At 52.4% G+C, this 68,889-nt stretch overlaps 3 protein-coding genes across 11 annotated transcripts in view; all 3 read left to right on the top strand.

The window, feature by feature from the left end:
• The window catches only part of LOC101712595 (uncharacterized), a 12,297-nt gene extending 6,673 nt beyond the window's left edge, over nt 1-5,624 (top strand). For all 5 annotated transcript variants that reach the window (XR_015450741.1, XR_001182501.3, XR_015450739.1 and 2 more), the window contains one exon: nt 1-5,624. This exon is cut by the window's left edge and continues 1,292 nt beyond it. The gene's annotated coding sequence lies outside the window, so the exon portion shown is untranslated.
• A 12,614-nt stretch (nt 5,625-18,238) lies between these two features.
• On the top strand, nt 18,239-35,348 carry Mtarc2 (mitochondrial amidoxime reducing component 2). 3 transcript variants are annotated; one of them, XM_087209857.1, is made up of 8 exons: nt 18,239-18,466; nt 24,196-24,369; nt 25,276-25,441; nt 26,195-26,335; nt 30,242-30,303; nt 30,381-30,452; nt 31,991-32,144; nt 34,562-35,348. In XM_087209857.1, the coding sequence occupies exons 1-7, from the start codon at nt 18,444-18,446 to the stop codon at nt 32,115-32,117; spliced, it is 765 nt and encodes a 254-aa protein (XP_087065983.1). In that variant the 5' UTR covers nt 18,239-18,443; the 3' UTR covers nt 32,118-32,144; nt 34,562-35,348. The 3 variants fall into 3 exon arrangements, with proteins under 3 accessions (XP_087065983.1, XP_004867463.2, XP_087065984.1); XM_004867406.3 differs by lacking the exon at nt 18,239-18,466 and adding an exon at nt 18,967-19,250; XM_087209858.1 differs by lacking the exon at nt 18,239-18,466 and adding an exon at nt 22,746-22,931.
• Nucleotides 35,349-36,793: 1,445 nt separating this feature from the next.
• On the top strand, nt 36,794-49,991 carry Mtarc1 (mitochondrial amidoxime reducing component 1). Of its 3 annotated transcripts, none has more exons than XM_004867409.3 (7): nt 36,794-37,077; nt 39,729-39,902; nt 41,817-41,979; nt 42,921-43,061; nt 46,678-46,739; nt 46,814-46,885; nt 49,520-49,991. In XM_004867409.3, the coding sequence occupies exons 1-7, from the start codon at nt 36,809-36,811 to the stop codon at nt 49,752-49,754; spliced, it is 1,116 nt and encodes a 371-aa protein (XP_004867466.2). In that variant the 5' UTR covers nt 36,794-36,808; the 3' UTR covers nt 49,755-49,991. The 3 variants fall into 3 exon arrangements, with proteins under 3 accessions (XP_004867466.2, XP_004867467.2, XP_004867468.2); XM_004867410.3 differs by having other exon boundaries at nt 49,269-49,991; XM_004867411.4 differs by lacking the exon at nt 49,520-49,991 and adding an exon at nt 48,008-49,261.
• The last annotated feature ends 18,898 nt before the right edge of the window (nt 49,992-68,889 follow it).

Below are 68,889 nucleotides of genomic sequence, written 5' to 3'. Positions count from 1 at the left end.
ATTACAGCTGTCATCAAAAAGTCAGATTATGCATGTACTGAAGATGTCCAGAGGCTGGACTCCTGCATTCCAGCTGGAAAATGGTCAGGCCATTTCTCAAAATGCTACCCATGTAGTTGGTATTTGACCCAGCAATTCTGTTCATTGGTATCTATCTGTGAAAATGAAAACGTGTCCACACAAAACATGTGCACAGATGTTCATAGCAGGATTATTCAGCATGAGCAAAACATGTAAACAATCCAAAGGCCATCAGCAGATGAATGGCTACACAAAATGCAGTGTATTCACACAGAGGGGGGCCAGGGATTTAGCTCAGTGGTTCTGCCGCCTGCCTCGCAAGCACAAAGCCCTGAGTTCAATCTCTGGTGCCAGAAAAAAAAAAATCAATTGTCACATAGTGGGGTACTATTTGGCCATAAAGAGGGATGAAGCAATGCTATATACTATAATGGGGATGAATTTTGACATTATGGAGAGATCCAGTCACAAAAGGCCACATCTTGTATGCTTCCCTGTATGGGAAATGTCCAGAAGAGGCAAATCCACAGAAAAAGAGCGAGATTAGTGGATTCTATCTAGGGTTGAAAGAAAACGGGGTTTGACTGCTAATGAGTACATGGCTTTCTGAGGTGATGAAAAAGTTCTAAATTTCATGTTGGAGATGTTTGCTTCATCTGGAAGAACCTGTTGGTTGAGGCCACCACATCCGGGGTGGTTCTTCCCTCCTCAGTTTCCAGCCTACCTGTCAATCATCCACAGACATGCCCAGAGCTTTACTGATCTCCTGGCCAGTTGTTTCTCCGTCACGTCTGCACTGACATATCGTAGTTAGCGATCACAGAAGACTTAGTCTAATCGGAGGTTGTGAGGATTTACATTGTTATTTTCTTTTAAGACAGAGTTTTAGTTTTAACTCTTTCAAGTAGGCCTATCAACCGTTCTGCATTAGACTTCTATATGGGGCACTTTGAACATGATATCTAGCTATTTCAGCGCCAAAAGTTGGAAAGAATGTCTCATCCATACTGATTTGTTTTGGGGTTCATCAAAAATCAATTAAGCTTGAATATAATTTATTTCTGGAGTCTTCATTGCATTCTGTTGAACTGCATGCCAAGCTTTGTGCCAGTGCCGAAAATGTCTTGACATTTGTAGCTGTGTATTGTGTTTTGAAATCAGGGAGTGTGAGTCCTCCAAGTTTGATTCTATCTTTCAAATTGGTTTTGCTGTTCTTGGTCCCTTGAATTCTATTTAAATTTTATGATTAATTTGTCAGTTTTTACCAAAAAAGCCAGATGAGATTGTTGACCAGATAGCAATGAAACTGTAGGTCAATTTGGGGAACATTATCATCTTATAGCGTTAAGGCTTCCAAGGCCAGAAGCATGATGTTTTTCATTTATTTAAGACTTCTGGAATTTCTTTCAATAGTATTTTGTAGTTCTCAAAATACAAGTTTTACACACCTTCTGTTAAATTTATTCCTAATAACTTATTCTTTTTTGTTGTTGTTGTTGTTTGTTTGTTTTTGTTTTGTTACCAGGGATGGAACGAGGGACCTTGCGTTTGCCAGGCAAGCGGCAGAACCACTGAGCTAAATCCCCCGCCCTAACTTATTCTTTTTGATCTCATTGCAAATGTAATTTTTCTTAATTTCCTTTTAAGACCATTCATTTAATAGTGCATAAAAATACAAAGACTTTTTGTATATTGATTTTGTATTCTGCTACCATGCTAATTCACTTACTCTCTTTTTTTCCATCACAGTAGGAATTGAACACAAGGCCCTCGCCCTGAACTACTTCCCCAGTTCTTTTTGTATTTTTAAATTTTGAGACAAGGTCTTGCTCAATGTCACTAAGTTGCCCAGGCTGGCTTGAACCTGCAATCCTCCTGCCTCAGCCTCCCAGAATGCTAAGTTTATAGTATGAACCACCATGCCCAGCGTACTTATTATCTTTGATAATATTTTTTAGTGATTACGTAGGATTTTTTATATGTAACATTATGTTACCTGTGAGTAGAGTCTGGTCTTATTTTTTCTCTTCCAATATGAATTCTGAGTATTTCTTTTTCTTGCCTAGTTGCTCTGGCAAGAACTTCCACTGCACTACTGAATTATAAAACAGCAGAAGCAGACATTCCTGACTCGATCCTGATTCAGGAGGAAAGAAGGCAGTCTTTCACCATAGGAATGCTACGTGCTTTTCTCGGATGAGATTCAGATTGAGAAAGTTCTTTCCTATTCCTAAATTAATGAGTATTTTTACCATGAAAGGATACTGGATTTTCCCAGTGCATTTCCTGCACTTATTGAGATGATAGTGTGTTTTTTGTTTTTTGTCCTTTTTGTGGCCTTTCTATTGACAACTTATATTACATTAACTGATTTTTGGATGTTAAACCAACCACAATGCTGGACAAATTCCACCTGACTGTATGTTGTTGGACTCAGTTTGCTAGTGTTTTATTGAAGATTTTTATACCTATATTCATAAATGATAATGTTCTATAGTTTTCTTTTCTGAAGGTGTCACAGGATAATGATACATCTGGCTTTGGTATCAAGATAAAGCTGGCCTCATAGAATGAGAAGAGATTTTTTTCCCTTCTCTTTAATTTTTTTTTTTTTTTTTGGTACCAGGGATTGGACTCGGGTCCTTGCGCTTGTGCAGCAGGCAGCGAAACTACTGAGCTAAATCCCCGGCCCCCGTTCTGTTCAATATTTTGAAGAGTTTGTAAAAGTAGGTTTTAGAACTTAAAAGTATTTTGGAGAATTCACCAGTGAAGTTATCCAGGCCTTTGTGGAAAATAATCACTAATTTAAGTTCTTGTTATAGATCTACTTAGGTTTTCTAATTCTTCCTGAGTCACTTTTGTCAGTTTGCAGTTTTCTAGAAATCTAATTTTGTCTACTTTGTTTGACTTGTTGGCACATAGTTTTCTTCGTACTCTGTTATAAGCCTTTCATTTCTGTAAGATTGGTACTGCTGTCTCCCATCTTTATTGCTATACCTTAATTTACTGTATGAACCACCAGAATGTATTTGTTCTATCTGCTGTGGGTAGATATATGGGCAGTTACCTGGCCCATTCTTCCATTCTTTGGTTTCATAACAATTGTTCTTATATGCCAAGGACTCCTCTTTCTGGTGACATTTCTTGGGAGCCTCAGGATATTGCCCAATGAACTTGGCACAAAGAAACTTGGAAAACATTTCTGCTTTCACCCTGGCCACACTGAAGGCAGGATTGCTTCTGTCTTTGACCCTGAGATCTTCCCAGATCTGGCTGGCATTCCAGGATTGGCTTGTGGAACTGGACTTTGCACCTTGTCAGGCACATGAAGGCAGTAAATGTTCCTGAGTGTGCACAGGTGTGACCACATCCCTAGATGCTTCTGTGTGGGAGGCATGGGGGAAGGTGGGGAACGTCCCGAGGTGGCGTCTGGTTGGAGGAAGTAGTCACTGGGGGCTGCCTTGTGAGGGTATGTTTGTCCCTGGCCTCTGTGGCTCTCTTTCTGCCCCCTGGGCCCATGAGCCGAGCTGCTTTGCTCCGCCTGGCCATGGACCTCAGCAATGCAACCAGTGAACCATGACCTGAGCCCTGAAACCATGAGCCAAAACAAGTCTTGCTTCTTTTAGGTTGAATTCCTCAAGTATTTTGTCACAGTGACAAAAAGCTACCATGTTTCCTGACTATAATATTCTCTGATTAACTGACTCTATCCTCATGTTATCACACACCTGACAAGCTTGTAATAAGGAGAGCCGGAGTGGGGAGTTTTTGTTGCTTCTTGTGTAAGTTTTTTTTCCTGTAACAAAATGCCCAAGGTAGCTAACTTGCTCAGTTCTGGAGGTTTTGGTCCATGGTCAGGTGGGTTGCTGGTTTGTTGGTTTGTGTGAGGTAGGACATCGTGGAGGGGACATATAACAGGGGAATTTTTCACCTCAGGATGCCAGAAACCAAAGGAGAAGAGGGTCATCCTTCAGGTCACCCCAGATGACCTAACTTGCTCCAGCTGGGCCCCACACCTTAAAGGTCATACCACCTTCCAGTAGCACCAGGGACTGAGGACTGAGATTGTCATGGAAGGGCCTTTGGGGACATTTATCAGCCACGACACTTCTCATCCGAATCCCATTGACCTTTGGAAGCTTTTCATTAATAGGCCTAATAATTAGCTAGAGAAATTTCAGGGCCTGGACTTGTGGGCTCCCAGGGTGACCCCAGAAACCACATGGGTTCCTCCAAGGAGTCAAAATCCTAAAGTGCATACATTACTGCACATATGGTGGGGGAAGCTGGTTCTTTTTCGCTGTCCTCAAGTATTTAAACAATTTGTCAAAGCTTGGACTGGAAGGGAACATTGAAAACCAGTGTACTTAGAGCAGGAAAAATGCAGGGTGTGAGAGGAAACATTTGTCCTCACAATGGCCTTTGAGTAGGGGAGCCAATTGGGCAGAAGATGAATTCTTCAAATTTAATGAAATTATTCGTGCAACAAAAGAAGGAAATAAGAGCTGTGTAGGGCATATGTGAGATTTCCTCTTCCTTTTACTGGACATCTAGCAGAGTCCCGGGCTCTGGCTGGGCCTTTCTGGTTCCACAGCTCTCAACGCTGTCCTGGTACCAAGGCAACTCCCTCTGAAAATGCTCAGTGAGGAGAGAACCTTCTTCCTGACCCTGAATCCCTCCTTTGGACCTCTGTGTGTCACTAGATTCCAACCCCCTCCCCTCGATCTTCACTGGGTTCCACTTATATGCATGTGTTTGTACATTTGGGCACACATGTTTTACACATTTGACTGTAAGCTTCTAGCACTTTGTAAACCTAGGAGTCTTGCATATAATAAATATTTGGTCACAATTTACAGACGTTACTATTAACTTTTTTTGGTAGTACTGAGGACCTGCAGAGGACGATAGCATTGATTATGCCCAAGGCAGGCTGTGAAGAGCCAACCCCACAGTCAGCTTGTTTATAGAAGTGAGTCCGGCTGAAGCCTACGTGCTGAGGTCAGAGTAACTCGCACCCAAATTCCATTCCCACAACTAAAACCTTCAGATTAGAAGGACAGTGTTCTAATCACAATCATATATTTTGTCTATTCTGTTCCTAATTTGAGAGTGCCATGTCTTGTCCTTCACAAGCCTTGTTTACATTAATTTCCATAGAAACCACTCATTGCTCGCCTTTACCCCAGTTGATTGCCTATAAAAGTCAGTGCCTGGGACTGGCCAGGGCCTTTGTCGGTTGCATTGCATTGGTCGTCCTGGCTCCCTGCTTTCTCTCCTAGTTCTGTCTCTTTGTGCATTTATTTCTCAGACCTGCATCATATACTGGGCAGGTGAGGACTGGAACCCGACTGACTACAGAGGTCTCCAGCAATTGGTGCCCATTGTGGGGGCTTGAACTATAAGCAATCACCTGCTCAGTGAGGCTACTCAGGGTAAAGAGGAAGAAAAGAAAAAGGAAAAAAAGGAATCCAGGATGCAGTGCACCTCACATCAAGATAAGGAAGTCTAAACATGAAGCACAAAACCCTGGAAAAAAGAGGTAGATGCTTCAGATGCAAGACGGTAGTAAAGGTAGTCAGCTGGGACCAAAACATGAGGAAATCACTTTCAGCCCAAGCTGGCCTGCAGTGTTGAACTAAGTGCTGCAAAAGGTAAATATAGCCATCATTTTTCACCAACAAGAACTTTAGATATGGAACTTAGGCAGCGTGTCAAAAATAACATCCAGACAACTCAGCAGAGAAGAGAAGTTATCTCCCCTGAGACTTTAACTGAGACCTTGACAGCTTGGAGCTTTGTGCGCTCTGTTTTGCGGCCCGAACAGTGAAGCCTGGGAGCCGCTCAAGCTTCTGTTTTGCGGCAATGAGCCGCCGGTGAGAACTGTTTAGTTTTGTTCTTAGAACAACTGCTCCCCAAATCTGCTGTCTTTCACAAAGCGGACCTGCCTCTCAGGAAATGTGACATCGTTACAGGCAAACCCCAGTGCTCCCCTCTGGAGGAGGCCAAGCTTCCTCCCCCTTGACTTGAGCTGCAAGCTCACAGGTGCGGAGGAGGTGGGTAAAAAGCATGAGGAGAACTGCTTGGCTTCCATGCACTGGGAAGTGCCATGGTCACACTCAGAAAAAATCAAAACTTGCACTCAGATTGGGAAGAACTGAAATGAGAAAATAAATAATGGATTGAAAACAGCTAGAAACGCTTTGGAAAGCATAAAGCAAAACAATGAGAAAAACACTCCTGGCTGTAAGAGCCATGGCCAGCGCTGCGTTATCAGCCTGATGCTGCCTGCAAAGGTCTGGAATCCAATACAAAGCCAGGGAAACTGCAACTGGTCTCTACCAGACATAGAGATTTTATAAGAGAAATCAAGCTACAAATTTTAGCTAATTGATAAATGTATCTTTGTTATAATTTGCGTTGATGTTTAATTGGTGTGCCTAAAACATTTCTTGTGCATTGCAAATTCTTGCATTGTAATTATAGGGTTAACTTGTTCTTTTCTGTACTTTGTTGATGAAGAACTCAAAGTTACTGCTGTTCTATTGGCAGCCAGTCAAATTTTAAATTGTAACAATCTCAGAACAGAAAAAAAAGAGACACTTTAAAATTTTAACAGCTGAAGACAAGTTTTTAATAGAAGATTTATAGTAAGTGAGATGGAGGAAAAATATTAAAAAGGCTATAAGTAAAAGATATTTTTGTTGGTACTGGATATCAAACTTGGGACCTTGCACTTGCACAGCAGGCACCAGACCCACTGAGCTAAATCCCTGGCCCAAGAGATATATTTTTGATATGAAAGGATTTTTCTTTTTGCGGGGGTACTGTGGATTGAACTTGGGACCTTGCGCTTGCAAGGCAGGCAGCAGTACCACTGAGCTAAATCCCCAGCCCCGATATGAAAGGATTTTGTATGTTTGTCTTATTAGAAGAATAAAGAGAGATATACAAGATCAGAAGGCCTAGGTATGTTGAGAAGGTGTGTGGAAGTGATTTATCAAGAAAATATGTATATTTGCTTATTGGCTTCAAGTTTGTTATAAAAGGTTTGCATTTACAGGCATAAAGAGCTTTCATTCTTTCCAGTTCTACAAGAGATCTCTGTTAATTGACTTACAAAGAGTTTTGACCAGTCTTATTTACAATTATGAACCTAAAAATTATGAAAGGATTTATAATTCAATTAAGCTAAATATCTAGTTTTATAAATTGTCTTATGTTTGTTTGTTTGCCCGTTTGTCTGTCCAACTGTACAGTTGTGTTGTTTAACAAGTTTATTCCTTTAAAAAATTTTTTTTAAAAAGATATTTGCTTATAATCTAAATTGGCTTGTAGATAAAGGTTATGAAACTTAAAGGCATGTATTATCCCCACCCCAGTTGCTAACAGATCAAAATGATGTAATATATATTGTTGTCTAATATAATCACTCCAAAACATTAATTGGTGGGCTGGAGTTTTAGCTCAGTGGTACTGCCACTTGCCTCGCAAGCACAAGGACCCGAGTTCGATCCCTAGTACCTAAAAACCCCCACATGAATTGGTTACAAATAATGTATTAATTGTTACAATCTGGTTTTTACAGGTTATTAAGTAAGCTTTGTCAAAGGAATTAATGAAGATCCATAGGTTTAGAGAGATTGCTAAACAGGACTCCTCTTGGTGAATACAAGAGCGGCCATGTGGAAATATTTTCCAGCCTTTGCTCACTAGGGGAACCTCAACAGTTTGTATACTCTTACAACAGACTGATCCTGATAGTTTTCATAGCCTTAAAAGAGACTTACATCAATGAATATTACTTTAAAATGTTATTGTAATATGATTACATTGGTTGTCATCAAAGGCTTAAGCTCTAAATATGTTATGTGATATGTTTACACTGGTCATCTTCAAAAGATTGAATTTTCTGTGAAAACAAAGCAAGGTTTTATTGAAAAGATGCTTTTTACCAAACTAAATTAGAGGGTATAAGGTTTCACATATATAACTGTGGTAATTATTATTGTTAACTTTCTGGTGTACTAAATGTATTTACGCTTTCTGACTGTACAGGTTTTCTAATATATTGTTTATGATAATAACCTTCTTTTGATTCAGGTATTTGCCATTCTATTATACTCCAGCTACTTACGATAAGAGGTACATTTATAAGCTGATGTATTTTGTTTAGACGGCATCCCATCAAAAGACAACAATTTGGATAATAATGTTTTGAGTTTTTGGAAGAGAATGAGTGCATTTAACAATGGCTATTTTATACCAAGATGGACACTTAAGTGTGTTACAAAGATAATGCCATCATGATTGTCATGCTAAAATATTATGTGTGGCTCTTGATTTGAAACTTTTTTTTCTGTTAACATTTTACAGGAATTTAATGGCTAGAACAACCATGATTGGTAATAATAACAGTCTTCTAACTATACTTTATATTTCAAAGTGCTTGATATCCAGGGGCCGGGGATTTTAGCTCAGTGGTTCCAGTGCCTGACTTGTAAGTGCAAGGTCCTGAGTTTGATCCCTGGTGCCAACAAAAAAAAAAGTGCTTGATATCCAGATAAAATTATGACAGTTAAGTTCACTACTCCCATTGCAATGCTAATGTTATTGATATTCTGTTCTGGGTGTTCAACAACTAATGCTTAGATACCAGAATTAAAAAGATGACTTGTGGTAAGAAGACAGCCAATATTTTGGCCCTGACCCTTCAAGGTCTACAAATAACCCAGAAAGTGAAGAACATTTTCTACCTGATCCTCTCGTTATTTTGCTTTACCAACTTTGCTCTACCAACTTTGTTAAGTCACCCAACCTCCTGAGCAGAGAGATTGTTGGACACCAAAAAGATAAGAATCAAGAGTGTGCCAAAGGAGTGTCACTTGTAGGGAAAAATCTCCCACGCTTTCACAGAAAGCAACATGGTCAAGCAAGCCCATGACACACCCTGATGGCTGACACGACAGGAGTTGAAAAGCTCTATGCAAGGTTCAAGTCATGTCTGTGGAGACTTAATTGACCTTGATAGACTCCAAGAGGTTACTTTTAATTAATGTAGGTCTCACCTTAACTTGCTCTTGAACACCCAGTAGAAAAGCATAATCCAAAGATAGATAAAGTCAGGACCATAGTAATACAGCTGGATATAAGAAGGGGCTCCAATTGCTGACCCCTACTGACAGTTTCCAGCTACACTCGTGACTCACTCCTGTTATGGGTCAATAGAAAAAACTATGGTAAAATTTATAGACCTCCACAAGAGTTTTAACATTTTTAGCTGAAATTGTTTTTTTAATTATTAAATTTTCAGTCTTTTTACAGCTAAAATTTAAAAAATTATGACAAATATCAGACTTATAGATAACCTCTATTAATAAAAGAGTCTAAGAGCCAGCAGTTTACAATTACTATTTTAGTCTTTTAAAAACAGTTTCTAAACATGGCTGTTTCCCCAACCTGCTTTTTTATTTTAGTACTTATAATTTGATTATAATGCTCTAATTTCTTTAAAAAATTGTTTATTCTTGCCTATAGGCTGCCAAACTCCAAGTGATTATGTAGATAAAATCAACAACAAATGTGCTAGATTTTTTTAACCAAAATCCACCAGATTGACTTTGTATAGAGAGTTTATAATTGCTAAATCACAACATGATTTTATTTAAGGCCTATTAAATTAGCTCCCTGAAGAGAGCCTCTGTCTTCCTTACATCCACGCTTCCCAGCTCGAAGAAGTTAGATTGAAACTATGCCCTTTCTCCCCTAGCTGCAGTTGGAGGTGCTCCTTGGAAAGGGAATTATTATAGACAGTTAAGCCAGTTAGACACATTGTAAGTTTTTGTCACATAGGGTCCACTGGCTAACTCATGGGGCCAAGCCATTGTTGAACGTATTCACCTTTCCCTAAAGGCACAATAAACCCAAAGGGGGGGGTGCAGCTACCTCCACAAGCTCAATTAGATCTTGTTACTTTCATTTAAAAATTTTTAAATCCACGTATGGAAAGTAAATATATACAAAGAAAGACCTACAGACATGTCCTAGACAATAGTGCTGTCAAAGGATGTCCTAACTAAAAGGTAAATGGCTCCATACAATTAATAACATAGGGGCCAGGGGATGCTTATTTTTCAACAGAAAATAAAAAGATGTTGTGGCCATCACCCCAGAACATACCACCTTGAACCAACAAGATGGATTCGCTATAAGCAGCATGATGTGACACCCTGCTGAAAGCCATGCACAGGCTGCCTCTGATTCACTCCCCTCACCTGCCACAGCCCTGGGACCTGCAAAGATCACCAGACCTGATGGAGCTGCTGTTTTCAAACAGAGAAGGGAGAGCTGCGGAGGACTGTAATATTATGCCCAAGGGAGGCTGTGAAGAGCCAACCCCACAGTCAGCTTGTTTATAGAAGTGAGTCCAGCTGAAGCCTATGTCCGAGGTCAGAGTAACTCGCACCCAAATTCCTTTCCCACAACTACACCTTCAGACTAGAAGGACAGTGTTCTAATCACAACCATGTATTTTGTCTATTCTGTTCCTAACTTGAGAGTGCCATGTCTTGTCCTTCACAAGCCTTGTTTACATTAATTTCCATAGAAACCACTCATAGCTCACCTTTACCCCAGTTGATTGTCCATAAAAGTCAGTGCCTGGGACTGGCCACTGCCTTTGTTGGCTGCACCAGCACTGGTTGTCCTGGCCCCTGATTTCTCTCCTACTTCTGTCTCTTAGTGCATTCTTTTCTCAGGCCTGCATCACACACTGGCCAGGTGGGGACTGGAACCTGACCGCAGGGGTCTCCAGCAAGGATCAAAGCCAGGTGCTCTGCCAGTGAACTACATCCACAGCCCCATTCACTTACTCATTTATTTATGTATTTATTTAGTATTTTGAGACTGAGTCTCACTATGTTGCCCATGTAGTACTGCAGATAGGTAGGTTAATTAGATATCTTGTAGGCAGTTAGACAGGGCCAGCCCACAAGGAGCCAACATGGAGGAGAGTGAAGACACATTCACTGAAGGCCAGCATTGTAAAAGGAGAGAAATTAGCCTACCCATGTAAGATGAAGAGCAGTGACTGATGTTCTAAATAGGTATAAATCACCTGGATGGGGGGCCACGGTCTTACCCCAGCCTTTCCGGGAAAGATCCCTGACCCACCCTTTCTGAAAACCCTTGTACGCTTGCTACAGGACTTGCTCCGTCATTTGATCCCCATTTAATCAATGTTACCTGGGTAACTGTGCTTGCAATCTTGTTGGTTGGTCATGGTTTTGCCCCACCTCATGCCCACCTTGTAAATTTCCATTGGGTCTTACAGTTTTGTCCCACTTCGTACCCGCCTCACCACATGGCTTTGCTGTGTAAAACATCTTTGAAAGTTAGGGTGGGCGGGCAACCCACTTTCTGGGCCCCCTTCTGTTGCTTTTAGGCAGAAGCTGTCTTTCTCCCAATAAAGTTTTCCTACTCTTCACCTCCGTTGTTCCTAGAATTCATTCTTCCATTTTAGAGAACACGAACTTTAGTTTCGGATATCTAGCAGGTTTGGGAGTTGCACTCTTCCCCCCGTGTGAGTACAACTCAAACTTGCAGCTTCCTGCCTCAGCCTCGTAAGTGCTGGTCCTGAATGAACAACACTAACGGAGGCCCTCCTGGGGAAGGTGGTGAGAGAAGGGGCCTTACTAAACTGCCTGAGGCCCTCTGATTGCCGATACCTAAGAGAGAGAAAAAGAAAAGATGTCCCACTGTCCGAGGCTCCAGGAACTCATTCAGAGCAAATGAGTTTGTGGCAGGCTTTGTATTTGTCGCGAAAATTGTTTAAATGGCAACGCTCAAAGACCTGCTCTCCACCCAGTGGCCTTCCTTCTCCAATGTCAGAAGTTTTAGTCAAAGCCAGCCAGGATTCCTCCCACTGCGTCAACAATGTTGGCTGGCCTCGGCCGGAACTGTTTCCTGCTAGGATTGGCAGGCGACCTGGATGGGGGTGGGGAGGGTGCCAGGTGGGGTCCACTCCACACCGGAAACCCCAGCTCTCAGTGGAGGCAGCTCTGAGGAGCACTGTCTCCCCAGACCCCCGCACTGGGAGACAGCCAGAAAGCCTCCAGGGAAGGAGCCCCGGGTTCACCTCTTCTCGTGTTTGCCATCTGCTGGGCAGGACAGGGCGTACAGGCAGCCTGCCCCCTCCCTCAGGCCCTGGGCTCGCCTCCGATGTCTACACAGGGGGAACAAAGGGCAGCTCATCTGGCACTACTGGGAGGGAAATGGTGCAGGCGTGGTGGAAAATAGTCCCACAGTTCCTCAGAAAGTGAAACCAGTACGACTCAGTGACCCTGTACTTCCACATTGGTGTAGACCCAAGAGAACTGCAAACATATGTTCCTGTAAAACTGTACACAAAGATTCTCAGTGACGCTACTAATGACAGCCTGGAGCAAGAACAGTCCCAATGGCCGTCAGCTGATGAGTGGAAAATCTAGAGCATTGTAGGCATGCACCCAGTGGAATATTACTCAGCCACGAAAAGGAATGCAAGGTTACATGCTGCAACGTGGGAGAGCCCTGGCGCACTGTGCAAGTGAGACACACCAAACAAGCAGGCCGGGTCTTGTAGGGTTTCATTGATGTGAAGTGTCCAGACTAGCCACAGTGACAGGAAGCGGTCGCCTGGGAGAGAAGGGGCAGTTGGAACCATGGGCTGAACTCTTTCTTGGTTACCTTTACTGAAGGTGTGAGGCTGCCCAGGTAAGTACCTGAACGAATGACCTGGGGGTTGAATGAATGATGAATGAACGAAAGGAAAGGAGGCGCTGTGATTAACCCAGGAGACCGTGCGTCATTTTTCCTTGGGGGAGGCCTCGGAGGGACCAAGACCAGGCTCGCAGGTCAGCGGGGAGCGGCCTGCCACAACCTCCTTCCTTGCTCTGAGACGAAAGCCCCTTTCTCTGCAGGCGCCACAGGGAACAGAGTGTGCGGTGTGGGAGGGAGAGGAAGCGCACTGGCAGCCTCTCCCATCAAAGCAGCAGGAAGGGGCGGGGAAGCGCAGGGGACACGGACACTCGGGCCGCGCGGGCGGGGGCGAGGCGCCCTTCCTGTGGGCTCCGGCTGCACGTGCCCGGCCGAGGGAGCCGGCGACCCCGGCCTGGGATGTGGGGGACGGGGCTGTCTCAGGAAGGGGCCCTGCCCGCCGCTGTCTCCGCCCGCCACGCGCCCCCTGGCGGCTCAAGGCCGCGCCTGGCTCACCTCCCGCGTGTCCCCTCCCGGGTCCGCAGTGGGGACCCCGGTGCTGGGCCCTGGTCCGGACCTCAGCGGCCAGGCCGGGGCGGGGCTGCGAGACCTTGGCAAACTCCAATCCGGTGCAAAAATAGATACAATACGACATAAAAAAGAAATAAAATGTCCACCAAACGAACTGGAGCCGAGAGTAGCATTGTTAAGGTTCGAGGGGATCCGAGTCGGGAGGATAAGTTAGTTTCCCGGTTTCCCGAAAAGGTGCTGTGACAGCAGTTGGACAGATTACTTCCCGTGCAGCTAGGGGAGGGAACGGACGGGTTTGTCCCCAGCCCTGCGCGGAGAGGACGGACGCAGTCAGCGGGGAGAAGGGCTCAGGGAGGCGGGAGGGGCCTGAAGGGCGCGGAGGCGTCGTGTGTGGAACCCGCGGAGCCACACAGCCTGCGGGCCTGTGCTAACGCAAACACGCACTTGTAGAAGGCGAGGGGCCCAGCCTGGACCGATGGGGTGTCGTCCTGGAGGGAAGCGGCCCAGTAGAGGCAGGGTGGTGGAGGCCTGGCGGTGCAGCTCCACTCGCCCGCCCCCGGAGCAGCGCCTGTGGTGGTTCTGCACCCTCGCGCTGACATTCAGCGGGGGCTTGCTGGCTGTCACTGCAGGGAGACCGGATTCTCTGCCCTCTCTCAAGAGTCTTCCTGTCACACCAAGGCGCTGCCTTCTCTTTGCTTTTTTTCTTTTTTTCAGTACCAGGAATCAAACTCAGGACCTTGCGCTTGTGAGGCAGGTGCGCCACCACTGAGCTTCATTCATCCCCGGCCCCTCTTTGTTCCTATCTTTTCGGGGCTGTTTGTACAGTGAAGAGGCTTGGCAGACAGAGGAATGTCTCCCTCCCAAACGAAGGGCAGGCAGGCTTCCCACCCATTGTAGGAGATTCGAGTTCCCCAAACTCCAAGTTCCTGACCTGTATCACAGGTCCTTATGCCTGCAGGGGTCACATAGACCGCTTCATATTGCCCTGGAGGATCAGGGCTTGGGGACCACACTTGAAAAGGCTGATTACTCCAGCAAGCGCAATCACTGTAATAAACTGCCCTTTGCCTCTGACCTAAAGGCTCGTGTCCTCGGTCAACATCCATAAAATCATGGCAGACTGACGTGCTAGCTTTAGCGTAGGGAACAACCCAGGCCTCAAGAGCTTTTGACGGTCACCCTGGGATAGTCTGGTTCTGCACTGTGTAGAGTACCTTGAGGAGACCACAGAGGAGTCTAACTATAGTCCAGTCAGAAAACACTTGCCTCCCAAGGTGGGAGAAGAGAGAACAGAAGCACAAGCTCCGGGACATGGGGTGGGCCCCTTCTGTCTGCAGTTGGGGCTAAGATGCTGCAGCAGCATGTATGAAGGACAGCACAGGGCCGTGTGATCAAGGACACAAACTCAGGACAAGGAGGGTAAGGTGAGTAATGAGCTGAATATTTTAAAAATGCAAAACAACACAAAGGAATGCTTTTAGGGATAGGTTTGGAATTCAGGGCCTCATTCATGCCAGACAAGTGCTTTATCACTGTGTGTCCCCAAAGAGGGCTTCAGAAATATGCATTTGCATCAAAAAGAATATAGCAAAACACAGCATAATATTTGCAGGAGACAGGAGAAGGGGAAGACTTAGAATCATTCTTTTGTCTTTATCCTGTAAATTCTGAAGCAAAAAAGATAATAAGAAATCAAGTCTATTTTGATGGACAGATAGTAAGAGAACAGCACAAGACCCTGTGTTTGGACTTGAGCCATTTCGCGATCTTATCACGAGGCTCAGGAGACTGTCTTACTGAATGTGTAGTTGACACAAACTTGCAGCATTGGATTATAAACCAGAAGTAGGAAACAAGCCTCAGAACATTCACAGAGACTGAATCCGGGGGACGGAAGGATGGCGATATTTTACAGAAATGTTGAGACTTGGAGTTGTGCTAAAATAAATCTGTGGTTAGGTTCATTCAGGCTTCTTAATGTGCAGAGAGAAGTGTAAGACCATGGGCCTCACCAAACGCTTCGAGGACCTGACTACAACGAAGATCATCCGGGAGGGAAAACACCGGACAAGTTGTGGAAGTAAAACAGACCTTTATTAGTCTGGCCAGATGGCACCCTCCAAGCACCAAGCTTAAAGAGGCACCCGGCTTAGGGACTGAGGTCTTTTTTATAGGGGTTGCAAGAGGGAACTTGGCAAGCAAAAGTACAGAAGCCAGACCTTGGCGGTTGGGGGAGTGTAGCAACCAATCTTTACATAACAGGCATAAGGCTATCTTGCAGTTTCCTTGGAAGAGCAACAAGTACATTCTGGGAACTTGACGTCCCCATGGTGAAGTGTAATAGAAGCAGACAAGATGGGGCCTTATTACAAAATGGAGTGACTTTTGTTCAGTCTCACAAGAAGTGCTGGGGTCATGTCCACCTCAGCCTACCAGACAATAATACCAAACACTGGCTGAGACATGAATGGGATTCTGATCTCTGTCCCTGGAGGCCAGGCTTCTGGGCCAGGAAGGTAATGGTCAAAGCACGCAGGAGGGACAGGTGCTGATTGGGGTCCAGTACACAGTACTCTTAAAGGCATGTCGACAAGCAAGTGCATCTGGATGGGCAGCTAGGATGCTGAGGGCTTCGGAATGGGGGCTTGTTGAGCCGCAAGGGACAAAACCACTGGGAGATGTTTCACTGTCTCCACATTTGAGGATCTGACATCCACCGGGGAGAACTGTTCCATGCTGCTTTCAGGCCCTGACAGTCCCAGCTGCTGGTGTGGGTCTCTTATTGAAAAACTCTCCCCAAGATAGAAAGCAGTGTTGGGGGGAGCCGTCACTGCCTGCTGAGGGGTGTTCAGAAGGGTTGCTTGCGTCTGCTTAAAGCTTTGTCCTTTCAGCCTAATCTAGCCTATCTGCACTAGTGCACCTCTTTAATCTCACTTTTTTTGCATCAATGAAATGGGTAACAATAGCATTTACTTCATGAGATTTTTGTGAGGTTTAAACAAGAGGGATGCCACAATCATAATAAAATGGTTACTCCCTAAAAGACAAAAGAGGGTTATGAGATAAACTGCCAAGAGCCTGAGAGCCACAGCCCGAGCAGGATGACCCAGTTTATGGATCCCACTAAAAACGAGAGTTGCGGGCCAGGTGCCCATCTAGGCCACGCTGGATCGGTGGTTACTAATGAGTGGCTCTACTTGTGTTACCCAGGGCAGTTCTGGAGTCGCTCTTTGTGAAGAGGAGCCTCACGTGGTTCAGAGGTTCCCAGGATCAGCTTTCTCGTGGGCAGTCCCTTGCCTAGGCACTTCAGGCAGGGCTGGCTTTGTCCTGAAAGCTGAGTCAAGCTGTGTCTCTCTGCCTCCTTCACTGCGATGGGTAAGCCAAGGTTTGCTGAAAAGAGGCCTTCCGTTTCGGCTTTAACTGGCCTGCGGGAGCCCCTTCTTTCCAAGTTTTAAGGGGTGCTTTGCCTCCAGGGAAGAAGTTAGATGGTCCACTTGGGCCAGGAGCTGGCAGGACTCTGTTCCCAGGCAGATGGGTAGCTTGATGTGCTTGACTCAGATGAATAAGATACTGCAAGGACCTCGTGGCCTCTGGGTTCTCTACTGTATCAGCAAATGGAAAAGGCCTTCCATGCAGCATCTCAAGTGGACTCATATTTAGCCCTGTCTGGGGGAGTATTTTGAACCCTCACGCACTTTTGGCAATAGCCAGAGCCAGGACTTAGATGTCTCCTGGCAAAGTTTCTCCAGGGCTCACTTTAGGGTCTGGTTGGCTCTCTGGACCTTTCCAGGAGTCTGAGGTCTCCATGTAGAACAGAGATGGTATTTTATTCCTAAAGCCTTTGCCAGCCCCTGTTATTTGAGAAGTCAAAGAAGGCCTTATTGTGACTCTGAAGGGACTAGAGTATCCAAACTGGGGATAATTTCTTCGAGGAGCAACTAGACTACCTCCATAGCTTTCATTGAGTTGGTAAATATGGCCTCAGTCCAGCCAGTAGAGGTGTCAATTAGGGCCAACATCTGTTTAGGACCACGTGGTGGTATGCAGGTGAAGTCTGTCAGTCCTCCCCAGGGTATGTCCCTCTCCTTGGTAAGGGTTCTAACAAGAATGTCTGGGCTTGCCAGGGTTGTTGTAGGCACAGGGTGGGCATGCTTGGCAGACCTGTAGGGAGGCAACCACTAGTCCTTGTCCTGTGAAAATCCGAGTGACCATTTCTTCCTGTAGCATTTCTTTCCACATGGAAAGGATCATAAAGTGTTTTTACAGCTTTCCCTTGTGTTCCTTGAGGAAGGACTAGTTTGTTTCCCAAATACCACCATGGTCCCCACTTAATTGCTCCTTGTCCAGGCTGTGGGATGTGCCCAGAATGCCACTCCCACCACTCCCTGTGTTCAAGTCTCAGCCCAGATGCTCCGTCCACTGAACACCCTCTGTCCTGAGGCGGGGCTGCTCCGTGCCTCTGCTTCCCTGGAGTCCCGGCCATGCTTCACCTCACCTCGGAGCTCACCCCCTGGATTTGCGTGTGAGGCGTGCATCCCGGGGCCTGGCCTGCCTCATGTGGCCAGCACCAGAGGTCTGTTACACAGACCTTTCCTCGGAGCTCTGGCCCTGGAGGCCAAGACTGCGGAGTGTGGCTCTGATGGCTGGCTTGTGACAGGGAGGGCCTGAGCCCTGAAGTCTGGAGGGGCACAGGGCTGGGGAGTACTTTACACACCCGCCTCCCACACGACACCACACCACACAGGAGAAACAAATAGGAGGCCTTGGGTGCTGAGCATGACCGGAACGTGTGGGGATTTCCTGGCTTGGTTTCCAACAAGGTGTTGTGGGGTGCCATGGGGACATGAAGGCCTGGTTTCCTAGTTCACTTTTCACGCGGAGCAGCCTCAGGAGTGTGGCCTCTGTCCCCTCCCTCCTGGGTCTCTGCTCCCAAGGGCGGCTGAGCTGGGCTTGGGAGGGGTCCAGAGCCTGGTGCCTCGAGCTCCCACAGAACTGTGCACACGATGTTTGAAAGGCACGATGTTTGAAAAATAAATGAAGGGCCTCAAACCTTAAGTTATCTAAGAAAATCCTCCATGGCCCTAGTAGCTTGCTTTTAAGGGTAAACAAAGCCAGACACTAAAGGATGAAAACAGACTTCTCGCCTCCTCTCCAGCATGGGGGACAGGCGAGGAAGCAGGTGAGTTCCACGCGGATTGGTGCAGGGGGAAAGCTACGGCGGGTGACTGGCGGGGGCCCGCCCGGCTCCGGCCTGGCCTGCGGGGTGGCAGTGAGCCGTCTCAAAGGAAGGTCTTTCTCCCGAGGCCCTGCGAGGGCTCAGGGGGCCCACGAGCCTGCCAGTCCCGCAGTTCTCGGCGACGGCGGAGACAGCGGGTGCCAGGTGTTCCCGAGCCCGAGCAAAGCCGGAGCAGGGCGGCGGAGGCCCGCGCTGCGTGGCTGCCATCGCGCTGCGGAGACGAAGGAGGAACAGTAGAGCGAAAGTGGCCGCGCGGCGGCGCTGGGAGTCCGTCCCGCGTGCTGGGCGCGCTCCGGGGGTCTCGGTGCCCCGCGCCCCAGCCGCACTAGGCCCCTCCCTGGCCCGCCCCGATCCGGGTCCCAGTGTCTCCTACGCGGATCCTCCCCTCCGCCCGGTGCCGCCGTAGCCCCTCCCCGGCCCCGGGCGCAGTCTCCGGCCTCAGTGTCCGCTTGGCCGCCATGGGCGCCGCAGGCTCCAGCGCGCTCTCCCGCCTCGGCCTCCCCGCGCCCGTCCGGCCCGCGTGGCTCGGCGTCGCCGCTCTGGGGCTGGCGGCGGCGGCGCTGGGGGCGGTGGCCTGGCGCGCGCGGCCCCGGCGAGGCCGGCGACGGCAGCCGGTGGGCACCGTGGCGCAGCTCTGGGTCTACCCGATCAAGTCCTGCAAGGGGGTGGCGGTGCCCGAGGCCGAGGTGACGGCGCTGGGGCTGCGTGTGGGGCAGCTGCGCGACAGGTAGGCGGGGTGGGGGGTGGGAGGGTCGGGAGACCGTGGGGTCGCCGCCCGGGAGACCGAGGCGCGCCACCCGGACGTGCGCGCGCAGGGAGGACTGTCCCTCGGAGCCATTCCGTACCGAGGGCCCAGGCCCGAGCAGGCCGGAGCACGCCAGGCCGTGCTGTGCGCGCTCCGCACTGGCAGCGCTGCCTCCAGCACTGAGATTCAGTTTACTCTGGGTCACGTGGAGAGATGGCAGGCTTGTCCCCGCCTCCGAGGCACGGGCGATCGCGCTGACCTACGGGTGGCAGCACAAGAAGCCCAGAGGTTTGCCACCGCAACTTGCAGGCTAGCCGGGCTTTGATCCCTGGCTAGAAGGGCTGACGCAACTCTGATGGGTTTTGGCAAAGTGGGTGGAGCCAGCCCTGGCCCTCTCTGTGGGGCCCCTGCTTGGCCATCCCCGGGGCTCCTGTCAGCTTCAAAGACTGCGGTTCTGTCGATCCAACAGCAGCGTAGATGTCAAGCGCGGTTGGCACCAGACCGGAGCAAAGCAGCGCTGTCCACGTACCCGTGTCAGGCTCACCTGGGGCTTGTTCCTCCCACTTCTCCAGCCGAGACAGCGGGGCAGGCCTGAGCACTGCCCAGGAATGAGGCCGGACCTGAATCTGGTGGTGCATGCAGTAATCCCAGCGCTCCGGGAGGCAGAGGAAATTGTATTTCAAATTCCAGCCCCACCTGGGGAAATAAAGGATTTAGCCAAACCCTGCCTCAAAATTAAAAAAAAAAAAAATCAGAAAAGAGGGCAGGGGATATAGCTCCCTGTGAGGGCTCTGGATTCAATCTCATCCCTAGTCCTTGAAAGTAAAAAAGAAAAGGACAGAGCAGAATGGGCTCCTTTTGGGGCCCCAAGAGCGCCAGGTGTGGCTTTCCATGAAGGAGTAAACCAGGTGGTCAGTGAGGTTAAAATGAGAGCAAAGACAGTTTGAGTGTGGAATAGATTTGCAAGTTGAGAAACTCGGGCTCAGCAAGACTGCACCGGAGCCCGCAGACTGGAGGATGCAGACTTTTTATCAGATCCTGCATTTGGAAAGAGGTGGAAATAAGTGTGGTTGTACATTTGTTAATGTCCAGGGTGAGATGCAAAACCAGCCCCTTGGTACTTCCCGAACCTTGCCAGATGTTAGCCTGGGAAGTTGGAGGTCAACGCCCCACGTGGTGTCCGTGTGGCCACTTCCACGCGGCAGGAAGTCTGAGGTTCACAGGAGCCTCGTGCTTGCTTGTGACACCCCTACCACCCTTACCAAAGGGGGTGACAGTGTGTCCCCTGCTCCCAGGGACAGAGGTGGGGTGGTCCCTACCCCACGGGGCTGGGCGCACTGAAATTTCCTTCTCAGGGTTAGGATGGTTTCTTGGCTCGGATGGCCCAGCAGACTTCCAGTGTCCAGATGCGGGGGGAAAGGCCGGAGGTGCGCGTGCAGCGCTGGGTGACCCAGGGCACAGGAGGTGTGCATGGTGCTGAGGTCTGCTCTCACTGCGTTGAGAACACACTGGGACTCCTTGTTCCCCCTCTCAACCCAGATCTCTAAGCCTGGAGTGTTCCTTACATCTGTCACCTCCTGAGAGCCCATGCCAGTCGGAGTGAAGGAGAATCACCCAGACTGAAGCCCGCTTGGAGTGCTTGGTCCCCCCAGGTTTCTGGTGCTGGCATTAAAAGGTTTCTCTGGGAGAGTGACGATGGTTAGAGTCTAATAACACATGCAGGATCTGCAGAGCCTGCTGTTCATCGCTGGAAAGACCTGGGGCAGTGGAAGCTGGGAGATGCAGAATTGCGTCATGCACATCAGAGAAAATGGACGAGGGCTTCTTCCTCCCTCTCTTTCGAGACTGTGGTTATCTCAGAGGTTCCCAGTCCTTATCTGTGTTCCCTCCAATCACCAGAATAGCTGTTGCTTTCCTACGCGTTATTATCACTGCTTCACTGTGACTGTTGCTACCACAGACAGAAAGTACTGTATGTTCCTTTGCCTGTGCTTTCTGCTCCTGTGGGCATCATAACGTAAACAGAACTGTACCAGTCCCCCTTGTTTGGAAAAATAACTGCTCGAGGCGGGGTGGTTGAGGAGGAAGGCTGAGGCAGAGGGAATAGCATGGAAATAAATGTCCATTCAGTGCGTACTTAATACGCAAAAGACACTGAGTGAATCCTGTACTGAAGATTAGCGATGCGAACCTCACTGTATCTTGTGGGCTTGATGTTACCACCTCATCCATCCTGCAGACAGGGATTTGAACTTGGATGTGTGTGAGAACAGCCCCGAGAGTAGGAGAAGGTGCATCGGGAATCAGGAGACAGAGCCACTGAACCTCTCTAAACCTCGGTTTTCTCACAATAGTTGAACTTGATCTAAGGCCCCACGTCTTCCCTAGACTTCATCCAAAGTTGATTCATGTTCAGAAGCAAGCTTGCCAGAGAACTCTGCCTGACAGCTGCTGTTCGCTTAGCCCAACAATACAGTAAGAAAATGACAAATATTTCCAGAATGCAGAAAAAAGGCACTTTTTTATTTAGTTCCATTCTGAGCCTGGGTGCCTCGGAATTGCAGGAAAAGCTGGGGTTTTCTTCTGTGCCCTGGATCACTGGGCCTTTTCTTCAGAATGTGTTTGTGTTTGCGCTTGGCTGTGCACCCTGAGCTCGGGTCTTTCAAGGGCACTGGCTGAACACTGAACGCTGCCCTGGGCACGGCTGTGGTGAGGGCATGGCTGCGCTCCTGGCCTAAGTCCCTGCTCCCCTCAGCCACGGTGTGCCCACCACTTCTGCCTGTGTCCAGCGCTCCTCTCCTGGGCTCAGCCCTTCTACCCTGGGCCAGCTGTAACTTGACAGTGAGACTTTCAGTGGCCTTGGGCCCACCGGCCCCGCTGCAGTCCCTCAGGACACTGCTGCTCTCTTAGGGAACCTGAGCCCTGCGCCCCTGGCCTGACCCCTCTGCCAGCTTGTAACTTGGGATCAAGGTGCCCACATCTCGGCTGCAGGCCAGTTGATATAACTTGCTTGTAAAACCACACACACCTCCAGTTTTACCCTTCCTCCAGATCTGCCCAACCGAGCAGATTACTCATTTACAGGGATGAATGGTGCGCAGAGATACAGTGTATCATTGCCCAGGTGACAGATAATGAGCGGCAGCCTTTCACCCCTCACCTTCGCCTTTGCCCCGTTCCATTGTCAAGCTCCTGGCATGCTGCCCTTTGCCTTCCCAGCCCAGTTCCCACTGTTAACTCAGCCATTGTTTCCCTCGATGCTCCCTGTTCCGAAGCAGGAGGAGTGGGGCAGGTTGTGAGCCTCGAGGCAGCGTCCTCAGGGATGTGGGAGGGGCGAGGCCCGGCCTGTCAGGACTCCCATCTGGGTGTGCGGGTGTCCGAGGGCGTCCTGTCTTGGGAAGGAGCACTGGGGTGTAGGCGTCAGTGAGGTTAACCAGAGCAGAGTGTCTGAGTCCTCTTTCTGTTGCCATAGGAACATATCCAAGACCAGGTGACTTATAAATAATAGAGGTTGATCACGCTCCAGGTGGCAACTGGGGACCCGAGAGTCACCCCCTCTATAAGCAATTGATCCATGACTGGATTGATCCTTTTATGAGAACTTAGAAGCCAATCACTCCTTGAAGTTCTCACCACCAAACACCACTGCACATGAATGAGGGAGTAAGTTTCCAGCAGATGAACACTGGGGGAAGCAGTCATGCTAAGCACAGGGTCACCCAGATCTCTGCAGGGAAGGGGGGAGGCTGGCAGGTTGATGGGGATGTCCCGAACAGGCAGGAATTCCCTCGGTACAGACCCCCGAAGGCTGAGCCGCTCAGATCCCAGGGGACCGGGACGTCTAGGAAGGAGCAGGTGGCTTCCCCTGAGGGTACGAGCAGCTGCCGCCCAGTGAGTCTGCTCTGGGGAGCCACCCAGGACCCCTGGCTGGCCTTCTGCTGGCCGCCCCTTGCCGTATGCCACATGCCAGTTATGGACGCAGGCTGGCGCTGTTGCCAGCGGGCTGGATCACTGCGAAGGAGCTGAGTAGCTGGGCATGGAAAGACAGGGAGTTTCTGGCTGTGAGGCTTCTGCAGGGTCAGGCAGAGCCCTGCACTCACAGGATGGCCCCAGACAGTCCCAGGGCTGCCCCTCCAGGAGGGCCCACCTGCATCCTGCTGGCACTCGGAGGTCCCTGGCTCTCTGTGGATTTCACTGTCAACAGCTGCAGGGCGGGGATCGTCTCAGACGGTGACACTGAAACTGACTTTCCTCGGGGACAGTGGAAGTGTGGTGCAGCCCCCATCTCCGAGACCCTGTAGCTAGAGAGACCGGCCTGGCCGGGCCTCGCTGCTCCCAGCCCATGGAAATGCCTGGTTGGAAAACGGAGCAGGCACCGTGGACTTTGCTGGGCCCAGCCTGTGACTTCCGTGACTGAGCTCAGTGCAGATCAAGTGCATGGAGGGGAAGGACTGGGAGGCAGGTGCCCCAAGGTGGGACCAGAGACCACCTGGAGTGGACAGAGGGGGCCAGCTCGGGGTCTCTGCAGAGGACAACGCAGGAGGTTCTGCCCCTTGGGCAGTGATTTTGGTCCCCCATATCCTGTTTTCTGCTGCTCCTCAGCTCAGAGGAGTGTGTGAGAGGCCTGGGGCTTCTGAGCAACTCGGAGCTGCCAGATAAGCAGCCCGGGTGCCTGAGGCAGGCAGGGGCCACGCCCACCTTGGTGGCTGGTGTTTGAACCTGGACCCGTTTGGGCATCGGGCAGAGGCTCTCTCCTGGGGCCATTAAGCAAGTGCCTTCTGGGGACAGCAACTTTAGACCCAAAGAATCAGGCAGACCTGGGTGGACACCCAGGGAGGGCAGTTGCTGGGCCCCAGGGTAGGTGAGGCGAGGGTTGGGGGAAGCCCTCAGGGAGGGGTCTCTGACGTGCTGGGCCTGTGCCCTGCAGGTTTTGGATGGTGGTGAAGGAGGACGGACACATGGTTACTGCCCGGCAGGAGCCGCGCCTCGTCCTGGTCTCCATCACCTCGGAGGACGGCTTCCTGGTGCTCAGGGCACCTGGCATGGACCAGCTGGCGCTGCCCTACAAGCTGCCTTCTTCAAACAAGCTCCTTGATTGCAGGTGGGTGGGCCCGGGGGCCCCAATTCTCCTGGGCTCCGGCACTTCCAGAGTGAGCAGCCGAGGAGGAATGGGTACCAGGAGTGTGTGTGAGGAAGGCTGTGCTGGGGCAGTGCGGGGGGGGGGGGTGCAGTGTTGTCTCGGGGTGCCCAGGACCAATCCTCGTCTGCACACTGAAGACAGAAATTACTTCTGCTGATGACTCCCCAGAACGGGAGGCCTGGGGCCACCCAGGAGCACCCAGGCTGCTCAGGAGGCAGAGGGAGCAAGGGGAGGAGGAGGCTGGGCAGGTGGGCAGGCTCGGCCTGGCCTGTTTGAGTGACTTTGGTGGGTGTGGGGCACAGAGGTTGTCCCTGGACATCTGGGGCAGTCCCTCCCCCGGGGCCACTGGGCGTGGGAATGGTGGCCCGGCTGTACAGTTCACTGAAGGGGGCAGTGGGTGGCACTGACCCAAGCGTCAGGCTGCAGGTGGCTGACTGTGCTCCCTGGCCACTCGTGTCCTGGGAGGGCAGTGCCTTCAGCATCAGCTGGGCACCCGATGCCAGTGAGGCAGAAACAGGGTTCATCTAAGCACTGGTGGGTTCGAGCGCTTTCTTTTATCCAAGTTGGGGCCTTCCAGCCTGCCGCACCGGGAGAGCCTGGAGACTGCACAGCTGAGCCAGGGCCAGGCAGGCGGTGGGCCGAGGGAGTGAGTGATCTCGGCTCCCAGGCCTCAGCCCAGATGCATGGGACCGAGTCTGCCTGTGAAGGAGGCCCGGGGTCCACGTGCACTGGGGCTGAGTCCCGCTCCGGCACCCACCGCAACCTCGCCTCTGCCACCCTGCCGGACACGTCACGGCCTTGCGCCATGTCTGTCCCGGTGGCCCTGCACCCTGATGTCCGGGACCTGCTCTCCTCTGGCCCTCACAGGCTGTTTGGCCTCGACATCAAAGGCAGGGATTGTGGCGACGAGGTGGCCCAGTGGTTCAGCAGCTTCCTGAAGTCGGAAGCCTACAGGCTGGTGCAGTTTGAGACCAGCATGAAGGGGCGGACGTCCAAGGAGATCTTCCCCCAAGTGAAGGATTTAGGGTACCAGGTGAGTCGCAGGGTGGCCTCCAGCCTGCCCGCACCTGGGCTTCCTCCCCTGCCCACAGCCGGGAACTCGCCCACCCGGGTCAGGAGCATGGTCCTTCGGGGCAGATCGGTTGGGGACTCCCAGGACGGAGAGGAGTGGGGGACAGACGGGCACTGTGTGTGGTGGGGGGGAGCGGGGCCTCCTGGGGCACGGGGTGGGACGAGCCCGCTGGAGCAGGATAGTGGGGAGCGGGGCAGAGGTGTGCAGTCTCCCGCAGGGGCCTCCCCGGAGAGCAGCCCTCCGCTAGCCTAGCCGCTAGCCGGGCCTTAAAGTGCAGGTGCTGGGGTCGCTCCCCATGCATAGCCCTGGGCTACAACCCTACGAGGGCAAGGGTGGTGTCAGGCCTGCCTGCGCCGTTTGCGCTGTTCCCCGGAACAGGGCCTGCTACCTGAAGGTGCCCAATAAATGCTTGCTGAGAAAATAGTGGCCCTGAAGAAATCCTAACCAGAGTGTAGCTGTTGGAGGCAGCCCCTTCCCTGTAAGGAGGAGGAGGAGGAAAGAAAGGGCTGCTTCCCTGCATGGCAGCCAGAGACCGGGCAGAGGAGGCGAGGCGAGCGATCCCAGCCCAGAGCCAGCCCGGGCCCTGCTGTGGGCATGGTGGACAGCGGGGTGTGGACAGGCAGTGGGGGCTCCGCTGTGAACACCCCACTCTCCTGTGATGGGGGCCTGCGCCACCCCTGCGTGCCTGGCCCGACTGCGCTGTCCATGGCCCAGGTGCCCTATCCCGATGCCAGCCCGGTCCTGCTGCACACCGAGGCCTCGCTGGTGGACCTGAACACCCGGCTGGGGAAGAAGGTGAAGATGGAGCACTTCCGGCCCAACATCGTGGTGGGCGGCTGCGACGCCTTCGAGGAGGTAAGTGGCCGGGCTGAGGCCTGGAGGGACCCCAAGCCGGGGTGAGCAGGGGCCCTGCGCGGGGAGCCCCTTGTCTGCGGGTGTCAGCTCTCTCCCCAGGGAGAAGCTCAGACTGGAGTATCTGCTGTTTGGGGCCCATGTCATGACAAAGGAAGGAACAAATGAAATTAACATGCAGGGCCTCGGGATCCCGAGCAGACGCGGGGCCCAGGCACCTGTAAGCCTGCCTGGTTCCCCGGGCTCCCGCCCGAGATGTCCAGAGCGGCACAGTGAGAACGCAGCCCCTGCACCCCGTGCTGCTCCGGGGAAAACGCTCTCTCTGAGGCCAGACTGGAAACTAATCTGGACGGAAGCAGCAGTTCTTACCCGGGATTCTAGTCATTTGTTTGTTATTTTCTCAGCAACTTTCTTTCAGGGAATAACATTTCCCTGGATTTGTCTCCACAGAAGGGTAAACTGTCGGGGCACTAATTTCTGTGTAAGATCTTGAGCTGCCAGCCCTGGCTGCAGAATTTCTGATCTCCTGTGCCTTGTGACACTTAGTAAGGTTGCGTAAGTCCAAGCCTGTTCTCGGGCCGTTTGAAGGTGCGGTTTCAAAGGCATACCGTGAAACATGTTACTCCTGCCTTGTGATGGGCCTCTGGAAACAGTAAATAAGATAGGACACTCCGAGTTTTCTGGAAAGTCCTCCGGCAGTGCACGTCAAAAATAAAGAACCCCTGCCAGGGATGTAGCTCAGTGGCACTGCGCCTGCCTCGAAAGTGCAAGGTCCTGAGTTCCATCCCCGGTACCAGAGAAAAAAGAATGCCTTCCACTCCCTGTGCAAATGATGTTAGTGTTGCTGATTTATTGTGCCTTACTGAGGAGGCCCGGTGGCTCAGGGCGTGATGCAGTAGTCTGTGTACTTGGTGCCACCACCAAAGCATCACCCTGTCAGTTAGTGGGCTGTGTTAGGTATGAATGCCAAGCGATACTGCGCATACATGTTTAACAGAGCAACTCATGATAAAAACCTGCAAACGTTAGCTTGGCATGCGGCCCGGGCCACTGCTGTTCCCAGGTGTGGAGTCCCAGGGCGGGGCCACCGTGCGAGGTCGCTCATAGCCACAGGTTTTGCACCTTCTCGTGGAACTCAGGGCACAGAGGAGACCTGGGGGCAGGTGGGTCCGGGTGTGAGCTCGGGGTGCGGAGCCTGTGCAGCTGGCCGGGTCGCCACCCTGGTCCTCGGCCGTGGCCGACGCTGAGCAGCGGCAGGGCTGTGCCGTGTGCCATGTGGGAAGTGCTTTTTCCGGAAGCCTCTGCAGGCTCTGAGGCCCGCCCTGGCGCCCAGGGGACCGCTCTGTCCCTTTGTTCTCGCTGCTGGAGTGGGCGATTCCTCACGGCCAGGGTTTTCCGGCTGCAGGGGCTCTGGAGGAGCAGCAGCGACGGCCCAGAGCAGACACGGGCACGGCCACCCTCCCGTGTGTCCCCCCTGCCGCGCGTCCTGGCTGGCTGGGCCTCCCAGGCAGAGCCAGCCCTGTCACTGCAGTGCAGCAGGCACAACCTTTATTTGCAAGAACAGACTAGTAAAAGATCCCAGAGTGACTCGATGTAGAGCACGGTCAAGCATGGTCCTCACATGGGGAAAACAGTCGCCAGCCGGGGAGGCAGAAAGTTCCACTCCTGCTTCGGGGGGAGAAGCCGGCTCACGGGGTGGAGCAGCCTGTCCGAGGTGGCACAGCTCCAGTGGCTCCGGGAGCCCTTGGGCTCAGCAGTGCCACCAGGCCCTCCCTGCGTGGCCAGGGTGCAGAGGGCGCGCTCTCTGCTGCCCCCTGGAGGAAGGAGAGGGTCCCTCGTTTATTGGCTGTTCAAGCCAGTGGCAAGGACCTGAAAGCCATTTTCCTTTCTGGATTCGTGAAGGAACCAAGAAGGGGCCTGGGGCGCTTGGTGACCGAGCTCAGGGACATCCGTTCCCTGCCTTCTTGCCCGTGAACACTTGCCAGGGGGACACTCAGGTGTGGGGAGGCAGAACTGGAGGGTGAGGCCCCTGCCCTCACGGAGAGGGCCTCCCTCCCTCGCTCCCTCCTTCCTTCCTTTCCAGTATTGGGGATTGAACCAGGGCTTTCACAGGGAGCTGCATCCCCAGCCCTTTTTGACAGCGTCTTACAAGTTACTAAGTTGCCCAGGCTGGGCTGGAACTTGTCACCCTCCTGCCTCAGCCTCCCAGAGTGGTCCCTGGATAAGGGAGTCACCCCATGGAGCCTGCAGCAGGGTGCTGAGTGTGACAGAGCATAGCAGAGATGCAGTGAGCTTTGCTGGCTGTGCACCAGATGCTTCCATTGGAGAGTGTCTGGGCGCTGTGCAGGGTGTGTGTGTGTGTGTGTGTGTGTGTGTGTGTGTGTGTGTGTGTGTTTGTCCGTCTAGGAAAAGCCCCAGCCTCTGAGGGAGGCCCTCGTTGGTCTTTCAGGGGAGCAGCCCAGGGTGGGAGGCCACAGTTCCCTGTCCCCAGGCTTCCGCCATGAGGCCAGTGCCCAGTCCTGCTCGTGTCTGGGCATGCCCTGGGGTCTAGCTGGAGGTGTGTCTCACTGTCTCACTGAGTTGTGTGTGCATCTAACAGAATATAAGGGAAATTTTAAGTTCTTACGTGGTTTAATTTTTCAGTGATTTAAAATTTATTATTTTCTCTAAGAACTAAATCAATAATTTTGCTTAATTAGCTTAGATTTTTTTCCCCTGAAAATAATGCTTTTTACCAGAATGTGGACAGTGATCAGATGAGGATGGGCACCGTTGCTATGCGCAGTGGGTAGTGTTCTGGGATGTGGCCGGGGCTGAGGTTGGGTGCCGGATGCAGCTTGGGAGCAGGCAGCTCCCACTGTGGTCCCACAGTGTGGCCGCAGGGACCCGAGTCTCACTGTTGAGCTGGGAACCTGCTTCCTGCCGTGGGCGCTGTGCAGCAATCCCACAGGCAGGGGGCTTCGGAGTGTCCAGCCGTCTCCCTGGGAAGGGCTGGAGGAAGCACAGAGCAAGCCCTGCTGCGGATGCTCCAGGCCTGTAGCTGAGGCTCCCCGTGGCATGGCAGCGCCCGGCCGCACCCTGCTTCAGCCCAGAACACCTCGTCCCCTTCCGCCATCTCCCGAGGTCGCAGTCCCAGGAAGTCCGCCACTCCCCCTGGCTGCCTTGCACTTTGGCCGCTGGCGTGGTGATCGTAGTGGCTGCACGGGTGTCCTTGGCTTCTGCAGAGGTGACAGAGGTCAGCCGCCCGCTGGCCGCCGGGAAGCTGGAGTGATTCCACCCCGAAGCATCTTCCGAAGGGTGCTTGGGAACCCAGGGCATCCTCTGCAGCACCATTCAGTAACTTCGGGCACGAGTGTGCGCGTGTGTGTGCAGTGAGTGCGTCCATGCGGTGTGCATTTTGCGCGTGCGTGTGCGGGTGTCTGTCTGTCTGGTCTGTGTGACGGCCTCTGTGTGTGTCTGTGCTGAAGGCGAGGAGTGTGGATGAGGTCCTTCAGAATCGGGAGATTTTCAGCCCCACTGTCCCGCCGCTTCCGGGTGGGACCCTAAGAAAGTGTTGTTACCCCAAGCCTGTTCCTTGGGCTGAAGTGAGTGGGGTCCCCTTTACGCCCCCTTCTCCGTGGGAGGGAACCAGAGCCCTGCGGTGGCCCAGGCGTGCCCGCTGCCGGCCCAGTTCCCTCCTTGTGCGTGGGGACCCGGGCCTGGCTGGAGCTCGGGGCTGGAGTGCTGGCCCGGCAGGCCTGGGTCTTGGCGCCCAGGGATGAGGAGGAGACCAGGCCGAGGCCGCCCCTCGGGCTCCTGGAGGTGCTCGTGGTGTCGGGCTCTTTCCCTTGCTGCTCTGACAGTCAGAACCAGGGCGCAGTGACTGTCGCAGCCCAGGAAGCCTGACCACTGACCCCGCCCTCCGCCTAGGATACCTGGGAAGACCTGGTCATTGGGGACGTGGAGTTGAAGAGGGTCATGTCGTGCCCCAGGTAAGCGCACCTCCTACCTCAGCCCGGGGCGCATGGCTTCAGCCTCCCCTTGCCTGACACTGGTGCCTGTGTGACAGGTGCATCTTGACCACTGTGGACCCTGACACGGGCATCCTCGACCGGAAGGAGCCACTGCAGACCCTGAAGAGGTCAGACGACACAGGGGCCTGGGATTCTCACACGGTCTGCGCGGGTCAGGCGCCGCGGGTGCTGAGGGCCCCATAACTAGGCAGGGCCTCCCCGAGTTCATATAGCTGAGCACTGGACTGGGAGAACCCTCTGGAGCTTGTAATGCCTGCCTGCTTTCCTTCCTTCCTTCCAGTGCTGGGGGTGGAAGCCAGGGCCTTCACGCTTAGCTACATCCCTACCTCTCTACACACTTTTATTTAAATTTTGAGACAGAGTCTTGCTAAGTTGTTAAGTTGCCCAGGTTGGGCTTGAACTTGTGATCCTCCTATCTCAGCCTCCCAGGTGTGTGCCACTATGCCGGGCTGATACATTTTTGTCTGTATAATACTCCACTTTGAAACTTTACTACCAACTTTTGGTAACATTTACATATGCATTTCTAAATGAAGGCGTCAAATTCTTATTTGATTATGTTTATTATAATTCAAATGCTTTTATTAGAACCCACATCAAGGGATAGGAGAATAACTGAAATTGCATGGTGAACTATTAGAGAAGATGGAACGGGATGGGTTGTTAGAGTTCGTATACCCAGGAGTTTCTTTCGTGCCAGAATTTTTCCTTCATCGTTTGCAGGAGCTTGGTGATGAACTCTCCATGCAGAATGTGTCTGCAGACCTAGTGGCTGTGCCTGCTCAGCATGCGCGGACCCCAGCTTCCCTCCTCATTACTGCAAAACAAAAAAAATTTGGGGGGCTGTATTCTGTTTTGTTCCCCTTTTCTGTGTTTTGTTATTGGTCTCCAGTGATTTTAGGTTAGAGCAAAAGTTATCCATGGAAGCCTCCAGACTTATAGTTCTATTTTGGTTTTGTTCTTTGTTTTTTGTGTGTTTGTTTGTTTTTGTTTTTTTGGTACTGGGGATCGAACTTGGGACCTTGTGCTTGCTAGGCAGGAGGAGGAACCACTGAGCTAAATCCCCGGTAGTAATATTAAGATTTTTTTGTTTTTGTTTTTTTGTTTTGTTTTTGGTACCGGGGATTGAACTCGGGTCTTTGCGCTTGCACAGCAGGTGGCGAAACCACTGAGCTAAATCCCCGGCCCCTGTTCTTTGTTTTTAAAAATGCAGTGATGTTAATTTTATTTTTCTCAAATAAGCCTTGGAGAGGGTAACTTTGGCAATAGCCTGACCCACTAGCCTGGGGGAATGGAAGGTGTAAATCCAGGGCTGCAATGTGCCAGCCAGCACGGTGAGCAGCTCTGGAAGGTGCATTGTGAGTTTCAAAGTCCGAGGTGCCCCGTGTCACAGGTGTTTCTGTGGTACTCGTAGTTGGCTTTTCCCTTCCAGCTTCAAATTGAAACCATGGAAAACTTGTTCCGACTCTCAGGGTCTATCTAGAAAAACTAGGACGGCTTAGAGTGTGACCAATCGCCTGTGACTTCGGCAACACTGCACAACAGGGCCGGATTTTATAATGGGAAGGGAAGCTTGGAGTCCGCGGGGAACATGTAGGCTACTGTTTTGCTTTTGCGGTTGATGATAACTTTTCATGTTTTCCAGCTACCGCCTGTGTGACCCCTCTGTGAAGCATTTGTACCAGTCGTCCCCGCTTTTTGGGGTCTATTTTATGGTGGAAAAGATTGGAGTCCTGAGAGTTGGGGACCCCGTGTACCAGCTGGTGGACTGATGGGCCGCTGGGGTGACATTCAGAGAGGTCAGTTCTGCTCCTGGAGCTCAGAGTGTGGGCGCCACTGCCCAGTTTCTTGTGCGAAGACATTCGGAGTTGCACTGGTCTCAGGAATTGGGAGACGTCCTTCTGGCTCAGATAGAAAGGGAGAAGTGTCTCAATTGTTCAAAATCAACTTGGGAGGAATTTTTAAGTCAAATGCTTTTATCAAGTGTATTTTAAAATGTAATTTAAATTTGAAAAAAGTCAGTACATGAAGGTGAGGAGATCCTGAATCGTGGGGTAGAAATAATGTTCTCACATTGATCTCGCTGAGCCAAAGAAAACTCTGAGCCCTGGGGGCATTTGCCTGGCCCTCCAGTGCAGCCAGGACCAGAAAGGCAGTTGGGAGCGGCCAGCCAAGGTTTCTGAGCAGCTCCTCTTAGCATCTGTGACCAGATCCGGAAGTCACTCGTCTCCAAAGCCCTACACACCCTCCTCTCTCGCTGCCTGAGCCCTACTGTCTGCTACTTTTCTTGTTGCTGAGACAAAATACCTGACACCCAAAGTTAAAGGGGAAAAGGCTCATTTAGTTGACATTTTGTGGCGGTTTCAGCTCACAGTGGGCTGTCTCCAAGGCAGGGCGGTGTGGCAGAGGGACATTGCGGAGGAGAAACAGCTCATGGCAGGGCAGGCAGGAAGCAGGAAGTGACCACAGCAGCCCTCTTTCAGTCCCTTGTATTCCATCCAGCCCACCCACCCTTAGGGCGGGTAGCACTCATACCCAGGGTGGGGCACCCTTAGTCCTACCCAGAGCTTTGCCAAACCAATCAGTGGACCAATTTAGTAATTACACACCCTTGATCCCAGCATCACACACTGAAGATCCAGCCAGCTCTGAAAAGCTCCACCTGTGACCACATGAGGCTTTGGGGGGACATCTGGACACAGCCACACCCACAGTTTCCTCCCACCTGGGCACCCACCCTTCAGGGCAGTGCAGGCCCAGTGTGAGACATGTGGATCCTGTCCCTGCTCATCCTCCAGTGTGGGGCTGTGCACTTGGAAACACACAGCCTGCTGCCCAGCTATGCCCCCTGCTAGACGGGGAGGGGAGGATCCCTGTGGGACAGGTTAAAGGACAGACCAAAGCCCTGGAAGCAAACGCAGGTCATACTGACACCCAGTCCCTGAGCTGCTTATTGATCAACTCAAAATTTAAGTGTGTAAAAGTTTTTGTTTTATTATAAAGGCAACACAAGTTCGCCATGGCTTTCTGGTATTTAGAAAATATCAGAAAAGTAGAAGAAAGAAATCACCCATTGTTACTTTTCATAAATTTTGAGTAGGAGTTTTTGTTTTTTAGAGTAGCTGTGATGCACATATACATCACATGATACATATACATATGTGTGTGTACATCTTTCATAGCTCTCCGGTCTATTCAGATGTCATTTTTGATGGCTTATAACATTACATTGTATACATGTATGAGACTCGTTAAACACAATTTTTTCGGTTTTTGATACTTAGATTATCCAATTCTGTTATAAATAACAGTAGGCAGTAGTGGATGGCTTTCTAGGCATAGTATATATTTTTTTTGTACTGGGGATGGAACTCAGGACCTTGTGCTTGCAAGGCAGGAGCGGTGCCACTGAGCTGCATCCCCAGCCCTTCTAGGCAGAGTATTTTAAAATTAAAGGATTTATGGGTAAGTTAGATTACTAAAAGCAGACTTTTTTTTTTTTTTTTTTTTTTTTAGATAGGATCTCAACTCTTTGAGATAGGCCTCGAATTCTCCAAGCTCTCACCTCAGCCTCCTGGGTGAAAGCAGAATTATTGACGTGGGGTAAAGACCCCCTTTGTAGCATGCTGGCCAAGTGTGTTTGAAGTGGCCGTGTATTTGCACTGTGTGCCTGAGCCCATTTCCTGTGGTTGTAACCAGTGCCCGATGCTGCGTAACAGAGAGGTTCACTTAGCTCCGCGCTTGGGAGGCTTAAGGCCAAAGATGCAGGTCTTCTCAGTGTGGCCTCTGGCAGGGGCCCACATGGCCGCCCGTGGACAACCTCATGGTGAAGCATGGCGGTCTGGGATGGGGGCTGGACAGTGGGGCCAGCTCACCCTTTGTAACAGCTCCCTCCAGGGGGGACACGTGGGGTCCCAGGAGTGACCTCCATGCCTTCTGAGGCACACTGACCACTGCCCACCAGGTGGAGGTGTCACACTGTCATCCTGGGGACCGCGCCCAACACCTGACCCACCTGACCCAGGGGCACCACCGCTCCAGAGCTGCCCCTGGGAGGAGGACCGGGCTGCGCCTTTCCACCTTTCTGCCCAGTAATCGGGTGGTACCAAGTTTACTCCGCCTGCAGATTAACTTCATGAGGGGATGTTTTGTGCATGTTGGGATTATTTATGACTAGTGCACTATCAGAGATTCTTATCATTCCTTTGGCTCTTAGCATCCAGGAGGCACTGACGAAGATTTTGAAGATTTCACCGAGCTGGGAGAACGCTGTGCCAAGTCCACCTGGGGTCGACTTTGCCCTGGAGCAAGTCTCAATTTCTGTTTCTGCAAAGTTACGCATGCTCCAAATTAACGCAAGTGAAGAATCTGAGGTGATTTGGGATTTGAAGATATATACATTTTGATAATAAAGGGGTTTTAGATCAACAAAATTATCTATAAGATTATTGTGAATTTTATCAGAGCTGTTACATTGTTCCAATCCTTGATTTTATACTGGTGAGTAAAGGTTAAAGAGTTAGCTAAAAGCTGCAATTTTAAAATTACATATGTACGCTTTATCTGCCATTGTTCCTTGTTTTAAGAAAAAGGGGAAACAGCAAGTCCCATGCTTTACATGTTAACAGGCTCACAAATGCCCAGGGTCCCGGCCTGGCCGAGGAGCCCTACTTCCCTGCATTTTGGAATCAGGGTTGTGCGTGAAGGTGGGCGTTACTTTGTAGACGCTTTTGTATTTGATTTTTGCCTCTGTTAACTCATTCAGAATGATTTGTGTCTGTTGACATATCATCTGGAATTCCAAGCAAGAAAAGCAAAGAATGGAATTTGGAGAAAGGAAGGGAAGCAGGAAAGCATGAGCGTATTGTTAGGTGCGTTAATAAGAGAAAGGAACTGTTTTCAAATGCTTAAGCAAATATCCGAGCTGCACTAATAATGACTGGATTAACCTGCTGCTCACTCTGTGGTTTCTTTGTTTTTAATAAACATTGGTCTCAGCTCTGCTTGGTCTCTGCTGTTGCTATTCCCGCCTCCGGGCGTCCTGGGGCTCCTGTCACTCACTACTGGGGACCAAGCTGGGGACACAGCCACAGGCGGAGAGGAGTGGCTGGCTTGGAGGAGACTCCTGGTGGGGCAGCGGCTCCCCCTTCCCGCAGCACCCTGGGAGGGGACGCTGGCAGGTGACAGCGTGTTGGGTGAATCGCGGAGGTGAGGACCAGGAAATTCATGTGCCTTGAAAGCCATTTTCCCCTTTCCAAGAGCAGCGAGGGATGGGACTCAGAGAAACACTAGCTCTTGGGGCTGCAGGGACCCAGAACTCAAACGCGGCCCAGTGGTGAGCCTGCCTGGCCCTTACTCGTCCGCCTTCTGTGGAGGCCTGGGCCCAGCACCCCAGGGTGGGGAGAGGGAGAGGAGCCTGTCTCGGCCTGCCCACCTGTGCTGGAAGAACGCTCAGCGAGGTCCGGGTGAGCTGGGCAGGGGGTGAGCTAGAGGCCAGGGAAAGAGGGTCCCAGCGCTCGGAGGACCCTCGAGCCCTGACCCCCGGTGCCTCCTCCTGCCGGGCAGTCCTCCGACTCCTGGTCCGTCCCACCCCCGGCCCCACCCCCACGAGGCCCCCAGAGCCAGAGGTGGGTGAGGACCCTACCCGTGACAGCTGGTCACCCCAGCACCCCATGTCTGCTCAGTGGCGCCCTGCCGGGGATACCCCCTGAGTCCCTGGCCGAGTCCTCCAGCCCGATCCTTGGCTCCAGTCCCCCCTGCCTCTGCCTTAACTCGGGGTGGAGCGCAGCTTCCGCGATGGAGATCGTCTTTCTTCGCTTCTTGCACGCTGGGATTAAGCCGGGGCCTGGCACAAAAGTCCCCAGCATTTCAGCAAGCGCGGAGCTCAGCCAACAGGAGGCTGAGCCCCGAAACCATTCCGAGGGTGGTGGCTTTTTTGTCTAAAATAAGGCCTGTGTGTGTGTGTGTGTGTGTGTGTGTGTGTGCGCGTGCGTGTAGTACTGGGCTCGAACCCAGGGTCTTCACACTGAGCTGCACCCCCAGCCTTTTTTATTTTGGACTTTGAGACAGGTTGGAAAGTTGCCCGGATTGGGCTCAAAATTGCAATCCTCCTGCCTCAGCCTCCAGGAGTGCTGGGAGCACGCGTGCGCCACCACACCTGGCTAAAGTCCTCTTTAGGAAGTAGCGGGTCTGAGCCCACGGCTGCAGGGCCCGCCTAGTCCTGGTGACCTCCCCACTGCTTCGGGGCCGCCCCCCCTCCCCGTCGTCTCCTCCCGGCCCCGCCCCTGGGCGATGGCCCCGCCCCGGGCTCTGCCCTGCACTCGCTCCCAGCCCCGGCCCACGGCACTGTGGCTCGCGGCGGTGCTGGGCGGGGCGGCAAGCGGGGCTGTGATTGGCCGGGAGGGAGGACGGCCCCGTCCCGCGCCAGCTCCGCCCGTCCCGCCGCAGTGTCCGCTTGGCCGCCATGGGCGCTGCAGGCTCCCGCGCGCTCTCCCGCCTCGGCCTCCCCGCGCCCGCCGGGCCCGCGTGGCTCGGCGTCGCCGCTCTGGGGCTGGCGGCGGCGGCGCTGGGGGCGGTGGCCTGGCGCGCGCGGCCCCGGCGAGGCTGGCGACGGCAGCCGGTGGGCACCGTGGCGCAGCTCTGGGTCTACCCGATCAAGTCCTGCAAGGGGGTGGCGGTGCCCGAGGCCGAGGTGACGGCGCTGGGGCTGCGCGTGGGGCAGCTATGCGACAGGTAGGCGGCCCTGGGACACCCGGGACACCTGGGCGGGTGCCTTCCAGCCTGGAGATGGGCGCGGTAACTGTCTCTCGCCGCCTCCCTCCCTCGCTCCCTTCCTTCTCTCCTAACTTCCTTTTGTACCGAGGATCGAACCCAAGGCCCTCAATGCAAGCTCCATCCTCAGCCCTCTTTGTATTTGGAGGCGGGCTCTCCCTTAGTCCTAAGTCAAGGTCCACACTGACCTTGAACTTTCCACCCACCTGCCTCAGCCTCCCACAGTGCTGTGATTACAGGTGTGCCACCATGCCCAGCGCTGTATGCAGATTTCTTAGTCTGTACCCCGAGCCACACCGGCCAGTGCCCTGGGCAGTGCTTAGTGCAGCCAGAGAGTGCAAGCAGCCGGGCACCATCAGCCGCGAGTGGGCAACAGCACTGCCCTGCACGGCTGGGCATCACTCAGCGTGAACAGGGACCGGGGTCTGGTGCAGCGAGGGGGTTGCAGGAAGAAAGGCGCTAACGTGGGGAGGCCGGCCCCCTTGATAGGAAATATGCACAGCAGGCGATGTACCGGGGACAGAGTGGATCACAGCTAACTTGGGGAGGGGGGCTTGAACAGTGACTGCTTCAGGGTCCAGGGTTTGTTTGGGTGATGCAAAGGTTTAGGAAATAGGCAGGGCTGGTGGTCCCACAACACTGTGGTTGTACCTGCTGCCGCTGAGCTGCGTCCTTCAGGGTGGTCAGACCGGTGAAAGGGTTAAAATCTCAGGTCAAAAACAAATCCACCCCCTGCTGAGGGACACTTGGGCTGTAACCCCCAGTGACACTGGATGACACAGCAGGGAAGGTCAGAGCAGCGTCTGTGAGTCTGTTTTCAGTTACTTGGTCCATACCGAGGGAAAGGCCAGGTATTTTATGCGTATACATTTTATTGGAGTTAAAGTAGATGTTAAAATGTGCTAGCCTGCTGGGAAGCTGCTGGATTTTGGACCCCAAGTGCCTGGCTTGGTGGTTAGGGTTTGATGGAAAACTAGCAGCCACGGAGGGATTTTGAATGAGGGACATTGAGATCAGATTTGCTTTTTAGGCAGAGCAAGCAGCTGTTCTTGCCAGGAAGAATTGGAGAAAGGATACTTACTGAACTCTGTCAAGGACTTGAGGCCAGGCAGGGCTGTGGGTATAGGACGAGGGGCAGGGAGGGAGAGGCTCCTAACCTCACTTCCTAGCCTGGCTGAGTAATTTAGCCAGAATAACCTGCCTCAGGCAGGGAAGACAGATCTTTGATGACCTGAAGTATTTCCTGTTTCCTTTCATGTGTGGGGGTCCCAAAGCACAGGCCCAGTTCTATAATGGTTACCATGTGATTGAACCAAAATGCCCTAGTGTGTCACTTCCTGGGGAGCCTGAGAGGTCACCCGAACCAACATGTTCTTTTTCTGGAAACACTTCTTTCTGTTGCTCTTATTTCTCCATTTATTGTTTTCTAGAAAGCTCCGCTAAGTCCAGGAATACCAGCTGGAAAAAAATATTGGCCAGATTGACAGTAGACCTGTTAGCAAATTGCAGAATTCACACCACTGAATATTGAAACATTGTAACTGTATTGAAACATACAATGTTTCTAAAAGGTGGGGGTGGGCTTGGCCAGGTGTGAGGTACCAGGGAGTGCGTGTCTGAGCCCTGCGGTCTGCAGACAGCACCAGGCAGGGAGTTTGGGTTTCTGTCACCCAGAGTCCATTCCCTGCTGGCTCCTTGGTCACCAGCTTCCTCCTGCCCTTGGCCCCACAGGCATCCTTGTGAACTAGATTCTTCTCATCCGCTGAGGCATGTTTAATGATGCAATCAAGCTTCCCGACAAACAAGATGAAAATAAAACTTTTTTCATTTTTATTTCTTCATTTAAAATTTTGTATTGATTATTTTAATTTACCAGGTGATGATGAGTCAGTATATATGTACAAGTGTGTAATGACCAAGTCAGAGTAGTTAACATTTCCATCTCCTTAAGCAGTTTAAACATTTTTTTGATTAGCATGTAATAATTGTGTTTATGCAGTTCACTGTGATGTTTCAGTACATATATACAACGTGTACTGATGAAATCAGGGTCACTGACTGATCATTAATTTGTGTTTTGAGCCTTCAAGCTCCTTTCTTCCTGATAGTCATAAAATCTACACAGTTATTGTGAATGACCATTCCCCCCCCTCCCCGCTATAGGATGGTAGAACTATTACTGCAGTCCAGCTGCATTTTACTACCCATTACCCATTTTAAAACATTCTTATTTGTCCGAGTTTGTGGTGCATAATAAATGCCCTGGTGTGGGAGCCGGTGCACAGACACACACGTCTTAACCCTTTTCCCTTCCTCTTGCCCCCTCCACCCCTGGACTCTGCTCCCATCTGCAGAAATCCTCCCTCCCCGTGTCTCATCATCCATTTTCATCTTCACACACGCGCTGCGTGGATGTGAATCATGTTGGGTTCATCCCTTTGAAAGGTTCTGGCAGAGTCAGTCTTGCCTGCTACCGTGTTGAACTTTGTCACACAGACAGACAGACAGACAGACACACAGGGCTTCCAGAGAGGACATTAGAGACCACTGCGTGTGATGATAGGCTGCCTGGGTCGGGGTGACCCACACACCTCCTGTTTGGAAATTGTCAGGTTTTGGCTTGTGATCAACGAGGAGGAGAACATGGTGACCGCTCGACAGGAGCCTCGCATGGTCCTGATTTCTCCGACCTGTGAAGACGACACCCTGACTCTCAGTGCAGCCTACAGCCAGGACCTGCTGCTGCCCATCAAAACACCCACTACCAACCCGGTGCGCACGTGCAGGTGAGGAAGGCAGGGGACACAGACGCCAGGCGGTGGGGAGCTGGGACCCTGTGGGGATCCTACAGGAGCATCACGGATCCTTGCCATGGTCTGGATGCACCCCGTGCAGGACTCTGCCCAGCACTGTGAGGACGCAGCAGGAAGCAGTTTCCCAGTCTGTGTTAGGATAAAGGATATGAAAGGCCCAGGTGGAAGCCGGCGTGGTGGTGCACATCTGCAAACCCGACACTCAGAGGCAGAGTCAGCGGGATTGTAGGGAGTTCAGGGCCAGCCTGGGCTACACAGCAGGACCCTGTCTCAAAAAAACCACACACACACAGAGCAAAAGCAAATGGTCAGGTCAGCAAGAGAAAGTCACTGTCACACAGGGTCAGGGGCCAGAATGGGGTGGGGTGGCAGGCACAGCATCTGGAAATGGATGAGGTCTACGCACTGTCATAGACTTTCCCTGTTTCACTTGGGAAAGCTGAATTCTCCTGACTCTGAGTTCAGAAAGGGGTTGTAAATGGCGGAGGATGGCATGGTAGCACACTAGAAGGGTGATGTTTAACCTAATGAAAGGAAGTCCTGAAGTAGGAAAAACATCTGCAGCCAGTGCAGCAGCCCCAGTGAGGATGTCGTGCAGCCCAGGGGCGCTGTGCTGGGTGCCAAAGCCCTTTGCTCAGCCGCAGGGCCTGCCTGGAAGCCTTCTAGGAATCATAGGCCACACATAAACTCCCCACACCCCTCCTCACTCAGTGGTTTTCTTTAAATCGATCCAACTTTGACAACATCTTGGACACATTTATTCCCAAAGGAAGCTTTTCCTGGCCACCTATGTGATCTTCCAGGTGTAGCAGGCAACTGAAGCAAGTATGGACCATGTGAAATGTTTCCAAATTCTAGCTTGAAAGTATGGCCTGAGGAAGTCGCGGATTTGAGTCTGCTCTTTGTGACAGGGAGTGATTTTCCGATGCTACTGCGTTGTTTGTCAGACACGGGATGCACTCCTCTGATCCCAGCACTTGGGAGACTGAGGCAAGGCAGTCATGAGTTCAAGACCAGCATGGGCGATATAAGAGATGCGCAAAAAGAAAAAAAGAATAAAAGACTAATTATCCCCCCGCTGGAGAGAATCACTTTGTCCTCATGCAGGGCACCATTATTTAATGTTGTTCCCAGGGGCCCTGTGGAGGTGCTTTGGGCCCCACGTGATCGTCCGGCCAGTGCCATAGCTTTTACTTCCTCTGCACAGCTGTGCAACTCACTGAGCCCTAAGCAGCCCTGCGCACAGCTGTATGTCGGGGTGAGTGTATTAATAGTGATCAAATCCAAGTTGATTCTTACTGCTCCTTGGAATGGTTTTTTTCGTTATAGAATATTTTCATATATGTTGCTGTTTCAGGATCACTGGCCATGGAGAGCTATGCCTGTTAAGAAAGATTTCTGCTGACTCTGTCTTAGTTACTTTTCTCATTGCTGAGACAAAGTACTGGACAGCCAAAGTTAGAGGAGGAAAGGTTTATTCAGTTCATAGTCTGTGGAGGTCTCAGCCCAGAGTTCACTGGCTCCAAGGCAGAGCAGTGTGGCAGAGGGCATCGCAGAGGGGAAACAGTCCACGGCAGGGTAGGCAGGAGCGGCAGCAGCAGCAGGCCTGCCTGCTTTCTGTCCCTTTAGACCCAACCTTTATATCCACTCACACCCAGGGTGGGGGACCCTTAATCCCAGCATCACACACCCTAGATGCTGTCCCTTTGAAAAGCCCCACCTGTGACCACATGAGGCTTTGGGGGGACATCTAGATACACAGGGGTACAGCCCTTCTGTGTCTATTTGGGATACACTGTGTGTCGGAGCCCTCTGTAGACAATGGGTCAGGACACAGGCCAGGTGCCCTGGTCCTCAGCTGTTCCACACTGTGTCTGTTACCTGCAGGGTGCATGGCCTGGAGGTGCAGGGCCGGGACTGTGGCGAGGCAGCAGCGCAGTGGATCACCAGCTTCCTGCAGTCAAAGCCCTACCGCTTGGTGCACTTTGAGCTCCAGATGCGGCCCCGGAGCTCTCAGCAAATCAGGGCTGCATTTGGGCCCTCGGACCAGGTGAGTGGCGTGTCACTGGTGGGCAGGGGGGCGTGGTCACTGTGCCCTGCAGACGCGGTGGCATCCCTGATGGACTTGGTGCTGTGGTTCCCCAGGCAGTGGTCACAAGCGAAGCCCTGCCCAAGCGAGCAGCGTGCTGCTTCTTGATTTGGGGGACCCTGGTACATTCTGGTCCAGGAGCGGTACAGAGCTGTTCTCCACCCATCTCCACTCTGTCCTACCTGTGTGGCGGTCACGGTGTGCACATGTGCAAGTGCACGTCAGAGCACAGTGGTGCATGATAGTATGTGCAGGCACATGGACTCCAGGTGACCAGGCTGGTTCTCAAAGGAAGGACACTGCAGGGGCTTGTCTTCCAGTAGGGTTGGTAGCAACATCCTCTACTTTTACTGTTAAAAAATTACGTTCAAGGCAGGTGTGGTGGCACACACCTGACATCCCAGCACTCTGGGAGGCTGAGGCAGGAACATCGCAAGTTTGAGCCCAGCCTGGGCAGCTTAGCCTCCAAATCATGAATAAAGGTGGGTTATGGATATAACTCAGTGTGAAGGTTCTGGGTTCAATCCCCAGTACCATAAAAAATATGATCAAGGTAAGTACTTGGGATTAGCTTGTACGCTGAACAAAAAATAGTATCTATTGACAGAATTAGTGAACATTTTACTTCAACATAACAAAGCGATCAAACCTCGCCAGTCTTTTACGCACTGGAGCAGTTGGAGGCTTGGATAGGTGACAAGATAGCCCCCAGGGCACGTGCTGGGCAGCTTCAGATTCCAAGGCTGGGCTCCCTCCAACCCTGGGTGCAGGTCTGAGGCTGGGCAGGGTTCCAGGCACTGACTTTTCTACAGAAAGACGCAGAGCATGTGTGCAGGGTTCTAGACACAGGTGCCTGGAGGCGTTTAATGCCGTGTCCTGTGACAGTGCCTGTCCCCTGTCAGGTTGCCTACTCGGATTCCAGCCCATTCCTGGTCCTTTCTGAGGCCTCCCTGGCTGATCTGAACTCCAGGCTGGAGAAGAAAGTGACAGCAACCAACTTCCGGCCCAACATTGTCATCTCCGGATGTGGGGTCTACGAAGAGGTAACATTTTGCCTTCGTTGCTTTTTTCCTTCGCTTCTTTCTTAAAATGTAAAAGTTTTTGTTGCGCGTTATTTCTTACTGTGTCCCACACCCGGGTTCAAGCTTTGGATTTGTGGAGCCCCTCAAAGTGCAGACGTGCAGATGGGTCCCAGGGAGGCAGGCATGCTGTCCTCAGAGGCGTGTGGGGGCTGAGCCTCCCAGGAGATGTCTGGCAGGCAGGTTAAGCCTTTGAGCCCGACTGGCTGGGCATAGAGCATGAGGCCTATGCTGGGCGCTAGTAGAAGACGGCCGTCACTCGTAGGCGGCTGCCGGGCACGCACACAGTCACTGCAAGGGTGCGGTGGGACCTTGATGGTCCCAGGTCACTGCCGGTGCTGCCTGGTCAGCCCTCGGTGTGCACTTGTGGCCGAGTAGCTGGAGCCTATGCTGAGGGGCGAGGTGCCTCGCCCGGGTTTGCAGCGGGACTTTGCCCTCGGTAACATTGCAGATATTTAGTTGAATGTTTTCCCTCATTGCCCCGGGAGGCAGCAGCCGGTGGCCTAGGGGCTCGGTGAGTGGCCACCAGCTGTGGACAATAGCGATTCAGGTCCTCGGGCGATTCAGGGTTCCAGCAGCACCCCATGTTTGTGTACGGCAAGGAGGAGGAGAGGAACAGGAAAGCGGCCCTCGCGCTGCCCCTCCTGTGTCCCGGGACAGCTGGCATCGCATCCAAGCTCTGTCTTCACCCTGAGCTCGGCTGGTGCTGCTGCTTGCTCTGTCATGGGTGGGTCTGTAGGAGGCAGGGAGGGGCCCCACGTCCACCCCAGAGCCCCCAGAGTGGCGGAGGCCTGGGTGTGGCGTCCTCCCCGCCGCCTTCAGGGGTGTGTGCAGCGGAGGCGCTGCACCTTGCCCGGAGAGTGGGGCGCGCACTGCTGCCGTGTGGCTCTGTGGAAGGAGCGGTCTGGAGGGTGCGGGGGAGGGAAGGGGTGACAGCCCAGGCCACCCGAGCCATGCAGGGTCGTGCAGCCTGGGTCCCGCTGTGCCTGGCAGTCCTCGCTCACCCACGTGGGTCCGATGTGGACGGGAGTGTGGCGCCAGTGCCGTGGGCCTGCAGCACCAGGTGGCTCTGCCCATTCGCCCGACCCACTGCCTCAGGGCCTTCGTGGCTCTGTCCAGGATGGGCCAGGGCGGCCCTGACAGAGCCGAGCCGGGACCTCAGCTCGCCCCAGGGCTCTGCCAGGATCAGGGCGGGGCTTGGCCTGACCTAGGCACTTGGGGCCTCCTTAGCCGGCAGTTGGGGTGGGGTCCCTGTGAGTCTCTCACCCTGGAGCCTCATCTGGAAGGGGAGGAGGGCAGGGAGGCTCAGTCTGCATCTCCAGTTTTCAGGCAGACGCTGCCTGGAGGGTCACTGTGCAGGTGAGCCGGGTAACCACACTGAGGAAGCCGAGCTCCGCGCTGCTCCTAGTTACCCAGTGGGCGTCTGTTGGCCCACGAGGAGCCACTTTTATTTTAGCTAAACCACTTTTAAGTCCCTGATGCCTCAGAAGAAAATGCAAGTCATGCTTTTCATGAGCAGCGGTTGAGGCCCGGAGTTGGCTGGTCTTCTGTCCCTGTGCTGGCCTCCGCCGTGGGCCAGTTTCTCCAAAGGCCCAAGGTCCCCTCTGCAACTCATGTTTCCACTTGGTTTCGCCACAGCGTCTTCCAGCCTTGAAAACTCCACCCTGCAAATTGGACCTAGAACCGATATGTACAAGATGTGATCACAAAATACAGGGACTGTTTAAAGGTTTATGGAAGTATTCCAGTAAAAGACACATTGCTATTCATTCCCCACAATCCTCCCCTCACTTTGAACACACTCATCCCCTCATCCTAGACACTTTCTGCAGTGGCTCTGCGGCGCTCTTTCCTGGGTGTCTTCAGTAGCTCTGTCCTGGCTGCCTCAAAGTCCTGAGTTGATTCAAAATGGTCTTTCGGGGTCATTTTGACTTTGGGGAAGAGCCGGAAGTCACCAGTGCCAGATCTGGTGAATAAGGTGCTTTGAAGGCTAAAATGGACCTAAACATTTGATCTACCAAGGGTAATCTAAAAGTAGGGTGAATGTTTAAGCTTAAGAATGTATTGGAGCTAAAGACATTTCCATTGCTCCGCCTGAAATGTCAGCCCTCACTTGACACACGCACTCACACTCACACGCACACGTTCTCTGCAGTGCGTCTTGAGCTGTAATAAGCTTTGCTTCAGTGCTGATACTCACTGTATCCGACCATCTGCTGCATGCCCTCCTGGCCAGCTGTGCCCTGTCTCGTCCGTCTGTCTTGTCCTCGCCTGGCTTGCCCCTAGCTAGTGTGTCCTGGGGACCCCTGGGCATCTCCACATTAACCCAGCCCTGGATCCCCAGGGTGAGGCTCCCATAACAGTTTCCTTCTTTTCCTCCCCTTTGCCAAATCCGCACTTGCCCGGCCATGGAATTTCTACCTCATCTTCCTGTCATTCACCCTGGCCGAGTTTTTCTTTCACGGAGAGGGGCTCTGGGAATGTTTCTCTAGCCTTAGGAACCTAATTCCCCTCCCTCCTGGCCTTTCTGTCCTGTTGTTTCCCGACCACCGTGCCCCCTGGTGGAGAAGTGCTTGCAGGGCAGGCTGTGGGCTGTGGCCCAGAACTCCCTTGTGTTCTGGGCTGTGGAGAAGCAGGGACCCATTTTACGATTTCCAGCAAAACAAAGCAAAGCGAAAACAAGCGGGGCAGTATACATATTGTGCACGGCACACTGTCTGAATTCACTGCCCGACCACAGGGGCATGGGGAGGTCTGTTGTGACCTTGTTCTCTTGGTCTGGCCTCGGTGTCCCCACTGTCCTGACCCCTGGTGGTACCCTCTGGCTGGAGTCTCCTCCTCCGCCCCCGAGACTCGGTTTCCCTCCTGCCTGTCCGATGCCCGGATGGAGATGCAACCCCGCAACCCAGGGTGTTGAGCATCCACACAGCGAGACTCACTCGTGGCGTGGCCTCTCGAGCTTCCCCTCCGGTTTCCTGGCAATCTCAAGAGAGCGTTTGCTGGCTTTACTGTTCCCACACAGATGTCCTGTCCACCCGGGGGCTCAGGCGGCGGACGGGGCAGGCAGCTTGTCACTGTCCCCGTGGGGATCCACTGGAGTGGCTCTCGGGCCCCAGGCTCCTGCGTTTCTGGCCAGGGAGACTCAGGACACGCGCACAGAGTGGCACAGCCCACCCATCTCGGCCGGTTCGCGGGCTCCCACAGCCTGTGTCCCTGGCCCTGTCCATGCCCCTCCTTCCCTACACCCTGGAGTGCACTGGACTGGGAGGCTGGAGCTGTTTCCAAGACAGCGTTACTCATGTGGCAGAGGGGGGTGGGCTCTGGGGAATGGACCCGGGTCATCCGCACTCTGGGAGGCCAATGCAGGAGAATTGCAAGTTGGAGCCCAGCCTGGGCAATTTTGCAACTTAGGGAAACCCCATCTCAGAATAAAACATACAGAAGTGCTGAGGAATTGGCTCAGTGCAAAGGCTCTGGGTTCGAACTCCAGTACTGCAAAGAAAAATGCCTGCGGTCTCTGCTGTGAGGCCCTGAGCGTGGGCTCCCGGGGCTCGCTGAGCGCTTGTGCCTGTCCTCCTAGGACACCTGGGACGAGCTCCTCATCGGGGATGTGCGGCTGAGAAGGGTGATGGCCTGCTCCAGGTGAGGTGCCCTCCGGCCCCCTTGGGTGGGCGAGTGGGTGCTCCTCTGTCCAGCTGACTGCCGTGTGTGTCCAGGTGCATCATCACCACGGTGGACCCGGACACTGGCGTCATGCACAGGAAGGAGCCGCTGGAGACGCTGAGGAGGTAGGCAAGGTGGGCCCCGGCTGTGTTTGGGGCGGAGGCCACACTGAAGGCCACAGGTGGAGTGAGGGGCAGAGAGCCGTGGGGCGGGGTCCCGGGTCTTGCAGCCTCCTGGTCCCCAGTGGGGCACAGACCTGCCTGGCTGCTGCCCGGTCACTGCAGCAGTTTAGGGCCCCAGGGAGGGAGCCAGAGCCCTGTGAGCAGCGGAGCCCGGCGCGGAGGCTCCGTGCAGCCTCCTGCCCACTAGAGCAAGGGTGAAGAAGAGGCACTAAGAAAGTCTCCTGTGAATTAGTATTTTTAATAAGTCCCACAGAAATAGTATATGTGTATAGTTTTTCCTTAAAAAAAGGCCATAGAAGACCCAGCTGTGAGACAGTGCTGCTCTCTGCCCCCAACCATGCGTTAGCAGGCCACCTGCAGTACCTCCTCTTCCACACAAGGGGTCGCCAGTGGCCTTGCCAGGCCTCCCCTTGACCTCAAAGGCGGTGGTGGAGCAGCTGGAGCTGTGCTTACTTAGGGGCAGGGGAACCCCAGCCTGCAGCACTGTGGCTCCGGCCTCCTGGCAGCCTGGGGCCAGCTGAGGCCCAGTTCCTGGCTGGAGCTCTCGCACACCTGTCCCCAGACTGCCGCGTGGACAGCCCCTGTAGCCCAGGTGACACACCTGCACTTCTGCAGCTTCGAGGTGGGCTGGGGGCGGGTGTGCCCATGAGGGCCTCTGCTTGGTCCCCTGGGGATGGAGGAAGAATGCGGGTGACCAGTAGGCCTGGTGCGGGCTCAGCCTGGTGCTCAGAACCAGGTGTTGGGCAGGCGTCCAGCAGGGCAGCGAGAGCCCCGGCCCAGGCGAGAGGGTGGGATGGGACAGAGTGCGTGCTCGTTATACAAAGAGCTCCCACTGAGGTGCACAGAGCCCAGGGCCCCAGCTGCAGGAGCACAAGGAGCCCAGGCGGCTCCATGCCCCCCTGGCCTGGCCAAGGTAGCCGCTGTCCACACCCGGATCTCCATGCCCGAGCTGCCCACTGAGCCTGCCTGGCACTCCCTGGGTTCCGGGTCCATGCCCCTGCAGGTCACAGCGCAGGGAGCAGCCTCAGCTCCCATTTATTTTCTGTTCATTCATTTGTCCAGCAGCATTTGTCCCGGGGCTGCAGTACGAGGAGCCCGTGCCACGACTGGGGCACAGCCGGGGCAGGCTGAGGGCTCGGGCTTCCAGACCTGACCCCAGGTTCCCACCGGCGTCTCTCATCTGCAGCACGGCATTCGACCCAAGTTGTTGTAGTAGTTTTATTCTCTCTTTTAAAAATTGTATCTTTTAAAGGCAAGACAGAGTGGAGTTAGTGCTTCTAATAACATTGTTCTAAACCTAGCAGTGATGCCAGACGGGCCGTGGATCTGCCCGTGTCGCCCCCTCTGCTCCTGTGCCTTCTTCCTCAGCTTCTTGAGTTTTCCTCCTGGCGAAAGTGTTTCTGTAGAGGGTCTCAGTCGCCGCACACCTCCCCAGGCCACAGGTGCCGTTCCTGGGAGTGGGACCCTGCCCTGCTCCCAGCCCGTCTCCTGCAGGACACCCCCTGGAGCCGTCAGAGTGCTGGCCCCAGCATCCCGGGCTCCCTCCCTTGCACACACAGTGTTTGGGGTGGGCTTGGAGGACAAGGCGGGATTGCACTGCCTTGGGGACCCCACAGGAATCACAGTTGTAGGACACAGCGAGGGGAAGGAATTGAGAGGTACAGAGAACGAGCAGGGTGGAAGGGTCTGGCCTGGGCTGGAGCCAGCAGAACGTCTCTCCAGCCAAGCCAAAGAGTGGGACTGTGTTTCTTCAGCACTGGGGAGCTACTGAAGGTTTTGGAGCTAGGAAGGACAAGGCCAGAGCCAGATGGAGACAGTGTAGGCAGGAACTTGGTGGGGGCAGGTGGAGACAGGAGGTTGATTGGAAATTACTGAGTCTCCTCCGATGCTGTTCTGAGAGTGCTGGGAGCAAGATCATGAAGCCAGGAATTAGAAAAAAACTAGGGGAGCCGCGTGATGCTGCACAGGAAGGGGCAGCAGGGACAAGTCAGGGAGAGAGGGAATGGGGTGAGTGGGGGAAATGGGTGCAGCACCCCAAGCCCACCGCACTGGTGGGACCTAGGTCGGGGAGAGACGAGAGAAGCCGGGAGGTGGACGCTGAGCGTCGCAGCGTGGCCGGGCCTGTCCCGACAGTGATCTCTGCCAGTGCCGCAGAGGAAGCGTCCGTCCATGGAGACACGGTGGGGATGCGCGTGGGCTGCGCTGCTGTGGTTACCCCAGGGCCACGTCAGGTGACACGTCAGGTGTCAGGTGACGCCCCGAGCGGGTGGATCCCGCCTCAGCCCCTGCCAGCCTGCGACCCACAGAACTCTCTCTCCTGTTGCAGTTACCGCCAGTGTGACCCTTCGGAACAGAAGTTGTACGGGAAATTGCCCCTCTTTGGGCAGTACTTTGTTCTGCAAAGTCCAGGGACAGTCAGAGTGGGAGACACCGTGTACTTGCTGAGCCAGTAGGGGCCCCGTGGCCTGGAACACCAGGTGCCTTTCAAATGTCCTACAAACGACAACATGAGACGCAGAGTTCTAGACCTGACCGCTCCTGTCTTCTTGGGATCTGCAGTTTCCACATTTTTCCTAGGGACGATAAAATCAGAGGCAGATGGAGACCAGTGATACTTCCCGGGTGCTATGGTTCGGATCTGAAATGTCCACCGCAAGCGTCAGGCGTGTGGAGGGTGAGTGGAAGATGGGACAAGGTGCTCCCCAGGGCTCCTCGTGGTGCCATGGAGGAGTCCCCTGGACCTTTCTCAATCCAGCCGGGTTGTCAGATCAGGTTAACCATCACAGTCCACCCTTCTCAGCTTGACAGCTAGACACATCTCCTTAAACCGTACTAACCTCTAAATAAAGACAATAGCAAGTTCGTAATTGTGCCTAACACGATACACCTGTTCTGCACACAACCAGGAATGCACTCATTCCCTCTCCAAAGACTTAAAAAGTTCCAAAATTTTTCAAAAGCCCAAGTCCAAGTTGTTTTTGAGATTTAAGGCAAATTTTTAACTGGAACCTTTGTAAAAAATAAAAAAAACAACTTCTATGATCCTAAAGTACTGTGACTGTCAATCCTGGTTTGTCGACTTCACTCAATTAAGAAATGCCCAGGGTTAGTGAAGCAGGCTCCTGGGTGTGTCTGGGTGGGTCTTGGAGTTGTGACTTCAGATACTCTATGTGGTCCCCAACCCCTTTCTCTCTGGCACTGCTCACCCGCTCTGATTCCTGGTCATTCATGAGCCAAGCATCTTAGGCCCACCATTCCCTTCCAACCATGCAGTTTCTGCCTTGAACCCCAATGACCATGAACTGAATCTCTTGAAACTGTGAGCCCAATTGAACCTTTTCTTTAAGTTGTAGACATGGATATTGTGTCTCAAGGATAGGAAAGCTGACTAGTACAGAAGATTGGTACCTGAGTGGGGTTGTTGGTGCAATTGTACCTGACCATGTGGTTCAGAAGCCTTTGGAACTGGTTTTTGAGAGGTATGTAGAACAGTTTGGAGGTACCATCTGGAGAAGTCTTACAGTGCTGAAAGCAGTGCCTGCTGGGTGGTTCTGCTCAGAACTCAGAAGAATGGGTTGCTGATGGAAATGCACTCCATCAAAGCCAGTTGGGAGCAAAGATTCCCCTGGCATTTGGACTACAGGTCGTGTGTATTACTTCCACTCTGGCAGAAAATTTGTCTACATTTTGCCTGTGTCCTGAGACTTTGCAAGAGACTTAAATGAAGGGAAGAGGACTAATTTGTCTGGTAGAGGAAAATTTAAGACAGCCTAGCATTCAGGCTGTGGCATGGTGGCTGCTGGCTTCTTTTAGCCAAATCTGTAGTGAGAATTGGGCAAAAGCTGGAGCAGAGAATTTGAAAAACGTCCATTTGGGACTGGAAGGAACCCTGTGTAAAGTTGGGCCAGAGGAAGTGTGGCTCCTAAAAATATTAAAACTGTTTAAAAGAAACCAAGTAATTTATCAGGGACCTGAGAAGAAGGATGACTTGAAGGAGCCTGGGGACAGCTAGACCCCACCCACTCAAGGGCTCGCAGGCACAAAAGGTTTCAACCTTTTGGGGAACAGCTTGCTGGGGAATTGGCTCCCCAGGATTCATTTCACTGTGCTCGGCCATCCAGCCATTCAGAGGCTGCTACAGCCACAGTGCAAGGGGGCCTGGCTATTGCTTCCACTGACCGCGGATCTTGGCGTTATCCACATGGTGTGCTTTTACCGGTACACAGAATATAAGTGTGGGGTCATCGAGGCTGACACCCAGATTTCAAAGGAAGGCCTGGGAGGCCAGGCAAGGAGTCCTGAGAGGCAGTGTGTGAAACTACGGGACTGAGGCCCTCTGGAAATTGGAGATAACAGGAATGTGGACTGTGAAGCTGAGCAAAACTGCAGGCTGTGGACGGCACCAGCCCATGAGAGAGGCCATGAGAGCTGCGCTTGGCAAGGCTATAGGCGTGGGCCCCCCGAAGCTCCTTGGAACACTTAGTTTACTGCCTTGTGCTCTTGGTGCCAGATACGCAGCTACAGGACTTAATGTTTGTCAGGTTCTCTTCTATCCTGTTCCTCCTTTTTGGAATGTGGATGTTTACCCTGGGTCATTGTACCTTGGAATCATGTAACTCGGTTTTTATTTTTACGGTGGTTTTGCAGCTGAGTCTCAGAAGAGACTTGGACTTTTGAAAAGTCCTGGAAGTATGGAGACATTGAGGAAAAGATTATTGCATTTCTACTTGTATGCAGGATAGTTATGTTAGGCATAATTATGAATGTAGTGTTGCCTTTATTTGGTGATTAGGTGTGGCTTAAGAAGATGTGTTTGGGTGTGAAGTTGACAGGTGGTGGATCATGACTGTTAATCTTGAAGTGTCAACTTCATTGGATTAAGAAGCACCTAGCAGATGAGAAAGCACCCACTGTCTCTCTTGGTGGGTCATGGATTTGCAACCTGGCTGACTCTGTGTGGTCTTCTTGACCCCACTTCTCTGGTACCAATTTCTGTATCAGTCAGCTTTCCTGTTACTGAGACACAACACCCAACAGCCACAGTTTAAAGGAGGAGAGGTTTAATTTGGCTCACGTCTTCAGAAGATTCAGTCCATGGCCAGTAGGCTCGGTGGCAGAAACATCGTGATGGAAGGGTGTGGCATAGGAAAGCCTGCACAAAGCAGGCCAGGAAGCAGGGCAGGAACGGCACCTGAGGGAAAGGGGCCTGGACCATGTTGGTGCACAAGGCCTCCCTGCACACACCCAGAGGTGTGCTTCGCTCAGCTGGCCGGTGCTTCTTCATCCAGTCCGGTTGTCAGAGCATGATTAGATGTTGTCAGTGCACCATCTCTGGCTGTGTGCAGAGGTCAGGGTAGAAAGCAGTTCTCTGGGCTGTCAGACTGTGGTCTGGATCGTGTGAAAAGCAAGACAAACACATTTTATAAGAATATTTTATATTTTATTGAATATAAAAGAAACTGAAGTAAATGGCTTTTAAATTTCACTGTCAAAAAGCTTGGCAGCTCCTCCTAGACTCAAGCAGACATCCTCCTCCACTCTGGGAACAAGAGACTGCCACAGAGTAAGAAGAGAGCCCGGTCACCCGCCTCTGTCTGAGTGTCTCCCTGCAATGCCAGGTGGTTTCCCAAGGCCCTGGCCACAGACTGGTTGGTAGGTCACCTGAGTGACAGGACACAGAGGAGTGGAGACATAACTTCTTAGGAGGGGTAGAAATTCAGACCTAATGCATCCAACCTGCCAGCGTCTATAAACACCTCGGAAGAGCCAGCAGCCTAGGACTAGGCACCAGACCAAAGCTGGGTTTTGCACTGGCCCCTAACTCCTGGCTGCTCACAGGAGCCAATGGGAAAATCCTGTGGGTTCTGGGGGCCCAAGAGGAAGGCTGCTTGCTGGACCCGAGTGTTTGTCTCAACCTCACCACAGTCTTAGAAGGAAGGGGGTTTCCTGGGGATGGCGGTGGCCCTGATTATGTAGGTGTCTCAGGCATCTTCTTGTCATGGAGACAGAAGACCTGACATCCACCACGGAAAGGAGGAGAGGGGTTTGGTTTAGTTTGTAGAGGGTACAGTCCATGGTCAGCCGGTGCCCAGGGGCCTGAGGAGAGGAGCATGCTCATGGCATGTTGGATGGAAAGCAGAGCAGAGTGCGGAGCTGGGGAGGGAGCTGCACCCTTCCAGGCCACTCCCCAGTGACCCCCTCTTCTGACCAGACCCCGCCTCCTAACAGCCCCATCACCAGTCACTTCCCAAAGCCCTGCGAGCTCTGAGGCTCTGGGGACACCAGATAATTGTTTTAATTCTCTACTTCAGGCCAAGTGTACAGAACACGAATCGCAACAATTTGCCAACAGGAAAATATGCATGTACATACGTATGTACACACGCGCATGCACACACACACACACACACACACACACACACCTCTTGTAACTACCTTTGAGTTCGGCTACATTTTGGTAGTTTCTGACCTCTTAAATAAAACTGACGTGGAAAACGCACACCTTTCGGTAAAAATCCTGTCTACCCAGTAGCCTCTGCGGACAGATGTGTGCCCAGGGCGTGGTAGTTGAGCAGGCCCGTTTTGCAGGAGACCCGGCCCTGGGCAGGGTCAGAGTTACGGGCTGTGCTGTCACACTTCTGTCAGCCTTCCAAGTCTGACTTTGACCAAGAAGTTAGTAAGATCTGAATTTAGTCAAAGGAGCTGCCACTTATTTCCCAATTGTGGAAAATTTGTCAGGATTTAGTCAACTTCCTAATAGAAGCAAGAGAGTATGACAATGAAACAGATCACTTTTCTTCCCTTTCATGGACTTCAGAACTTTTTCACCCTGGCGTTGAGGAGGAGCACCCCATAATGATTTGAGGGGACCCAAGTACCCAAGAGGTCTCCAGAACCACACAGCACATTCCTGAGTTCTTTCAGGAATTCAGACTTCTGCAGCAGAGAAGCAAAGGGCACCTGGAGGCAGCCCTATATCCTTTAGAAAGAAATCTTTAGAGATAGAAAACTAAATTCACTGTTTTTCCATCTTTCCAACCCATGGGCTGCTGTTCCACACCACTAGGTGGCGCCATCTCCTCTAGGGCCACCCGTGTTGCTCCTATTAAGCATGCCATCCTTCCCTTGGGCAAGGTCAAACCAACCTCCTCTCAGGTGCTACTGTTCACTTACACACACAGGCAAAAGGTCCAAGTCGGGAATGGGATTTATGATCAAAAGGCAGCAAAGGCAAGGCTGATGTCCCATTTATTTTGGGTAGGGGCCCTGTGCACACAGTTCCATGGGAAATGCAGGATCAGGAATGTAGGCCATCACAAACCCTCAGGAAGAGCTTCCAAAGCAGGACATCTGGGGTCAGGCCTAACATCCGCCCTCTTGCTCACACTATCCTGCATGGCAACTTTGTGGGGTGACCTGGGGAGAGTCACCAGCCCAGGCCTGAAGACCTGGCAGGACTCTGGGGGGAAGATCTGGCAGGCTGCCGGAAAGCCTCACTTCCTCGAGTTCCACAGAGGAAGCTGGAAGCTGCCACTAGGAGATCGAAGTGGCAAGGCTGTGCACAAGTGAAGCCTGGTGGAAATGCGGTGGTGATGTGACAAGCCGTCTCCTCTACCCGCCGATAACAGCCCTGGGATGAGGTAGCTAGATGAGGCCTGTGTGACTTTGGGACTCACCCACAAGGCGTAAAAATCACAGCAATCCATGACAGCGGAGAACAGAAATGCAGACGCTCCTGACTTATGGGGCGCTACATCCGGATAAACCCCCAAAGTGAAAATGCCTTATGTCAGCAGTGCATCAGTGTCCTGGACCAGCTGAGTCCTGGCTTAGAACACAGCCCGCTGTGGAGTCAGCATTTCCACTGGTGACAGAGCAGCTGGCTGGGAGCTGTGGTTTCTTGTCCCTGCCCAGCCCGAGAGAGGAGTCAGCCTGTGAGGACATCAAAATTCAACTGTTGCTGCTGTGTGTGTACAGCTTTCTCACCACCTGAAAGTCCCCAGATTGCACCAGGTAGGATCAAAATGTATGGTGCAGGTTTAAATTTTAAAAATGTATTGTAGTACAAGACATTGCCATTAATCTCAATCAAAATACCCATCATTAAAAAAAAATACCCATCATTTTTGCCGTTTTTCTGAAGCAGGTCTGGAGTCCTCTTTCTTGAGTGTCTTTACAAGATGTGATCAAAAATGCAGTGACTGCTGCTGCCACTGGGCACCATCCAACGGAAAGGCAGTTCATAACAATGTGCCGCTGGGTCCTCTTGCGCCTCATTCACCGGATCTGGTGCCCTGTGACTTCTGGCTCGTCCCAAAGTCAGGATGACCATGAAGGGTAAATATTTTTCACCCATTCAGGACCCTGAGGCAGCCACACAGCCTGACTAAAGTCACTCAGGAAAGAGGACTGCAGAGCTGCTGCAGAAAGCGGCAAGAGCTATGAGATAAGTGAGTTTGAAATGAGGGGATGGATTTTGAGGGGATGAGGGGCAGTGTATCTTTTAGTGTAATAATTTAAAAATGTTTAAATATTCACTGTAATTCCTTTTTTTATTCTTTTGGTACCGGGGATCGAACTCAGGCCCTTTCGCTTACAAGGCAGGCGGCGGAACCACTGAGCCAAATCCCGGCCCTCACTATAATTCTTGATCGTACCTTGTGAGCTGAGCCACAGCACCTGGGGGACCATCTGGGTGCATCCCTTGACGGTGCCAGAGTGGTCTCCTCAGTCCTGGTGCTGTCCTGAGCACGACACGTCCCTCATGGCATGTGCCCGGGAAGGGTGCTCCACAGAAGGCTGGGTGTGGGGGTGCGCGTGTCCAGAGCGGCTCCATCTCCACTCTGGGGAGCAGAATCCCGGGGTCCTGGGTCCCTGGCCACACAGTACATGCATGGCTGACTGCATTCCAACAACAGACCTCTCTCTGCCACTTTCTTAGGCATGGACCAAGGGTCGCCATAGCATCTTAAGTGGCCCAGCTTCCCGTAGGAGGAAGAATCTGTCTCCGAACCACAGTGTTTTTGCACGCAGGATGATGATGAAAATGTCCCTCTGTCTGCTCTGCCTGCAGGCCCCTCACAGGCCACAGCTGTGACCCCACCTCGCTGTCCCTCCCCACACTGCGGATGGGGCACAGCGGGGCCACCGGCTCCCATGCCCTGTGGTTCCTTCAGACATAGGAGTGGCCTCAGTCACATGCTTTGTCCTTTGGGAAGACCTGCAGGTTGTGCTGAGTGACTCAGGGGCTGAGAAGTGAATTCCCATCCATCCAACTTCCTCCAGGGCCATTTTGGATAGAGGGGTCAAGTTCACCCTCATCTGGCTCTTGACCAAGTTCAGGCGTCTGCGCCGGTGGTCCCCACCAGGCCCCCACGGACAGGGAGCACCCTAGGCGGGCTGGCTCTCCCCTTCCTTCTGTCTGACTGGATCTCCAACACACAGTCCTGGTGGAGCCCAACACCATCCAAGGCTAACGTCTCTCTCCCTCTTTGGGCTTCCCCGGAGCACTGTTAGGGAAGTATCGTCATACTTGTTCCCAATTAATATTTTTGTCCCCAGTAGAGCTTTGAGGAGATTGTGTTTCCATAGGGAGGGGAAGGGACCTTGAGGCTGACTTGCTGGACAATTAAAGCAGCTCGTTAGTTGGAGGCCCGGCTGGCCAGGACAGCTGGAGAGCCCTTCTGTGTGAGCAGCCCTGGATAACATCACCGGGAAGGCTCTCTGTAAACACGTGACTAATTGATCGTCCAGCACTCACACAGCTACCGAGGCTCTGAGCTTGGATGACTCATTTGCGAGCCATCCCTGCTGTCTGGATGCCATAACACTGCAGGAATGATGATGGTTTCTTGGAGGTTCTTCTGCGGCCAGAGTTGCCAAGATGAAGACTGTAATGGTTTGTTATGATGACCTTTGTTATTCCATTAGGCTCAATTGCTTTAAAAAATGATGTGTGCATACTTTAGGAGCGTTTTTACCCTTTGCGTTGACCTGACATCATAGTTTATATTACAGAATGTATTAATGACAGAGCAGTGTTTTCATGTCCCAAGGACAAGTTTTAACAACCATAATCTGCCCTGAGTCGTCATAAATATAAACGTATTGGTCAAACAGATCTCGTTAATGTGGCCAAGATAAATGTAAGTCTATATTTTAAGGCAGCTGAAGTCCTAGAGAGTATATTTGGAGCTTTTTGTGGGGCTAAGAGATCTTGGCTACGCGCTATCAAAAGACTGAGAAAATGAAAATGCTCCCCTCTGGCCTCACGCTGGACGGATACAAATGTCTGGAGGGTGTCCAGTGAGATTGCTCACATAGTTTCTGGACATCATTAATGCCTGATGGGGTGAATCTTAGTTCTTAAAGCCGTATTCTTCTCATTAGACTCACAGGGCTTTGGAAAGAAAACAGAATACTGGCTCCGCATCTTAGCAGAGTGCTGCCCAACCCACACGTTTCTGAGTGCCACTGCGTCTTATACCTCTAATTGCACTTCCCCACACCCGGACCTCGCTTCCTGTGGGACGAAGGCCTTTGCGGGGCCTTTGGGGCTGACAGTCCGCGTCACCCCACACGACAAGCCAGTCGGCGGGCAGGCAGGACAGGATGAGACGCTTCCCCTGCCCGCCACACTCAGAAGTGCTGGTCTTTGTTAGTGGTGTCTGTGTTGGAAGCCTTTTAGGTAAAAAGGAATCCTTGTTTAGGAATCGCTGTTCAGCAGTGAAGGCAGTGGAGTCCCTGGAGGCAGAGTGGTTTGGGGGGAGTCGAGCACCCTGGGACTGGGGAGCTCTGTGCCAGGGTTAACTTCCCACGGATTACGGGCAGCGGGCAAGGAGAGCAGCTTTGCAGTCTTCCCCGAGTGTCCTCCCCTTTGAGGACTCCGCCAGCAGCCTCTTCCCTTCTGAGCCCACTGTGGATTTTGGCAGCACCAAGCCCTGGGCTGAACAAACAGGGTTTGAGGTAAATGTCTTCTCCGGGACGGAAGACTAGATCATTCTCTGAATGTGTGCTGTGAGCCGAGAGAGTGTCCTGTGCTCTCTCCACTTTTGATGATTTAAAAAGTGAGGCACAAACACTCATGTTCTTAGCAGCGTTATTCGCAAGAGTCAAGACACAAAGCAGCCCAAGTGTCCAGTGGCAGAGGGAGGGACAGACTAAGCATGGCACAAGCACACAGTGGACAGTTATTCAGCCTTCAAAAAGGAAGGGAGTTCTGGCATGTGCTACTGTGTGGATGAACCTTGAAGAACATGTTGTGAAGGAGGCCAGTCACCCAAGGGGGACTATGAATGGTACCACTGATGCGCAGTCCTCAGGAGGCCCCTCAGAGGAACAAAGGAGAAGGTGGTTGCTGCGGCTGGGGAATTGCGGAACAGGGTTGATGTTTAAAAGGTCCAGGGATGCAGTTTTGCAAATTGAAAAGCGCTCCAGAGATGGGTTGCACAACAGTGTGTTTTTAATACTGTGCAATTAGAAATGGTTATTGTGGTAAATTGTGTGTTATGTGTAATTTACCACAATTAAATGATCATGAGGAGGAGGAGGAGGAAGGGGAAGGGGAAGAGGAGGAAGAAGAAGAAAGTAGAGCCCATGAGAGCCTTGGGGCTGAGTTAACTTGAACTCTAAGGCCTTCCAGAAAGACGTCTGAGGCTACAACCACTGCATGAGCCCTGTCCCGCTCAGGCAAGACCACAGAGGACAGGAAACTGGAGTCGAATGCCTTTGAATGATGCCTCATTTGGAGGTGAGATCACTGAACTTGAGGTGTTAACTTCTTGTTTAATTTCTCTGGACTTTAACTTGTAAGGGAACTTAATTTTGGATGCCAGACTCCCTGGTAATGTGGTGTTGACGGGTTTTATGTTTGGATCTAGGAGCTCATACCCTAGTGTCTGGCGTTTTAATGTTGAGTGCCTTTGGGATGTCATTTGATTTTCACTGCATAACTTCTGGAACATTGTGTCGGTCAGTGTGGTTGAAAATAATTTGAGATGAAAAACAGAAGAGATTTTCCATCTCCTCCTTGACTACGGAAAGGCTGCGAGGATCCTGTTCTGCTGTCCTGACCCACTGGGAGCGGAATGCGCCCGGCCCGCTCTGGCTGCCTGGGAGGTGCTGCGGTGGAGAGGCAGTTGACAGGGAGTCCAGGCTCTGCTCTCTCCCCTCTCCCTTTCTCCCTGGGCTCCAGGATCTTTCCCAAATGAAAGGAGATCAGGGGATAGAGGGAGAGGGAAGGAGGGGAGGGAAGGGGGTGAAGAGAGGAAGGAAGATGTGTTTGTGCTGCACCAACTCCACCCAAGGGTGTGAGCATCATGCATTGCACACAGGCACCAGTGAACATGCATGGATGAATTTATACAAATCAGCGTCTTTAAATGGATCAACAAATAAGAAGGGGCCCAGATATAGCGCTGACAATTTGAAAAACATGGAAGCCAATGGCATGGTCTATGTTTTTCTTTCTTTTTTGAAAAGACACAGAGAGGCTCAGGGTGCCAGTGGAGCAGTGCCACGTTCCCTGGGAGCACGGGGTCCATGCCACCCGTGTCCTCTTCCCGTCTCCCAGCCCAGCCTCGGGAGGCTCTTCCCGTGTAAACTGGAAAAGATGAATTCCAAGCTTCGACAAGCACTTTAAAACCTTAAATCCTTCTTGAAAATAACCTGCCTCTCGGTAGGTCCCAAACAATTATACAGCTTTTCCTTGGGCTAAGGAATGGCAGCATTATTAACTGTGATTACTTAAGTCTATGAATAGAAGGATGTAATAAATCCTAAAGTATTTCTTCAGCTTTGTGACTAAGCAAAACGACATAATATTAAATCAGATGTTGCTATTAACATACAAAATGGCATATTTTTTTTCCAACTGAAGGCGTTGTGACATCAGACTCCTAAAAAATGCCTTTCCCATTCTTGGATTTTTAAAAAAATTTCTATAGCTTCCAAATATATTATTTTTAATAATTAAGAAATGTGTTTGCAATGGGCTAGTGGTATAGCTCAGTGGTAGAGCACTTGCCTTGAATGTGCAAGGCCCTAGGTTCAGTCCCTGGCCCCTCAAAGAAAAAAAGATTCAAGAGCTATGTTTATGTTAAAAATAAAGCTACAGTTTGGAATCTTTGTGTGCTTAATAAGGATCTTTATGATCCTTTATCTTAGTAGACCCATAGCTATATTAGCTAGGACAAAATACCTGACACTGCAAAGGAGGAGACCTTTATTTTGGCTCATGATTTTTGGAGGATTTAGTCCAGGAGCAGTTGCCTCCGAGGTAGAAATGGATGGCAGGAGGGCCTGGCAGAGGAAAAGCTGCTCCCCCTGCGGCAGCCAGAAGCAGAGAGGGGCAGGAGGAAGGGAGGAGCAGGCACAAGGCCACACCCTTCCGCTCACACCTCGGTGACCCCCTCCGACCGGACCCCAGCTCCAGACCCCTCAGTCACGAGCTCACCGTGACTGAATCCTCCGATGAAGAGGTGCCCGGGGTCCGATCACCTGCACACAGGTGAGACTTTTGGGGAACACTGTCCATCTGAACCGTAACAGCAGCGTCCCATGAGAGCTGAGTAAGCTTTGGCCGCTGGTGGCCACAGCACTCGAAAGTGGCCAGTGCAAATTGAGGTGCCCTGTGGGTGTAAAATGCACAACAGAGTTCAGGGCTTTGTCTAGGTGGAAGAATGTGTTTATAATGGTCCCGTGTTGAAATGACAATCGTTTGGGTAAATCAGATTAACTAAATTATTAGGATTAATTTCATCTAATTAATGATTGGGATTTATTTTACATAATACATCATGAGAATTACCTTTCCAATATGATTACTAGAACGGCTCAGGCAGAGCCTGTGGGTGTCGGGGGAGGAGAGGTTAGTTCTCCCCTGGACCAGGCTGCAAGGGGACCTGAGGTGCCTGTGCCCTGCATGCTGTGGTGAGGGCCTCTCACCTCCTCCTGCCCTGGTTTTGGGCCCGAGCTGGACTGCCAGGACACAGGTTTCGGGGCAGTGGCCACGCTCCTGCACTGACAGTGGGCTCTGTGCCACAAACTGAGGGCCCTGGATGTCACTGAGGTAAGCTGTATGTCACGTGTGTTTTGCATATGTCTCACGTTATCCTTCCATCATGCAATGCTCGCCTCCAGTAAAGAGGCACCGGGTGGATTTGCTTAAAACAGTGCCTCAGGAAGGGAGGTGAACCGAGACAGCCAGGCTGAAGACTGCTGGGAGACTGCTCCTCCCTCCCTCAGGGACAAGCATCTGCGTGTGCCTCAGTTTCCTGCCATCTTCACCGTGGGTCCTGAAGGCCCCGGGCTCTGGTGCTTCTCGCTCTCTATGGTGCCCTGTCTTGCTTGCCTCAGTTCACTTCCTCCTCGCGTGGCGTTCTCGCTCAGGTAACCCCCCATATTCCTCCCGCTGTGTGTGGTGTGAAGGACTTAGGCGTCTCGACCGTCAGAACCAAGCGGAGCCCTGCAGGGGCCTGGCCAGCTTCCCAGGGACCAGACTCCTGGGCAGCTGCAGGGGAGCAGCTTCCTAAAGCCCCGGAGCAACACTGGTCTGAGGGACTGGCAGGCAGGACGCTGCCCCAGATGGGAGGGCAGGGTGTAGGAAGCCCTTCTGGCAGGGGGAGTTCTGTCCCTGACGCTGGTGCCATCCACCTGCCCAGACCCGTGTGCAACTGTGCACTCTTCTGAATCTGTGTTACGCAACGATAAGAAGGTACTCAAAGAGCACTTCAGCCTGGATTTATTTTATCTATTTATCAACCATTGATCTATCTACTATCACATCTATTTATTTAGTTATTTTGTGCTACTGAGGATTGAACCCCGGGCTTCTGCACTGAGCTACATCCCCAGTCCTTTTTTATTTTTTATTTTGAGATGAGGTCTTGTTGAGTCACTAAATTACCCAGGTGCAGCTCAACAGTGCGATCCTCCTGCCTCAGCCTTCCAGAGTGCGGGGATTGCAGGTGTGCACCAGCACACCTGCCCGAGTGTGTGTTTTTTTTCGTGAAAAGCCAACAGCCCCAGAGTGAGGAAGGTGGTGGGGCTGGGACTTGTTCCGTGAGAAGCCCACTGAGGGGCGCTGTCTCCCTTCCTGTGGGGATGTAGAGGACTTCCTTCCTGAGTGCTCAGGGGAGAGACCCCTGGGGTTCACCTCTGTGTCTCTGGGCTTCTCTTAGGGGCCAGGACGTGGCAGACTCAGTTTTGAGGTGGTTGAAATCTCCATCCCAGGGTGCAAACAGGGAACAAGGGCTGGCGCTGGCCCAGCAGGTAAGATGGAGTGGGCTGGGGTGCCGTGCATCTCCCCACTGCGCTCAGCCCAGGGGAGGGGTCCCCGGGCGCCCAGGCCCTGCCTTATCGACACGGAAGCCCTGTGCAGTGGAGTGTCCTGGCAGGGCTGCAGGGGATTAGGGGAGTGGAGGCTGGGAATGCTAATATGCCGGGAAGCCCAAGTGGAAATGGGGGAGGGAAAAATAAATAAATGAGATAACAACTTCATTTGCTTCCTCCCTTATTATCCTCTGGTTTTGTAAGACTTGGGCTTCCTTGAGGTCTCCCCTTCCAGGGACAACAGCCTGGGGGTGACTTTGGGAACTGGCTCCTCCCTCCTTGCCGGTACCCACCTGGAGGTCCACCTGCTGCACCCATGTCCCCACGTCCCACAGAAGCCCCTGGGCAGTGTCCATGCTCAGACCTCAGCCCACCCCTCGGAGTGAAGGGCACAGGGCACACATCTGGCTGTCCCTGGGCACATATATCTCAGAGGCCAGATGTCGGGGGCTATGGCAAGCGCTTGTGACCCCATGGGGGCCCAATGTGGCACAGAGGCGGGACACACACTTAGCGTGCTCAAGGCCCTGGACTCTGTCCCCAGCCCCAAGATCATCATCATGAAGAAACAAGCAAAAGCAACCAAAGAGCCAGTGTTGGTGGTGGAAAGAGCTTTCCCCTTTGTTGGATCGACTGGGAACAACCCAGTTGTGCCCAGTGACTGTGCTGGCAGTGTCTCGGCCTGCCTGCTGGAGGGCAGTGCTCTGGGTCCAACAGCAGCACACCCACCCATGCTGGGTCAGCTCCACTGAGCCCATGAGCCTGGGCAGCTCCCTGACCTTCATGGGCTCGACCGGACATCGTGAGTCAGCGGACGACGATGCTACTGCAGCAGTGCGAGGCCCGAATAGCATAATGTCTGAGCTGCTGGGCCCCCGAACACAGGTGCTGGGAAGGAGCCACCAGCCTGTGTGCTGGGAGATGCGTGGACAGAAAGTGTTACTGGTAGCTCAGAAAACTCAGGTTTGCAGATGATTTACTCTGGCCTTAGGGCATCTCCAGGGAGAACTAGCTCTGATGAAGTCCACGCTCCCCACTGCCACCTGGGGAGAAGCCATGAACCTGGACCTAGGTGGGATGGGGGCCCCTCCAACCCTGCTGCTCCCCCAGCATCCACACTGGAGGGGTCAGCATCCTGCACCCTTCCTCTGCTCTGCCGTGCGTTTGGAGGTTCCATCTGGATCCTTGTTCAGCCCCAGGCTGGGGTGGCCCTCTCTACCTGCCTGGCCTCCTCTGTTGAGTGCTCTGCTGCCAAGTTTGGAGAGAAGCTGTGGTGGGAGCTGTGCCCCAAGGGGACCCAGCCTCGCCAGGGGGAGGGGCAGGGTCAGAAGGGGGAAAATGAGCCTGGTGAGGGAAGCAGCACAGTCAGTGTCCCCCGTGGGTGACAGTGCCCACGTGGTCCCCATCCCTGTCCCCATCCAGACTCCACCCTGGCTTCCCGTCTGGACACACAGGCACTGTCCCGGTTGCCACATCTTTGGATCCTTCTAAAAGTGCCTGTTCCTTTTTTGCTGTCCCTTCCCACACTGGAGGAGAAGCACTAAGAAAACATGCTCTCAGGGTTAATTATGGTGGGTGTGACTTGGGCTGATCTGAAAACTAGAATTCAGTGGTGGTTTTGCTAAGATTCCCTGAGGACCCAAAGGACCTTTTCCCACCAGCCAGAGAGGGGATGATAAAAACACATTTCTTTCCTAGAAGGAGACTGAATTCACAGTTCTCCCTATGCTGAAAGCAGGGTGCTCGTCACGTGATTTCTCAATGTCTCCCCACACCTGCCTTCCCCAAGTTCCCTCTTCCTTCGTTTCTTGGGGGAGCAGCAGGCAGGATGGAGAAGGAGTTGGTTTTACCCTTGACTCTTGACCTTGCCTCGTGATCTTGGCCAAGACACTTCCCCTCTCTGAGTCAGTTTCTCCAAATGGAAAAGGAGGGATAGCATCATGGGGCTGGGGCTCCTCAGGCACTAAGGGTTCTCTCGGGCGGACTTCGCACACGACTCCAGGGCAGCTGCTCCAAGGGTCACAGGGGAGCCGGGGCTGGTGGAAAATCTTTCTCATGGAGAAACTGGAGGCCGAGTGTCCTCATCCTCAGGGACAACCATGGCGGGAGCCACATAGACACCGGTGAGGGTTCCTTCCCCGCCCGCTGGGCTCCCTCTGCATCCACCCCACCGTGTGGCTGTGGCCTCACCACCCTGGAAGCCCCCTCGGCCCCCAGGGAGCCTACCCTTCCCTCGAGAATGTCCTGTGAGCATCCAGGTGAAGAACTCAGCCCGCCATGAATGAAGGAAGCGGCCTAGGTGTGACAGGCAGACCCTGGCCAGCTCAGGGGTGGTGGGGATAGAAGAGGGCAATTAATGAAGTCTCCAGGGAAACAACCCTCGGGGTGGGCTTCTGAGGCTTATTATGGGATGGGCTGGGGCAGGTGTGGAGACAGAAGACCCAGAATCTGCTTTCCGCACCAGAGACCAAGAGGCAGGGTTTAATCCACCAGAGTCTGAGGCTGGGAACCAGGCCCATGTTTGAGGCAGCAGCGGATGGATGAGGGAGAGCAAATCCTCCTTCCCTCACTGTTCCATTGAGCAGGCAATGACCTGGTGATGTCGCCATGCTGGTGAGGCTGAGTCCAATCTCAGGGGTAACGCCTTCTGGACACCCCCAGAAGCAATGTCCACCTGCTCTCTGAGCACCCTGAGCCTGGCCCAGCCAGCACACAGAAGTAACCATCACTGGCTGCCAGCTCCACTTGGCCCTCGTCAGTCGGAGTTGTTCTGGAGCAAGTATAGCACTCTGCCACCATTCTGATCTTACTGGAAGCTCGAAATTAGCATTTTAAAGTAAGCTGTGGCTCAGGTGAAGAAAAGCACGTAACAGGCCAAAGGCTCTGTGGGTCAAACTCACCAGTGGCTGCTGGCTGGCTGCCTCACAAGGTCCTTTATCCATTCCGCACTGTATTTGCAATCCCACAGTGCTTAGGTTGGATGACTCATTAGCTAGTATGTGTCACCCAGCAGGAGCTGGTATCAGGCAGGCTGGATGGACAGCAGGCGGCCGATACCCAGCATACTTGCACAGGAGGTGTGAAGCATGGCATCACTGATACCCTCAGGGCCTGGTGACTTTCTCCTGTGCATCCTGCCCCATACAGCACCTGCCTCCAGCCTGCACGAAACACATGGGCCAGAAACTCAAGACCTCTCAGACTTTCCTGTGGCCGACGCCTGGAGCAACACCCTTTGGATAAGACACCGACTGGTGTCACCCAGGGCTGGGACAGCAAAGGGGGCCTTGTGGGCCCTGTCTGCAGCTCCTCCTCCATTCTGTATTTATAAACCCTTTCGTCACAGAAGCTAAAGCTCACTGCTTTGAATCAAGCTTCTGTATTTCTACCCTCTACCTCCCCACACCAAGAACAAAATAACTGGAAGAGGGCCAGGGATTTAGCTCAGTGGTTCCAGCCCCTGCCTTGCAAGTGCAAGGTCCCGAGTTCGATCCCCAGTACCAAAAAATAAAAAAAATAACTGGAAGAAGCAATTCATAGAGACAGTGATAAAAAGGTCATCTCGGAAAGCTGAGGTCGTCCACTCACTGAGAGATACCAAGAGAGTCGACACACCTGGCCCTCAGCAGATGAAAGCCTCTAAGGACAGAAGGTAAAAATTAGCATGAAGCACAAGGCTCAGTGTAGTGGAGGAACGGATGGCTTAGGAATCTCGTCACCTAGCTTCCAGCCTGCTGCTGCACCTGTGAGATCTCGCACAGATCATTCAATCCACCTGGCCTCAGTTTCCTCCATGTGAAATGAGGACCTCCTGAATCACTTCCGGCTTTTGGAATCTCTGCTTCCTGACAGCTGGGACCACCTTTTGAGACCACCTTGCCTGGCAGGAACACACACACACACACACACACACACACACACACACACACAGACGGGCATTGTGGAGTAGTACCCAGAGCTCTGCTCTCTGTGGGACAAAAGAAATGAGCAATGGCGCCTTGAAGATCTTACTGCCTTCCACCTTCCTGAGAAACTCGGAACTGAGACGCAAACCCCAGGGCAGCCTGGCTGCAGGCTTTAATGGCATGTTGACACTTGCCGTTGTTATTTGTTTTTTTTTGTTTTGTTTTGTTTTGTTTTGTTTGGTACTGGGTATTGAACTTGGGACCTTGTGCTTGCGAGGCAGGCACTGGAACCACTGAGCTAAATCTCCGGCCCCTTGCCATTGTTATTAGAGCTTCAGAGTTTTTAGACAGAGCTCTGTGCCCATCCACTCACCCCAAGGACTCTTGTTATAACTGGACTCTGGAAAGACCCAGCAGGCAGAGGAGACGGGGATGAAACCAAAGGCCAGGACTCGCTCCCTCTGCTGATGGGAATCTGGCACCATCAATAATGCTGAGTCTATAAAATCACTTTCCTCTGGGATTCGAAGCTCATATGATACACTCTAATTACCACTCAGTGAATCTCATTTGCCCACCTATTCAGAATTTCCACTTCTTTTAGTTGACCTCTTTGGGCCATGACCTTCATATTTCCTATGTGGCTAAGACCCTGAATGTGAGCTATTAGAACTCATTTGTTAAAAGTGAAATGTGTCCCTACAGAAACAAAACATGGTAAATAACAAGTCTGTGTTTTCCTTTCACACTTCTTTAAGACTGAAGGAGTGTCAAGAGCATTGCTAATGAGGATCCCACATCTTTTCAAGAAATGTCTTAGGGTAACCCCACAACCAGGGAACAGAGGGGACCAAGCATCCCGCACAGGGCGAGATGGTCGATGTTCTCTGCCTGCCTGCCTGCCTGCCTGGGCCAGGGGCTGCCCCCACATTTGATTACAGCTTATCCTGCGGTCTCCAGGATGGCATTCCCAGGGGAGGTGAACACCTGAAGGCTGCTCAGGGAGATTGCCCTGTCCAACTCGGAGGGCCTTCCCAGCCAGGTGTAGGCTTAGTCAGAACAGAAGGGCCAAGTGAGGGGAAGCACCTCTCCCTGTCTGCTCAAGTGAGCACATCAACCCATTCCTGCTTTTTGTCAGACTGAAACATTGGCTTTTCTTGACTGGAGCCTATTGGCTTGCAGATTTGCATCATCAGCTTGCCTGGCTCTCAGGCCTCTACACCAGGTCCAGAATTATACACCAGCTCCCTGGGCCTCTGGCTTCCCAACTGTAGACCTGGGACCTCTCAACCTCCAGGATGCTGTGAACCAACTCTCTTTCTACCATCTATCCACCCACCCATCCACCCACCCATCTGTCCATCCATCCATCCATCCATCTGTTCATCCACCCACCTATCTATCTACCTACCCATCTGTTTATCCATCTATCCATCCACCCACCCATCTGTCCATCCATCCATCAATCCATCCGTCCATCCGTCCATCCATCCATCCATCTATCCATCCACGCACCCACCCACCCATCTGTCCATCCATCTGTCCACCCATCTGTCCATCCATCCATCTATCCACCCACCCACCCACCCATCTACCTATATGTCCATCCATCTATCCACCCATCCAGCCTCTCACTCATCCACCCATCCACTCATCTCTCTCTCTGCATCCACACATATCTCCGAAGCTATTGGCCATGTTGCTCTGGAGAGTCCTGACTCACATACAGAACTGTACCTCGAAAGAGCTTCCAGTTGTGCGTGTGTGCGTATGGTGGGTCTGGAAGCCGGGGCCTCTAGGCTGGACAAGTGCTCTTCCATGGAGCTGCAAACCCCAAGTCCTTCAAGCTGGCTTCTTTTTCTTCCTTCACTTTCACCTGCCTAGATCACTGTCCATTGCACAGACCCTTACAGGACAAGAACTAATGCACACCTCAAAGGCAGCAGAGTTAGGGAGGCTGAGGCAGGAAGACCTCAAGTTTTAGTCTCATTTGGAGAACTTAGCAAGCTCTTGTCTCAAAAATGAAAAATATCACCTAGCAAGCACAAGGTTCTGAATTTGATCCCCGGTACAAAAAAAGAAAAAAAGAAAAATATCAAAATGGCTGGGGATGTAGCTCAGTGGAAGGATAACCCTGGGCTTGATTCCCAGTACCAAAAGGAAAAGGAAAAGCAGCAGAGTAAGATCCTAGATCCGACGGGGTGGGGGTGGAGGCTGGCTGGTCAGCCTTTTCAGCATCTCCTCACCTAAGCCTCCCTGCCAGAGCTTGGGGCCTGGCAGTTGCCACAAGACCGACGGCATCTGACGCCAGGGAGGCCTGGGCATCTCCTCCGGGCGTGCTTGGCAGAGTACAGTCTGGCAGAGGCAGAGCATCATGCCAGCCCCAGGTTCCACCCTCTTCCACCTCACTCAGGGGCACAAAGCCCGGCACACAGGAGCCCGGGCTCCTCCAGGCCTGTGCTCCCAGCGAGCAGGAGTCCTCAAAGATACACTCAGCAGAGAGGGCGGAAACTGCAGGGCACACGGCATCATGGAAGGAAGGACAGAAAAGGCAGAATTAATGGACCGAGAGAACAGGAATGTCAATTAGACCAAACATGTAGCTTCAAACTGTGGCTAAGGGACGTTGGAAACATGAAGCAGGAAATAGCTTGCAGTTGAAGCCAAGCAGAAAAAAATGGATAGGAAAAATGTAATCATTGACATAAAGAA

The sequence above is a fragment of the Heterocephalus glaber genome, unplaced genomic scaffold, assembly GCF_053883595.1.
Source record: "Heterocephalus glaber isolate CG9 unplaced genomic scaffold, H.glaber_assembly_v1.0 deba00001067, whole genome shotgun sequence".
Taxonomy (NCBI): Eukaryota; Metazoa; Chordata; class Mammalia; order Rodentia; family Bathyergidae; genus Heterocephalus; species Heterocephalus glaber.
This window is presented reverse-complemented; position numbering and strand designations above follow the sequence as displayed.

Excerpts from the sequence above, each read along its gene's own strand:
- Mtarc2 (XM_004867406.3), top strand. The coding sequence starts at position 18,982 with ATGGGCGCCGCAGGCTCCAGCGCGCTCTCCCGCCTCGGCCTCCCCGCG. Across the intron at positions 24,370-25,275 it reads AACAAGCTCCTTGATTGCAG|GCTGTTTGGCCTCGACATCA; the intron begins GTGGGTGGGCCC and ends TGGCCCTCACAG. Across the intron at positions 30,453-31,990 it reads CCACTGCAGACCCTGAAGAG|CTACCGCCTGTGTGACCCCT; the intron begins GTCAGACGACAC and ends CATGTTTTCCAG.
- Mtarc1 (XM_004867409.3), top strand. The coding sequence starts at position 36,809 with ATGGGCGCTGCAGGCTCCCGCGCGCTCTCCCGCCTCGGCCTCCCCGCG. Across the intron at positions 37,078-39,728 it reads GTGGGGCAGCTATGCGACAG|GTTTTGGCTTGTGATCAACG; the intron begins GTAGGCGGCCCT and ends GGAAATTGTCAG. Across the intron at positions 41,980-42,920 it reads CATTTGGGCCCTCGGACCAG|GTTGCCTACTCGGATTCCAG; the intron begins GTGAGTGGCGTG and ends GTCCCCTGTCAG.